Source organism: Sabethes cyaneus, chromosome 1 (genome assembly GCF_943734655.1).
Source record: "Sabethes cyaneus chromosome 1, idSabCyanKW18_F2, whole genome shotgun sequence".
NCBI classification, from domain to species: domain Eukaryota; kingdom Metazoa; phylum Arthropoda; class Insecta; order Diptera; family Culicidae; genus Sabethes; species Sabethes cyaneus.
Genome location: NC_071353.1, coordinates 93,675,397 through 93,747,485, shown reverse-complemented (window position 1 = coordinate 93,747,485; position 72,089 = coordinate 93,675,397). Strand labels below are relative to the sequence as shown.

General features: G+C 39.4%; 2 protein-coding genes across 2 annotated transcripts; both read left to right on the top strand.

Annotated features, from left to right (window-relative positions):
• Window positions 1–43,502: 43,502 nt before the first annotated feature.
• LOC128745957 (uncharacterized) lies at window positions 43,503–44,294 on the top strand. Its single transcript, XM_053843013.1, has one exon. It carries the CDS (start codon window positions 43,503–43,505, stop codon window positions 44,292–44,294), a length of 792 nt encoding a protein of 263 aa, XP_053698988.1.
• A 21,380-nt stretch (window positions 44,295–65,674) lies between these two features.
• On the top strand, window positions 65,675–67,585 carry LOC128745956 (uncharacterized). Its single transcript, XM_053843012.1, has one exon. It carries the CDS (start codon window positions 65,675–65,677, stop codon window positions 67,583–67,585), a length of 1,911 nt encoding a protein of 636 aa, XP_053698987.1.
• Window positions 67,586–72,089: the final 4,504 nt, after the last annotated feature.

The following is a 72,089-nucleotide window of genomic DNA, read 5'->3' as shown; positions in this document are numbered from 1 at the left end:
TGTATGTATGTATGTATGTATGTATGTATGTATGTATGTATGTATGTGTGTATGTGATGACAATTTGCAATTTTTAAATTTGCATTAAAATTCAAGAAAAGTGAGAAACATGCTAATTGTCTGAAGTTTTTGAAGCCTCTTAGTGGAATACGAACTCTGAAATTAAAGAAAAGAAAAAACTTTTACCGACTAAATTCCACTATTTAAGGTGAAACGGTACTGAATCCAACATGGCCGGATATCCTATATCCTCACAAAGACGCCATTTTTCCGGTCATGTTAGTACCGTTAGATTCAATACCGTATCACCTTAATATTCATTCGCGACAGATACGTATACGCTTTGAAATAAGACACTGATGAAGCCTGCACGTCGTAGGCGAACTACGTATCTGTTGCAAATAAATATTAAATAGTGGGTTTCAATCGAAAAGTTTTTTCTTTTCTTTGATTTCAAATTTCAATTGTCATTTTCTTCACTTGCTGTTACTCACAATTGTACAAGAAAAGCAAAAAGCGAAGAAAAGCAGTTAATTTAAGCATGTGGTATAGTGGTGTATAGGATTAAAATACTAGTGAGTTGATATTTCTAAACAAATTTTGCGTATCAATCATTTCAATCAATCTTTTCATCAATCTCAATCTTTTCAATCTCAGCGCATCAATCTTTTCAATCAATAGATACTAGAGCTTAGAAATGTTATATGAAAAATAGGAAGTAAACGTTGCACGGTAGTAATTTTGTAAGATTTGTTTCGTTAGTGACATTTTAAAGGACAGATGTCTTATATCATGTATCATGTTTTAATAAATAATTAAAAAATTACAAGTACTGGAAATCATATCGATCATATTTCCCATTCTCAAGCATGTTTATGGCGCAGCTTTTGCACTATTTTTTCACCTCATCTTGTTTTCCTAACCCTCTAACATTGTAAGAACGATGCGATCAAGCTAATGACTATCTTTTCATGAAAGTACATTCAAAAGAAGCTTAAGTTTTGATTTTCATGCAAAAATAATTATCTGAAGGAGCGCCAGCTAAGAAAAGTTCAATTTCTCTTTTTCATATCTAATGCTCTATTCAGTTATTTTTTCTAATTCAGATATATTGCAAAATTGAAGCCAAGCAAACTAATAGTAAAATTTTGAGTTTAATCATTTTGTTGTAGATATCCTTTTTCTTCAAATGCGAAGTAAGGTACACCGGGGCAAGTGGGACCTAAAAAATGCATAGTTTGAGTTTATTCCACTGTGTTTTCTATACCTATAATTATTCCAAAATTCTTTCAGCAGAGAAACTCTTCAGTGGTATCACTTCAAAGGATTAATTACGAAAAAGGCTATCAATTTACATGAAATGAACCTGGAGGAGAATTTTCAAAATTATGGCGATAGGTCCCACTTGCCCCATTTACCGGGGCAAGTGGGACCTGTATTCAAATTTAATTAAAAAGCATAAAATAATAGTAAATTGTGTAAGTTAATATACAGCAATGTTAAAGCACTGCAAGAAGAAATCAAAAACAATATTTGTACGAAGGGTTCATTCAAAAATAGCGTAACAAAACAGATCACAACGGGCGACTTTATAATTTATATAAAACACAAATCGTGGACAATTACGCTGTAAAGCATTATTGTAATGAAATGTAGTTGAATATGTCGTTGTATCCAATTCTTGCGAGACGTAATTTAGGATTAACCATTGTTTAACAGCTCGAAAATACGATTATGATCTGTTTGTTCTACCATGCCCAATTCGGTAGAGCTACTCATAAGAGATAGTTACGCTATAATAACCACAGCACTTTATTGTTTCAATTTCAGTTGCAAATTTGCTTAATTATATCAAATTTGCTTTTTCATATTCATTTAACATCGTTTAGGTGTACCCAAAATCTGACCAAACTGTTTGTTATCTCATAAGCTGTGCTAATGGGCTTCTTTTTTGGGGCCCCTTGGTTTAGTGCTTTTTGGTTTTATTTTAAAGCTTTACTGGTATAAATATTATATAATTGAACTGAAAATGTTCGGTAGTTCATCTTAAAACTGTATTAAGACAGGAAGTTTTGTGCTGAAACACTTTATTTTTAATAGGTCCCACTTGCCCCGGGTGCTTTGAAGTGCCGACCTTATTTCAACCCAATTTTTTTTAATGCTGTTTGTCAAATTAAACAACTACTGTGTTACCTGACTCACTGCGAAATGCGTTGTATTCGCGGGATAGTGTTGGTTCGAAAGGTTTCGAAAAATATCGCCCTTGTATCGAAAATATCGTTAATTTTGATCACTAAAAATAACGTACTTGAACATTATATTTCATGTGCCAGTAGTACGCAATAACTGTATTGTGAAACTGAATTGTTATTTATGCAAGTTTTTACAAATTAAATGCAATAACAAAAGCAAAACTTATAAAAAATCGTTTGTTATCGATATTAACTGAATATGCGTTATAAACGAATAAAACGTATGGTTACGTTTTATTTCAATAATACGCATATTCGCAGTGAGTCAGGTAAAACAGTAGTTTTCGGGTGTAATTTGTTAATACACTCATTATGTTTACCTACTGTCAGAAAAACATGTACTTTTACGTAAAACCTGTGGCCAAAATATCATTTATAGAAAGGTTCGTCAAACTTACAACGCAAATTGAAAATAACGCTCAAATTTAAAGTCCAATGTTGATGTTTGGAATACCTGTTATAAATAATCTATAATTTTATTACACGCATTTGAGTTGTATCATTCATTTCTAGAAAGGTTCGATTGGAAAAAATGAGGTTGAAGAGAGTTATGAGCTCCGTTCCGACTTACCCCGTATTCCCACTGGCCCCGGGGTACCTTATAATAATAATTTTTCTGAACTCTTGTTTTTCAAAGATGCTAACTTTTGAACTATGAACACATATTTCATATTATCAATTCAAAACAAGTTTCGTATGTGGCTCTCAAGCCCGAAAGTTAAGGCCGTCTGTAGATCCGTAAGAGGGTTAATTTCTAATTTTCTCTATATATTCATTCAAATCTGCAAAAATTATCTTTTGTGTTTACATTATTTTTCTATAAGTCACGTAAATATTATAAAACTAAATAAGGTGTTCATCAAGTAACATAAACGACGCTTACAGGTATTTACGCATCCAAGGAAAGAAAATATAATTATTCTACGCAATACGTTGTGAATTTTACTGGCAAATAAGGATTTTGAGGAATACGGAATGAATATTTAAAAATATAGGTAGTCAAGTTAATTATAGATGTTTCTGAGAAATTAAATAATGATTATTGTGGCAGTAGAAAGGCTAGGTCACGCCGCTAGGTGGATTAATTCGGGTTTTTTTCAATCACACCACTTCAACTGACCCAGCGCAGGGTGTACAATCCAGCCGCGCAGGGTGCGGCTCTTGGTGTGGTAAAGCACGCAGCAAATTTATCACTCTGCGTTTGCGACTGCCTTTTCCTGGTGCGCGTAAAACACGAAAGAGCGTGTTTAGCAAAAGAGACACTGAAGGGAATTTGTGGGCGAACACACACCGCATGGCGAGTGCTGTGTTGTTTAAGAATGTGTGTCTTTTGGTCTGCGCTGCGGTTTATGCCACCTCTGGCCACAGGTGATTAACACGTTGCAGCTTCTTTATGGGCGACCGGAGCTTTTAATTAATGTGCTTTTGGACAACGTGCGATCAACGCCAGCACCCAAGTCGGAAAAGCTCGAGACTCTCATCGAGTTTGGGATGGCCGTGCAAAGCTTGTGTGATCACTTGCAGGCCGCAGATCAGCATGCTCATCTTACGAACCCGTACCTGCTGATGGAGTTAGTGGACAAGCTACCGGCCCATGTGAAGCTGAGCTGGGCAGATTATATGCAGCAGTATTCGGTGGTGAATCTGAAGACATTTGGCGATTTTATGAATGGGATTATCATTTCAGCCAGTAAGGTGACACTGCATACAGACGGACACGGTAAAGGAGGAAACGTGGATAGAGTTAAAGTGAAATGTAGAGGATCTATCAATGCGCACTTGAACCAACCGCAGTTCCCTAAAGACGACAAAAAATGCTTTATATGTAAAACCCGCGGGCATCGAGTTTGGGAATGTGACACATTTAAGGCACTCTCTATCGATAATCGCTGGAAGACAGTGCACGATAATGAGCTGTGCCGCAACTGTTTGAGCGCGCACGGTCGGAGGAGTTGTCGTCGATCGAATAGATGTGGAATCAATGGATGCACTTTTCGGCATCACCCGCTGCTGCATTCCAAATACATCGAACGAACGTTGAACGCAACTGTGTCGCAAAGCGTCGATTCAGCCGGAACGCACACTCACCGGTTAGCGGATCAATCGTTGCTGCTTCGTATTCTGCCTGTAACGATTCGTGGTCCTCTGAAAACCGTGAATACATACGCCTTTCTCGACGACGGATCGCATCTTACGCTTGTTGAAGATCAACTCACCAAAGAACTGGGAGTGGAGGGTAGAGCGGCTCCTCTCTGCCTGACATGGAGAGGTAATGTCTCTAGACTGGAAGCGGATTCAAAACAACTAGAGCTGTCTGTTACGAAGGCTGGTGGTAGAGAGCGGCTGAAACTAAATGACGTTCGCACAGTAAAAAAAACTAGCTCTGCCGAGTCAGACTTTACCTATCCACGAGCTTGTACGTCGTTTTCAACATCTTAGAGGTCTGCCAATTGCTGGATACGAAGAAGTAGTTCCTCGCTTACTTATTGGGGCGAATAACCTCAATTTAACCGTTCCTCTCATAACGAAGGAGGGTCAAGCTAACGAGCCGATTGCGGTCAAAACTCGCTTGGGATGGTGCGTGTATGGTGGGAGCAGCAGTGCATCAGCGGGATCGCTTAACGTTCATGCTTGTGGGCGCAAAGGCGACTGCGATTCATACGATATGGTGGAAAACTATTTTGCACTGAAACAAGTGTTCGTCGACCCGAGTGAAGTTGCGTATGCAGCTGATGCATATTTTCGCATAGTCAGCGGAGATGGAGCCCCCAGTTGTGCTTTGGTGGCAGCGAAGACTAAAGTCGCGCGCATTAAATTGCTATTGATACCGCGACCGGAAATGCATGCGGCTACCCGCAGAGTGCGCCTGATGCGTTATGTTCAAGGTTCCCATTCTGTGAAGGTAGCGCAGTGGAATCTATGGTTGGATTCATCTACAATTCTAGCTTGGCTGACAGCGGATCCTAGGAAATACAAACAGTTCACGATTCATGGCGGGACAGTCAAAGAGTCAACAGTGGTCGACTGCGAGCGATTCTCGAAACGGGAGCGGATGCCGAGGGCTACGGCCTACGCTCAAAGCTTTGTGAATAACGTTAAGCGGGAGCCTCACGGTGAAGCGAGAAGTTTTGGATACCTCACACAAGAAGAACTTCGGAAGGCGGAATCGATCCTAGTTGGAATGGCGCAACGACAGACTTATCGAGAGGAAATAGAAGTCTTCCTACATAACCGAGACCGGCCAATTGCAGAGCAGCAATCCATAGTTACATGTAGCGTATTGTATGGCTTAACAGCATTGGTTGATGAGGCAGGCGTTGTTCGAATTGACGGATGGATTGGTGCAGCGAAGTATGCTGGAGCTGTTCTACCCAGAAATCACCGATTGACGATTCTCATTGATACTTCTCATCGAAAATCTCAACACGCAAATACGGAGACTGTAGTGACTGAGATACGGCAAGCATATCTTGTTCCTGGACTTAGGGCCATTGTGCGGAAGATCATGAATGGACGCATAGCCTGTAAACTGCGAAAAGCAGTTCCCTTTGTTCCTCGCATGCCGTCATTTCCTCCCACGCGCCTGGCTGCATTAGTAAAAATAGGACGCACCAGTGCCAAGCAGTGGATCACCCTCTTCGCCTGCCTTACCGTTCGTGCGGTGAGCCGCTTCCTCCTTGGGAGTTCGAATAGTGATCGACAAGCTGCCGTGGAGCCTACCGTTAATTGCAACGCTGTGAGGAAGTCTTTTGACATGATCAAACAGGAACTGGACTATTTCTGGAAGAGGTCTGGTGAAGTAAGGATGTTTGTAGTTGGCGATGCAGTGCCAATCGTGGACGATTGTAAGAAAAATAGTTCATAATTGGGTCAGGGGGCGAGTAATCTAGGTCTTGCCTGCAGGCGATGGTGAGGTTCGCCAAGCTGTTGTGAAAACTGCGAGGGGTCTTTTGCGGAGGTCTGTTGCTAAGCTAGCTGTCTTGGATATTATGGGTGATGGTAAAACTGGGACCGGTGGCCAGTGTTACGGGGGGGGAGGATGTTGCTGCTGGGCACACTGCCTCAGATTGTTGATGCGCAGGGTTGGTTTAGACGAACGCTTTTTTCGCAGCGGGCCCGTCAAATGTGACAATTGACAGCCGTCAGTAAACGGAAGTAAAAGGGGAACGAGAACTTGGCACAGTCGAAGAAACTACTCGTGGTGATCACACTTAAAACTATAATATGTTAAAACCTAAAGCTATATACAATTAGAATTATAAACGCTATATTGTTAAAATAGGCTAAATTGGTTATTCTAACATAAAACATAACAGTTATTTCTAAAATTACAAATTTGTCTAAAGTAGTTAGTTGGATTAAGTCCGGTAAAGATACCGAAAGTGTAAGTTAACACTATTTTTTCTTTAATCTCTCTAATAAAAATATTCTTACAGTTTGAAGCTGCATTACACCGTATATTGGTTTGTGCTGCTGAGAACCCGGTGTCCGGATTGATTAGCCGGTTTTCAAATACCATAAAATGCAAAAATGTTTTGTGATATAGCTATAAAGCGCTGTATTGCAGCTCGTCAAAAAAGCGCACTGAAAATTAGGAGATAAGTCCTATAAATTCCCCTTCCGTTTTAATGCCACTGCATGTTTGTGTATTTTTCAAGGCATATAAAAGAAGCTAACATGGCCTATAACAATAATTTTTAGCTTGACTTTACAGAACATGAACATGAAAACCACTGAGGAGCTCCTTGAGCGCCGTCCTACCTACAAGATTTGTACAACCAGATGCACTCCTCCTGAGGGGCTACGGAAGACCAAGGGTTATGTTTCCCCTCGATATTCGTGCTGAATTCAATCGATGAACATAATATACCGAAGTCTAAAGCTGGTTTTAAGGTTCTTCCGTATAACATATACAGTCCCTCATTCAAAACCTCCCTGAACGACAGAGTTTGCGCCACTTGCGGATTATATTTCGGATCTCAGGTAATGTTGAATAATAGCAAAAAATACACAAATGGACAAAATCTGTCAGAAAAGATCTTCCGAGGCGTGTTGTTCTTCCAACCGGATTAGAAGAATTTGAGTGATTGGATGAAAATGACGTGGATATGCGCGAAACATTTTTCGACGACACATCAGCGACTATTGAAGCGTACCCGATCGTAGCAATCGGCAATCATCTTCAAAATCCGGGGATCGATGTCGAATAAGCTCAAAAATTTTCATTTTTTCTTGTGCCATGCAGCATTTATACGAATCCAACGCAAATTCTATTTGAGTAATAATAATCCCGTACCTACTAATAAATTCAAAATAAGCTTGTGAAACAAGAAAGGATACAGAGATGCGGCAATGACGGAAAGCTGGTGGTTAATATTGCTTAATTACAACCGAGTGTGGGAGACACAGAAAAAAACACGCTAATAATTTTCGCGTGGGAGTCTAAATAGGTGGAATCTCCGCAATATTTATTGAAGATCATTTTTGTTATTTAATGAATTGATTGAAGTGAATTGAATTGAACTTGAACTAAAAAGGTTGGAATGTATATTTAATTCTTTTGTTGTGACGGGAACCCTTTTGTTGTGACGTGACGAGACGTACTTTTTCAGGGAGAGGGAATCATGAAGATGTGACAAAATGTGACAGAGGGGGGAGAGGGCGATGATGTTGGACAAAATTTGCATGACCTACTAAATGACTGTTGCCTTAAAGGTCGGATTCTAGAAAACATGGAGCATTCTAGATTAATTCTCTGCCTAGATAACATAAGCACCCTTATTCTGCAAGTCACGTGACTCAATATGACAATTGTCACCTAGGTGACAACCGTGTCACCTAGGTAACAAACCCCTGTCAACTAAGTGACAAACCGTGTCACCTAGGTGATAAAGCGAGTCACCTAGGTGACAATTGTCACCTGATTCGCGGCGACTCCAAAATAGTCACATCACTCACCTCGCAGAATAAGGATGAAGATCTTAATAGAAAGTTCACATTAAATCATATGCATGTCAATTTTACATTGGAATAGGGCAACATACGAACCGTTGCTTTTCAAGAGATGGCGCTTTTCTGGTGGTAGTAAAATCAAAATTTCTCACCTATTTATGTTTACCTACCTGAAAAACAATCACTAATCATATTTTATTTGAGGTAAAGTTACTCTGTTATACTTAATTTTCATGATTTCTGCCTAATTTTGATAAAAAAAACATTTCCTATACCGCTCCATAGCATCTTACTACCAGTCATCCGAGAGCCCTATAAAGGTACATTTGTAGGGCTTTATGAAAAGCCCTGTTTGCGACATTTCAATTCGAAAAAATTAAATTTCGCAACATGAACGCAATAAATATATTGCCCCTTTTATGACTATTTAGACTACTGTGATAAACATTTAATGCAACGTACCGCATTTTGCACTGTTAATCTAACACTAGAGTGGCTTTTAATTTTATCTACTAATGAGTTTGACTTCTTTTTCCTTCTTCCCCTTCTTTTTCGCTTCATTTTCTTTGAGCGAAATCGTGTGCGAGATTCGACTGTGATAATCGTGTAAATCGGGGTAGTCTAAATAGGGACAAATGTCGCAATAAACATTGTTTACCAACTATTTATTGGTTCAGGTGTCAAACGTTGTATTGCGATTAGCGATAAACACAAAAGAAACTGGGATGCATGAGAGAGTAAGGGTGTTGTGTTCAGTAAATTTATTGTCGCGCAAAATACAGCTGTTACGGAAATGCACACTATGCGCTACGAAGTAGCGACATCTGTTGTATTCAACAGGGAAACATTAATAGTTTCAAGCATACTCTCACGCATGGCGCATGATGAAACACTTGCGCCAACTTCTGTTATTTATTATCAGAAGTTAGAAGCAGTGTCCTATTGTATAACGTTTAGAGTATATGGAGGAATACTTGCAACACTTTGAACTTTGACTTGGTATAACTTTCGAAGTGTACCGTTTAGTTCCAAGTGTAAGTAGCCAAAACTTGTAAAGTGGTCAGTACTTTTGATTTATAATAAGGCTTATACAAAATTTTAAAAAAAGTTTATGTCACCCCCCCCCCCGTTTCAAAAATTTTCGAAATGTGAAGGGGCAAAAAAATAAAGCGTCATATTATTGTCACTTGCAAGGAAAATTGTACCATCCAAAGTGCGATATCGCTCATAAAAGTGCTATTTTGCATTAAATCGTTTCGGTATCTTCGGCGCACTTTTTCGTTATCTTCCAAGCAATAAGTGCGCCGAAGATACCGAAACGATTTAATGCAAAATAGCACTTTTATGAGCGATATCGCACTTTGGATGGTACAATTTTCCTTGCAATTGACAATACTATATTGCATTCTTTAGTGATAAACGGATTTTTTACAGTTCAACGAGTTTACATCTCTAAATACCTAATAAGTACAAACTCAAAGTAATAATCCCGTTAGTCTCGATCAACTTTTTTGCACCAACTGAGCTTTCTGATTCCTGTTGCAGGTCACAGGCGACTATTTTGCTTAACCTTTTTCTGGGCATCGAAAATTGGGGTGCTTTTTATCACACTTTTGGATTCATTTGCTTTAAATTTTGTTTAATTTTAATTCAACTTGTTTTAAAAGAACTGAATTTAACCCAAAAAACCTGATTTAATCCACCTAGTGGTGAAAGGAACCTTTGCTATACGATCTTACTTGCTATTTGAGATAGAAATCGACACGTTTAACTTACATGAAATTTTTGGAAATTGAATAAGTTTACAAAATTTGAACCAAATAGAAGCACTTATAAATTTTGATAGTTCCTTTTCTCATGAAATTGCTGAGTAAGTTGTTACTAATGAGGGTAAGTCCAAGTAAAAGTAAGTTGTAAGACGAAATATTATTCGTTAACATATGCATTGCGTAGTAAAGGTCTAGTTTATAAGTTTTTGAACTATGCATAATTTCCTGTAATGCCATTCTATTTGATTCACAACAATAAAGTTTTCTTGAATAAATTTCATCAATTTTTATTAACTTTCGGTTACTCACGCTGTTGTATTTTGTACAACATGTGTAGGTTTTTGAATGCCATATTGTTATAAAGTTACAAATCGTATACTACGTATATACTAACGTATATTCTTCAGTAAACTTGTTATGAGCAAAATGTCAGAATTATTCAATGCATTATTACTTTAAATTGTTAGGAAAATAGATTAGCATAAACCGACATCACAGAAACGAAGCAAGTAGCATGTGAGGTGTACCGCAATTGACCCCAACTGGAATTTTCTCTCGTTTCTCATATTTTCTCATATGGAAAAATGGTGTCTGTATGCAGCAAAACTACCAGCAAATGTAAAATGTTTAAGATGTATCCGTCTGTTGGTAATCGAGTAACTCGGGGTCAAAATCAGGTTATTTTTTACAATTAAAGTTCTGCAGTTCCTAAACAAGCAAACATAGAGGTATACTAAATTCAGCAAAGTTGTGTATTTTTATTATTTGTACAACTTTGTAATACATGAAAAAGTCATACAACAATTACAAGAAGAGTTAGAATAGAAAAACTGATTTCACAAATTCATATACAATAAATAAGATTTTTTTACCTTCACTGAAGAGATAGAAGGCTACTGTTTTCAGCAAAATTTCTTGTAATAATATGCTCTAAAAGTTTGTAGAACACTTCAATGTGTTGTATTGAAACTGAAGGAAAATATTTTTTTTATTTCACTTTTAGGGGGATTAATCAAAATTCAAATTCTACCAGACGATAGAGCTTTCAATTTTAAGAAACTCTTCCAAAGGTTCGATAAACTTAAAACCAAGTTTTCCTAGTCAAAACTCTAGTGCGCACGTTTTCTTTGGTTTTGGGCTATTGTGCGCGCAAGTAACCGTGTTATAAAAGTTGGCGCGAGTGTTCGAGGGTTAATATTTACAAATAACAATATCTTTTGACCGGTAAAACCAATTCTTATGTAATTTTGCATATACATTAGTAGTGTGAAAACCTCTCGTTTGATATTAAAATAATTGAAATTAGGTAAATTATCTTGGTTAAAATCATTATAAATTATTGTTAATTTTGGTGTGGTGTATTCGATTGCTCATAACTTTCAAATTAAACGTCCAATCAGAAAACCATTCAATAGTGATCTATTCGGCTCTATTACCTGCCAAATGAAACTAATAGCGTGTGAATAGGTTTGGCCATCTCTGAGAAACAGGCGTTCATTTGTACCTAGTCAAAAAAAGTTTTTCAAGGCTAACTTTTAAACTGCTTGTCCGTTTTCAATAAAACTTAGCAAAATGTTTAGCAATAGTAAGAGCTTTCGTTTGGTACTAATATCGTTAAAATTGGTTGCGTGGTTCCGGAGAAAACCGTGTCACGTAGTTTTCACATTTTTGCTTATAACTTTCAAACGAAAAGTCAGATCACGAAACCATTTAATAGTGATATACTAGGCAATAATACCTTTCAAACAAAAGTAATAACGGTCGAATCGGTTCAGCCATCTCCGAGTAACAGGCGATAGAAAATTCAGAGCGAACACACATACACACATACACACATACACACATACATACACACACACACAGACATTGCTCAGTTCGTCGAACCCTATCGATTGGTATATGTGACTCGGCCCTCCGGGCCTTGGATCAATTTCGTGTTTTTCGACCAATTGTTAAACCTTTGTTATATAGTATAACAAAGGTAAAACTACGACAAATTAGACACTCCGCAATGTCAGCTATCAGTGCTTTTGGGGCTCCAAATTGGTCGTTTTATACCGCAGTGTAGGTACCTGGCCACCCTAATTTGGATGTTATGAACGTACAATTTGAAAAGAAAGAAAGAAAAATTTCACTGAAGTGTTCGAAACTTGAAATTTTCTAGCTGTTAGCATGTTATGATTATCGTTGGGATCAATGGTCGCCCCGGGCATAACATCAAATCAAGCCATGTTAAGTTCTGTTGCTTTTTAATTGAGCTAGATAAGGATTTTCTATGCGCAGTGAGCACTTTTCTAAACTTTCCTGGTACGTTCATCGTTTAATTATCAATCTTGCTGAACAATTTAGGAGTGGTGTCAATTTAGCACTTATGTGAGAATTACTTGCTCGAAAGTATCTTGGGAGATGATGAGAAAAAGATACGTAATTTTCAAAGGAAGAAGCAGGGGAAAGACGTGCGACAAAGTCATCCTAACCCCTGCAGAACTAGCTACTATCTACAATACTGCCGAACAAAGTCCTGCTGTATACCTTGTACCTACGGTGCCCCAATGCTGCTACTCCGTTGGTTAGCCATACAGTACTATAAACACAACGGATACAGCCCGGCTCCATTATGCACAAACGCAGACAACAACTTCCCATACACAACACCCCCAAATTCCGCCAGGCTGAGACGGCACTGTCAAACGAATCCAAAATGAGCCAAGGTTATCAAAGCATCCCTGCCTAAAGGAATTAAAGATGTCAGAGAGTTGCGAGCTTTTTCAACTGTCAAAGAGTTGTTATTGAAACCAGGGGCGGACTGACCCACCGGGCAACCAGGCATATGCCCGGTGGGCCCCCATTAAAAATCGTCGTTTCACAAAATGAGATTTTCCAAAATTTTTATTTCAGTTAAACTCTTTCTACGACTCATGAATGTTCAATTGCTAGGGCCCAATGATTCATGAAATCAATCGATTAGATGATTGAAAACTCAGCTTCAAATGGGACTGTTGAGGCCCCGAACTTTAAGCCAAAATTTCTATTTAAATTTAAGTTTTTCTACGACTGTCGAATGTTTCATTGCAGGGGCTATAATTCATGAAATCAACCAATTTGATGATTGAAAATTCAGCTTCCAATGGGACTGTTGGGGCCCCGAACTTTAAGCCAAAATTTCTATTTAAATTAAACTTTTTCTACGACTCACGAATGTTCAATTGCTGGGGCCCCATGATTCATGAAATCAACCGATTTGATGATTGAAAATTCAGCTTCAAATGAGACTGTTGGGGCCCCGAACTTTAAGCCAATATTTCTATTTAAATTAAACTTTTTCTACGACTCACGAATGCTCAATTGCTGGGACCCCATAATTCATGAAATCAACCGATTTGATGATTGAAAATTTAGCTTCTAATGGGACTGTTGGGGCCCCGAACTTTAAGCCAAAATTTCTACTTAAATTAAACTTTTTCTACGACTCACGAATGTTCAATTGCTGGGGCCCCATGATTCACGAAATCAATTGATTAGATGATTGAAAATTCAGCTTCAAATGGGACTGTTGGGGCCCGGAACATTAAGCCAAAATTTCTATTTAAATTTAACTTTTTCTACGACTTTCGAATGTTTCATTGCAGGGGCCCCATAATACATGAAATCAACCGATTTGATGATTGAAAATTCAGCTTCCAATGAGACTGTTGGGGCCCCGAACTTTAAGCCAAAATTTCTATTTAAATTAAGCTTTTTCTACGACTCACGAATGTTCAATTGCTGGGGCCCCATGATTCATGAAATCAACCGATTTGATGATTAAAAATTCAAATGTAATTTCTCATATATAAATTCAATTCTCTTTGCAATTTTAATTTGGACTTGTGATCCCGAACTCCGAAAAATACTTGTAAGAGTCTGCAAATTTAAAACCAAAGTTTCTAAGTTAATGATAAACAAATGTCGTATAGCTTGAAGGCCTACAAATAGATTTGCCCAAATGGCCCAAATGCCACGAATAGAAGATCTCAATCTGCAATCAGGTATAACAAAAAAATTAACTTTTTGGGGCCCAAGCTTTATAGAATATTATATGAGCAGGTTGAAGACTTGCAAATTTAGGTAAAGTTACTATTTCAGTCGAACTCTTTCTACTGCTTAAATATTGATATGTTGGGACCCCGTGATTCAAGAAATCATTAAAGTTGAACTGTTGGGGTCCAAGCTCTGAAAATACTTCAATAAGCAGCTTCAATTCTGAGAATTTGAAAGTAGAATTTGTATTCCATCCGCAGTCATTTTACTACTCATAAACATTGAACTGTCGGCTTAAGCCTCATACTTAGATTACTTTAGTACCAACGGTCCGTTATCGATCGTGTGTCGAATGGATTATGGCCCTCCAGTACTCAATCCTGGGCTACCGTTCTCCAAACCCCTCGAACACCAGCTGAACGTGCATTATCCTTGATAGCGCTCATTTTTCAGTTGCGGGGTCTGCTTCGAAGTCAACGGCCTCTTCTTGATTCTCTGCTTAAAATAATTTTGGCTACTCTTTAGTCGGGCATTCTAGCCTGTACTACTGTACTATCTTCATTATAACAGCATATTTGCATACTTGGTACAGCTCGTGGTTCATGTGTCTGCGCTACACTCCATTTTCTAGTTTCCAAACGCTAAAGTCCCTAAGCACTCGTAGATTTGCTTCCTTTAACGTTCATGATTCATGTCCGTAAAGGGCCACCGAGAGGATTAATGTTCTCTATAGCGCCAGTTTTATAAGATTTTGCAAGCTACGGGACTTCAGCTACAAAACGTAATACGTAGAAAGCCCAGTTCGCAGCTGCAATTAGTCGTTCTATTTTGCGACTTATATCGTTGTCACCTGTCACGAGCATACCAAAATATATGAATTCATCTACTACTTCATATCGTTCCCCATTCAGTTCCTCTCCGGCACCAACAGCATTTGCACTTCCACGTTCCCTGTTAGCCATATACTTCGTTTTGGCGGTGTTAATGGTAAGTCACAATTTCCCAATTAAATGGCCTAAAGGCTTTTTTCCCTGCTCTACTGCTGATTTCGGTGATATCGACGTCATCCGCAAAATTAAGAAGCATGTGAGTTCTCATCGGCTATTGTGAGACATAATTTTTACTCATCCAGCGTCACACGAATCAACGTAACTAGTTCTGTAGGAAAACCATGTCCTAGCGTTAACTGCCACAGCTCATTTCGTTTGACTGAACCGTATGACGCTTTACAATCCACAAAAAGATGATGAGTCTGCTAGTTGTACTCCCAAAACTCGCCAGTTACTAGACGCAGGGTAAATATTTGATCCATCGTGGAGCGACCCTTATAAAAACCAGCTTTGTACTCGCCGACGAAGAACTCCGCTAACGGTCTTAGTCTACAACACAGGATAGGGAGAATTGAGCAATGTAATTCCTTGATAGGCTTTACTCTCGAGTCGATGTCCGTTTTTGAAATTACGGGAAATGAGGCCAATCAACCACTCCTCTGATATTTATTTTCCACCCATATCCTGTATATGCTGCGACGAATTGTTTCGTACAGCTGCTCGCTACCCGCTTTTGAAAAATCAGCCCAAAAATGGTCAGCCAGGATACCATCCTTTCCCGCAACCTTACCGTTACCTTACCGCTCACTGATTGCCTCCATAACCTCCTCCTGTGTTTGTGGCTCCACAGCTTGGCCATCACTCACAATTATCAACCTGTACCTGCTGATCTTCGTGTTTACTTCTCTATTCAACAGCGTCTGGAAATACTCTTCCACCTGGCGTTTACCGTCATTTTGTCAGTAAGCAGGTTGCCTGCACTATCGTTGCACATCACAGGCATGGCAAAATTCTTGCACCTGACCGTTTTGTAGAAACTCCGTGTGTCGTTGCTGGCGAACCTCTCCTCTAGACTGGCGAGCACGTGCTCTTCGTACTGGCGTTTTTAGACGGTGGGTTCTTTTTTCCGCAGCTCTACCAGGACGAACCAAAAATATTCGCACAGAGTCTCTGGGACTCCTCGCATTGGAATCGTGTGAAAGAATTCTGCAGAGGATTCGCACAGAATACCTTGATTATAGAAGTAGGATTCTTATAGGAGAATCCAAGAGTTGAGTTCCAGGAATAGCTATAACTCGGTACGGGAATCGCCTGTACTATGAAATAAGAATCCTCTGGATTCTAAAAGCAGGAATCCTGGTCTCTCGATTCTTTTCTCTGTTCTGACGTGTGGGCGTAGTAAGCTACTCATATATATTGAACTGTTGAGATCCTATCATTTACATCAGCTTATTTGATACTTGCAATTTTGTTTGTAATTAACCCTTTAACTTAACTGCAGAAATGACTATCTGCAGAATTATAAATGGGTGGTTTATGAGGAAACCGCTGCATTGGCGACAAAGATGTACAGTGGTACTCATCAGAATGTGGAAAGTACTCTTCCGGGTTCGCTGAAGGACGGTCAGTAAAGAATCAAATATTCACGCTTCGACAGATCCTCCAAAAAGTCCATGAATATAGAATTCAACGCACAATTATTTCATTGATTTCAAAGCTGCGTGTGAAACCCGACCGTAAAATCATGGCCATTCTAACCTCGCAGGGGACTTTGTCAACGTGATGGTCCCTCATGTGGGCTGTTCAACATGCCGCTACGGGATTTTATGAACTGAGCAATACACAGGCACAATCTTCAGCAAATCTAGTTAATTTGTCTGCTTTGCCGATGAAAAAGATATTGTTGATAGAACAACATCTGTGGTGGTGGCTGAACAAACTAAAACTCAAAGTAGCGAAGATTGGATTGAAGAAAAATGGACGCATTTTTCTAAAGTACCGTGAACCGTTAATATGACGCACATGCTAAAAGATGGTGACTCGGTCCTAATGACAGGTTTGTTTTGTTTCGATCGTGCATCGAGCCGTTATGCTGCCCGTTCTCCCGGTACTCGACACTTGACAATGACTGAGTCGAGTTAAGTTGCACGACATGACTTACAAAATAGAGCCCATAATTATTCGATGTACTGTCCTTGTAACGCTGATGTCTCTTGAGTAGATGCCATTTTTTGTGTTACATTACTGTCATGAGAATATTGCAGACTGGGCCCCTAATCTCAAAGGCCCGGTGGGCCCTTTGGTTCCCAGTCCGCCCCTTGAAACGGTTTGCATTCTTAATATAAAGGTAAACAGGTTATTTCTTTGATTTTAAGTCACCACAAAATCACTATCTTCAGGTTTAGTTGAAAATTTTCGGTGAAATAATGAAACTGATGAATATATCGCCTAACGTTTCAGCCTACTACTCTTCAGCTATCGTCTGACGCATTCTTCTAGTATTTACACCACATTCATATCAGTTATTCAGCCTTCAGTTCAGTTCAGAGTAACAACAACAAGCCAGTTGGACGGAACGAAAACCAGCCCACTGGTGAAGGCTGAATAGCTGATATGAATGTGGCGTAAATACTAGAAGAATGCGTCAGACGATAGCTGAAGAGTAGTAGGCTGAAACGTTAGGCGATACATTCATCAGTTTCATTATTTCACCGAACATTTTCAACTAAACCTGAAGATAAATAGGTTATTGTTGGAGAGCCAACATCAGCTGAGGAATGCCCTGATATAGTATAATCAATATATATAGAATGCAGGTGTCGCTGCAGTGCGCGTATATACATTATATATGCATGTGTGTGCCTGAGATTCATCAAGAGGGGAATCTTATTGTCAAAGTTTGACAACTTTGTTTAAAATTTCAAATATGGCTGCCAAGTAATGTGATTGGAAACTTCGCTTGCTTCAAATTCCTGAAAAATCGGTGCAAAAGGGTGCAGTTGTGGGATTCAATTCATCCGGACGAAAGAAAAAGAATGTTTAAAAACATTTCTCTGGCATGAAAACACAGGGATACTTGCAACACCGGGGTTACTTGCAATCCCCGGATGACGGTACCTGTTTTCAATTTTTCGTTTTCCTATGACTTGACAACACTTTGACCTGTTCTAGTTGTTGATTTCATAAGCTTCCAGTGTGCGCGAAAAAAGCTAATAGAGCTTTAAACTTGCAAAAACCAGGAAGACAGTAAAATTAATTATTTTGTGTTACTATTGACGATACAACTTCAATCAAATCCTAATTTAACAAAAAAAAAAATATCTGAAAAAATTATTAATAGATAGAGAATTTGTTAATCGATCAAGTGTGCATAAGTTTTGCCGTTATTTATTGGTGAAATACTTAAATTGTTGCCTACAAACATAGGCCGCCTAAAGGCGGTCGTGGGCAGGTGGATACGAAAAACCCGATTTAATCCACCTAGTGGTGAAAGGAACCTTTGTTATACGGTCTTACTTGGTATTTGAGATAGAAATCGATACGTTTTCGGAACATTATTCATCTATTGGTTAACGTTGCGTAATGCATTGGTTTACATAAAATTTTTGAAAATTGAATAAGTTTACAAATTTTGAACAAAATAGGAACACTTTTAAATTTTGATAGATCCTATTTTTATGTAATTCCTGAGTAAGGATAAGTAAGTTGTTATTAATTTGAGTAAGTGCAAATAAAAGTAAGTTGTAAGAGGAAATCTTATTCTTTAACATATACATTGCCTAGTAAAGGTCTAGTTTATAGGTTTTTGAACTATGCATAATTTCCTGTAATGCCATTCTATTTGATTCACATCAATAGAGTTTACTTGAATAATTTTAATCAATTTTTATTAACCTTCGGTTACTCACGCTGTTGTATTTTGTACAACACGTGTAGGTTTTTCAACGCCATATTGTTATAAAGTTACAAATCGTTGTTTAACTAACGAATATTCTTCAATAAACTTATTCTGAGCAAAATGTCATAATTATTCAATGCATTAATAATTTAAATTGTTGGAAAAATAGATCAGCATAAACCGTCATCACAGAAACGAAACAATCAGCATGCGAGGTGTACCGCAATTGACCCCAAGTGGAATTTTCTTTCGTTTCTTCATATGGAAAAATGGTGTCTGTATGCAGCAAAACTAGCCAATGTAAAATGTTTAAAATGTATCCGTCTGCTGGTAGTCGAGTAATTCGTAGTCAAAATTAAGGTATTTTTTATAATCAAAGTTCTACAGTTCCTAAACAAGCAAACATAGAGGTATACTATATTCAGCAAAGTTGTTTATTTTTATCATTTGTACAACTTTGTAATACATGAAAAAGTCATACAACAATTACAAAAAGAGCAAAAATATAAAAACTGAGTTTACAAATTCATATACAATAAATAAGATTTTTCTATCTTAGCTGCAGAGATGGAAGGTTACTATCTCTAGCAAAATTTCTTGTAATAATATGCTCTAAAACTTTGCAGAGCACATCAATGTGTTATATTGACACTGAAGAAAAATAATTTTTTTTATTTCACTTTTAGGGGGATTAATCAAAATTTAGATTCCACCAGACGATAGAGCTTTTAATTTCAAGAAACTATTCTAAAGGTTCGATAAACCTAAAACCAAGTTTTCCCAGTCAAACCTCTAGTGCGCACGTTTTCTTTGGTTTGGGATTATAGTGCGCGCGAGTAACTGTATTGCAAAAGTTGGCGCGAGTGTTCGAGGGGTAATATCTTTTGACCGGTACAACCAATTCTTATGAAATTTTGCATATATATTCGTATTGTCAAAACCTCTCGTTTGATATTAAAATATTTCAAATTAGGTAAATTATCTTGGTTAAAATCATTATAAATTATTGTTAATTTTGGTGTGGTGTATACGGTTGCTCATAACTTTCAAATTAAACGTCCAATCAAAAAACCATTCAATAGTGATCTATTAGCATATATTATCTTTCAAATGAGACTAATAGCGCATAAATCGGTTTGGCCATCTCTGAGAAACAGGCGATAATTATTTCCTTGTCAAAACAGGTTTTTTAAGCATAACTTTTAAACTACTTGTTTGTTTTCAATTAAAAATTTCTGAATAATTTAGCTTTAATAAGGGCTTTCATTTGATACTAAGATCGTTGAAATCGGTCATGTAGTTCTAGAGAAACCCGTGTCACGTATTTTTCACATTTTTGCTTATAACTTTTAAACGAAACGTCGTGTCACGAAGCAACTCAATAGTGATCTACTAGACAATAATACCTTTCAAACAAAAGTAATAGCGAACGATTCGGTTCAGCCATCTTTGAGAAACAGGCGATAGAAAAAATCATTACATACATACACACACACACACACACACACACACACAGACATTGCTCAAATCGTCGAACCCTATCGATTGGTATATGTGACTTGGCCCTCCAGGCCTCGGATCAATTTCGTGTTTTTCGACCAATTTTTAAACCTTTGTTATAGTATAACAAAGGTAAAAATGCCACAAAATATGTACTTTACGCAACCAGACGCCGCGTATGCAGTCATGGGTTTCGAGCTTTATGTACATTTTTTTCAGGAACTATTGAACGTATTGAAACAAACTTTTTTTGTTTTCTTGGTAAATATTAGGAAATGTATTTTATAGATTTTGAGATTTGTGAACAAACTACAAACTGAGATACAAAGAAGAAGAAGTAGAAAAGATTTAGGTACAAATGCAATGTTTTTCTTTTCTCTCAGGTCGTGTTTTGTTTACAAAGCTCAAAAATCATTATAATGACCCCCTTTATTTGAGTAAATAAGTAATATTTTTTTAAATTGGGGGTTTTTATCAGGTAATTCGGATAATGGATCATAAAAGAAAGATATCAAATTTTTTCAGGCTAAAAAAAAATTGAGCATTAGGGGTCATTCGCCGAAGAAGTTCTACGTCAGTGATGGCCAAACTGCGGCCCGCGGGCCGCATGTGGCCCTTCAAGATGATTCGTGCGGCCCGCGGACTGATTTGAGAGATGGTAGACGTATGAGAAAATTTTTTGATGACATAGTAGTCACTCAGTTTAGTTGTAATGCCTCGGCCATGTTGTGAATCGGAATGCTTTCCGGTTTAAATCTTGGGGTGATTTCTAGAAAATGGTTTTTGTTGTCGCATATTTTACATTTTGTTATGCACTGGAATGGTCAGAGGTTATTGCGGCGCGCGGCATTCTTGGGCGATCTGATTTGGCCCGCACCATGCCTATGCCTGGGCACCACTGTTCTACGTTATTGTTTTGTCTCGTCGCTAGCTGTTCCACGAACTAAGTTGGGCTCCTCAAGTAGTAATCCCGCATAGATGACGTTGCTAAAAATTTCCGTGCAAGCCACGCGTTTGATTCTGCTACATCATTTTTTTTAGTGTACACCACCGTGTTCGTTAGAATGTCCTCTATCCGGTGAGGTATGACATTGAACTGTAGGACTCCTTGTAAGAAATCAGCAAGCGCTGGAAAAAAGTGAGAACTCAGATTTTAACTTCGTTCGCATACTCTTAGCGTTTCGTGCAAAAGTAGCTGTTTTTTCGTTTGCATTATTTTACCAATTTTAAAACATTTACCTTTCCACTTCGCGATTATTAAGTGCAAGTGCAAGATATATACGTATTGAAGCATAGTTAAAATACAATATTTCATGCATTATTTCAAAGATATTAGATAAATAAAACTACAAGGTATACAGCCCTAAGGGTTGTACGAAACGGTGACGTAGGACTATATCAGATCAAAGACTAATGTAAACTGCATTTCTGGCATATGTATGTTTATAAGAATCTGTGAGTGCCATTGTTTAAGTGAATGTTTAAAAGAGAAGAGTGAAATAACCAGATTCAATTCTTCATTTAATGCAATATCTTTGAAAATACGTGGACGGGGGTTCATAAGTACAATGCCTGCAACCTTTGAGACATAGAAATTTCTTTTAAAAATCACTTGTGTGCATCATAAAAGTTGAAATGGTAAGGAATTATCCTCCTACCACAGGGGTGAGGGGTCTCAAAGCATCATAAATTAAATAAATTTATGCCTCCGAAAACCCCCACAAGCCAATTTTGATTCCTTTTGCTCGAATAGTTCTCGAGTTATAAGGAAGTTTGAATATTATTTGAATGGGAGCCCCCCTCCTAAAGAGGGGAGGGGTCTTAGTTTACCATAGAAAAAATTCTTGCTTTCTGAAACCCCTACATTCAAAATTTGGTTCTATTTGCTTGATTAGTTCTAGAGTTCTGAGGAAATTTGTGTTTCATTTGTATATGAGCCCCCCCCTCTTACGCCCCCCTTAAAATTGCTCTTACCCACGTAAAAAATTGCTGGTCATTTTATCTATCCAACGACATATAAATTGTTCAGTTTCGTTCAGTAGTTTAGTAGTTATTAGCATTTGAAATCTTTCATTCAAACGTTACACTTCTATTTTCGTTTTCGCAAAGTGCTACCCAGTCCCAGTATAGTAAACAAAGACGTAGTCCTACGTCAAAAAGTGTTCGAAGTTTGAATCACGTTTTGAGGTGTGATTCAAACTTCGAACAGCTACGAATAATATCCGGTTTTTCCGGATTTTCTTTCGGGAAAATGAATTATCTGCATTGTAAAGCTGTACATAGTTAGCTTGCTTCAAATGTGGTACATAGAGTTTGAAAATATTAGCAATTGACTGCAGAAGTACGGATTGTAACTAATTATTGTGTGAAAATTTTAAATCATACTGTTAGGTAGATTTAAAAAGACAGTGTTTAGTAAAAGGATGAAATTTCACTTATTTAAGTTAAATGACACTAAAAACATTAATACTTTTCAAAGTAATACAAGTGTTCGATGTCTGAGACTGAAATATTAGAGCTTTGAATGTCGACCATGAAAGTGTTCGAAGTTTGAATCAAAACCGATCAGCAGCTTTTTAGTGTTTTTCAATGTAAATTAACATTTTATCCTCATTTTTAAAATTTTAACACGAAATTAAATAACTATCATGCCATTAAACCATTTATGGGAGTAGAACAAAGATGTTTTCGAAAATTTTTCTTTGAAGAAAGTTTCAGCATAGCGTAAGTGTTCGAAGTTTGAATCAAAACGGTATACGATTCTTCAAGTTTGTCTTCAACACTCTGCTTCTGACCATATATTGAATTATTATTTTGATAAATAATGCAATCGAGTCAGCTTATCCTCAACCAACTCCAACCTTACAGCTAACGGTAAATGTAACTTAAAATATCTCACGGATTAAACGATGAAAAAAAATTACATCTAAGTATTTTCATTTAAGGAGACACCGAAAGTGGCTAACGTTATTGTGTTAGAGCGACACACACTGTACTGTACATCTCATGTGTTCGTTAAAAACCTAAACGTTTATTTGAATGTTGCATTAGTATTGATAATGTATGTCAAATGGCAGAGCTTGCAAACATAAACACAGTTTATCCGCAGCCAACCGCACCGACTACGAACATCCCGAAATATGGTTTATTTTCTTTATCTAGACATTCCGATTCATCTAAGATTTGCAGCAGCAATCCTATTGATCCTATGCATTCAATAAGATGGCTAATTAATCCGTTTGCATTGAAGGCGAGTTTTTGATTGCTGCCCGAATAAAAATGTATAGCGAAAAAACATTAAATTTCACTGTTACAAACATTGTAAAACTTCGAAAAACCGCATTGAAACAGTGAAAATCTTTGTAAAAGTTACACTGAAGTTACCATGAATACCGCTGTTTTCACAGTAAATTTTAATGGAAACCGCCAATTTTACAGCGAATAAGGGGGTGATTAAGTGATGTAACACTAAATTTTTCGGCTTTTTCCCATACAAATAAAAACCAAAAACAGTAAAATTTGTGGTACATTCACTATTAATTTTACACTATTTTACAACGAAGTTACAATGAAATTTAAGGTGAGTTCTGCAAATAAAATTGTAAGCTTTCGGATTACTAGAACAAAATAAAACCGACTGATTAATTACGGTATTTCATGTTTTTGAAAAGATATTATGACAATGAATTTGATAGGCTTCGAACTATTATGATTTTCGAGCCGCATTCATCGCTCATATTAGGAAAGTATTAGAGGTCAGTACACCTACATAAACAAATTCCGCTCTTTCCCATTCACGCCTTATCTCAATCTGTTAGATTCTATCGACTCTTTGTTTCATTACTGTCTTCTATCGTTCCTTCTGTCAATTGTAAAATCTACCGTTATAAAAACTTAATTATATGCCTGACACCTCATTCGATGTCAAGACGTAGAAACAACGAGGTTGGTCTATTCCATAGGTACGGAGCCTTTTCCCGAACACCCGCGTTAAGAATCGCGGCTAATATGTTAACAGACGAACAAGTAAGTCGCAAGCGCCTGCATAATGCCGTCGTCCCGTCAGTAAAACGAATAAGATTAAACTTCTCGATCGGAGGTTTCTACAGTAGATGGAGGAAGAGACACAATTTGTGTCTACAAATAACTCAACCTGCCCAGGATCGGACCTTAGATAGAGATTATTTCCTGCTTTGAAACAATTTGCATTGTTGCCGAATTACATGAAAATTTTTCCAAGAACGGTACAGTGAAGTTACAGCATAAAGTGTTGTAAACAGTAAAATTCATAGTAACCGTAATGTTTTTACAATAATATTCGTTGTGCATTTCTATCCGGGTGGTCAGCTGTCGGTTTGTTTACATTCTCTAAGCTTATCGTTGCGGCAAAAGCAGAAAGCTCTTTAAAAGCTCACTGATGTGGCGAAACTTTGAGACCGTGGTGCTGTTTTTTCGGAAAGCGCTAGTGCAACGAAATATGTGCGCAACCAAATATCTATTAAGGGGCCATCCAGATACCACGTGGACAGAAAAATACCAATTTTCAACCCCCCCGTCCCCCTCCGTGGACAAGCGTGGACATTTGCTCAACCAACACCCACCCCTCACCTGTTTGTCCACGTGGACATTTTTACATTTTGAAAATGTTGGTTTTCAACTTCATTTATGCAATACTAGCTGACCCGACAAACTTCGTATTGCCACGAATTAACCTGTGTCGTACATAAATCATGAATCTCGGATGATCTTTGTCATAATCTCGAGTTTTGCAAGCCCCCCAGTGGGCGGCGCTTCCGACGGTGGGTCACCGGCAACACTCGCGACCGGCTCGTCCTGAATGATCTAGTGTTACTATAGATAGTTTTTGTGGTCTTGTATTGACTACTGTTTTATGGAAGAGTCTTGAATTTCTCGAGTTCGATTAGTTTTTGAGTTTCGCAAAAATTTCTGTTTTATTTGTATGAGAGTCCATATCCCCCTACCACAGGGGTGAGAGGTCTCTAACTATCGTAAAATAAATTCAAGACTCCAAAATCTCCCACATGCCAAATTTGGTTCCATTTGCTTGATTAGTTCTCAAGTTATAAGGAAATTTGAATTTCATTTGTATGAGAGCTCCCCTCGTGAAAGGGGAAGGGGTCGTAATTCACCATAGAAAAAATTTCTGCCATCTAAAACTCCCACATGCCAAATTTGGTTCCATTTGATTGATTAGTTCTCGAGATAAGAGGAAATTTGCATTTCATTTGTATGGAAGCCTACCCTCTTAAAGGGGAGATGGGCCATAACTCGCTTTCTAAAGAAGAGAGGGGTCTCAATTCACCATAGAAAAAAATCTTGCGTCAAAAACCACTTACATGTCAAATCTGGTTCCATTTGCTTGATTAGTTCTCGAGTTATGAGGAAATTTGTTTTTCATTTGTATAGGAGCCCCCCCCCCCTCTTAAAGTGGGGAAATCCATAGAAAATATACCAAAGAAAATATTCTTGCCTACAAAAACTCTAGAACTAATTAAGCAAATGGAACCAAATTTATCATGTGGGTGATAAATTTGGTTCCATTTGCTTGATTAGTTCTAGAGTTATGAGGAAATTTGTATTTCGTTTGTATGAGAGCCCCCCCTCTTAAACAGGTAAGGGGTCCTAATTCATCATAGAAAAAATGGTTGCCTCCAAAAACACCCACATGCCAAATATGGTTCCATTTGCTTGATTAGTTCTCGAATTATGAAGAAATTTGTATTTCATTTGTGTAGAAGCACCCCCTCTTAAAGTTGGGAGGGGTTCTAATTCACCATAGAAAATATTTTTGCCTCCAGAAACCTCCACATGCCAAATTTGGTTCTATTTGCTTGATTAGTTCTCGAGTTATGAGGAAATTTGAATTTCATTTGTTTAGGAGCCCCCCTCCTAAAGTGGGTAGGGGTCCCAATTCATCAAAAAAAAAAATTTTGTCTCCAAAAACACCCACGTGCCAAATTTGGTTCCATTTGCTTGATTAGTTCTAGAGTTATGAGGAAATTTGTATTTCGTTTGTATAGGAGCCCCCCTCTTAAAGTTGGGAGGGGTCCTAATTCACCATAGAAAATATTCTTGCCCTCGAAAACTTTCGCATGCCAAATTTGGTTTCATTTGCTTGATTAGCTCTCGAGTTATGAGGAAATTTGTATTTCATTTGTAAAGGAGCCCCCCTTCTAAAGTGGGGAGGAGTCCCAATTCATCATAGAAAAAAATTTTGTCTCCAAAAACACCCACGTGCCAAATTTGGTTCCATTTGCTTGATTAGTTCTCGAGTTATGAGGAAATTTGTATTTCGTTTGTATAGGAGCCCCCCCTCTCAAAGTTGGGAGGGGTCCTAATTCATCACAGAAAATATTCTTGCCCTCGAAAGCTTTCGCATGCCAAATTTGGTTTCATTTGCTTGATTAGCTCTCGAGTTATGAGAAAATTTGCATTTCATTTGTAAAGGAGCACCCCCTTCTAAAGTGAGGAGGGGTCCCAGTTCATCACATAAAAAAATTTTTGTCTCCAAAAACACCCACGTGTCAAATTTGGTTCCATTTGCTTGATTAATTCTCGAGTTATGAGGAAATTTGCATTTCATTTGTATAGGAGCCCCCCTTCCTAAAGTGGGGAGGCGTCGCAATTCATCATAGAAAAAAATTTTGTCTCCAAAAACACCCACGTGCCAAATTTGGTTCCATTTGCTTGATTAGTTCTAGAGTTATGAGGAAATTTGTATTTCGTTTGTATAGGAGCCCCTGCCCTCTCAAAGTTGGGAGAGGTCCTAATTCACCATAGAAAATATTCTTGCCCTCGAAAACTTTCGCATGCCAAATTTGGTTTCATTTGCTTGATTAGCTCTCGAGTTATGAGGAAATTTGTATTTCGTTTGTATAGGAGCCCCCCCTCTTAAAGTGAGGAGGGGTCCTTATTCACCATAGAAAATATTCTTGCCCTCGAAAACTTACACATGCCAAATTTTGTTCCATTTGCTTGATTAGTTCTTCAGTTATGAGGAAATTTGTATTTCATGTGTATAGGATCCCCCCCTCCTAAAACGGGGAGGGGTCCCAATTCATCATAGAAAAAAATTTTGTCTCCAAAAACACCCACATGCCCAATTTGGTTCCATTTGCTTAATTACTTCTCGAGTTATGAGGAAAATTGTGTTTCTTTGGTACAGGAGCCCCCCCTCTTAAAGTGGGGAGGGGTCCTAATTTACTATAGAAAATATTCTTGCCCTCGAAAACCTTCACATGCCAAATTTGGTTCCATTTTCTTGATTAGTTCTCGAGTTATGAGGAAATTTGTATGGAAGCCCCCCCTTTTAAAGAGGAGAGGAATTATAATTCCCCGTATAAAGAGGGGAGGGGTCTCAATTTACCATAGAATAAATTCTTGTCACCGAAAACACCCACATGCCAAATTTTGTTCTATTTGCTTGATTAGTTGTCGAGTTATGCAGAAATTTGTGTTTCATTTGTATGGGAGCCCCCCCTATTAGTGGGGGGAGGGGTTTCTAACCATCACTAAAACCTTTCCTGGCCCCAAAAAACCTCTACATGCATACTTTCATGCCGATTGGTTAAGTAGTTTTCGATTCTATAAGGAACATACGGACAGACAGACAGACAGACAGACAGACAGACAGACAGACAGACAGACAGACAGACAGACAGACAGACAGACAGACAGACAGACAGACAGACAGACAGACAGACAGACAGACAGACAGACAGACAGACAGACAGACAGACAGACAGACAGACAGACAGACAGACAGACAGACAGACAGACAGACAGACAGACAGACAGACAGACAGACAGACAGACAGACAGACAGACAGACAGACAGACAGACAGACAGACAGACAGACAGACAGACAGACAGACAGACAGACAGACAGACAGACAGACAGACAGACAGACAGACAGACAGACAGACAGACAGACAGACAGACAGACAGACAGACAGACAGACAGACAGACAGACAGACAGACAGACAGACAGACAGACAGACAGACAGACAGACAGACAGACAGACAGACAGACAGACAGACAGACAGACAGACAGACAGACAGACAGACAGACAGACAGACAGACAGACAGACAGACAGACAGACAGACAGACAGACAGACAGACAGACAGACAGACAGACAGACAGACAGACAGACAGACAGACAGACAGACAGACAGACAGACAGACAGACAGACAGACAGACAGACAGACAGACAGACAGACAGACAGACAGACAGACAGACAGACAGACAGACAGACAGACAGACAGACAGACAGACAGACAGACAGACAGACAGACAGACAGACAGACAGACAGACAGACAGACAGACAGACAGACAGACAGACAGACAGACAGACAGACAGACAGACAGACAGACAGACAGACAGACAGACAGACAGACAGACAGACAGACAGACAGACAGACAGACAGACAGACAGACAGACAGACAGACAGACAGACAGACAGACAGACAGACAGACAGACAGACAGACAGACAGACAGACAGACAGACAGACAGACAGACAGACAGACAGACAGACAGACAGACAGACAGACAGACAGACAGACAGACAGACAGACAGACAGACAGACAGACAGACAGACAGACAGACAGACAGACAGACAGACAGACAGACAGACAGACAGACAGACAGACAGACAGACAGACAGACAGACAGACAGACAGACAGACAGACAGACAGACAGACAGACAGACAGACAGACAGACAGACAGACAGACAGACAGACAGACAGACAGACAGACAGACAGACAGACAGACAGACAGACAGACAGACAGACAGACAGACAGACAGACAGACAGACAGACAGACAGACAGACAGACAGACAGACAGACAGACAGACAGACAGACAGACAGACAGACAGACAGACAGACAGACAGACAGACAGACAGACAGACAGACAGACAGACAGACAGACAGACAGACAGACAGACAGACAGACAGACAGACAGACAGACAGACAGACAGACAGACAGACAGACAGACAGACAGACAGACAGACAGACAGACAGACAGACAGACAGACAGACAGACAGACAGACAGACAGACAGACAGACAGACAGACAGACAGACAGACAGACAGACAGACAGACAGACAGACAGACAGACAGACAGACAGACAGACAGACAGACAGACAGACAGACAGACAGACAGACAGACAGACAGACAGACAGACAGACAGACAGACAGACAGACAGACAGACAGACAGACAGACAGACAGACAGACAGACAGACAGACAGACAGACAGACAGACAGACAGACAGACAGACAGACAGACAGACAGACAGACAGACAGACAGACAGACAGACAGACAGACAGACAGACAGACAGACAGACAGACAGACAGACAGACAGACAGACAGACAGACAGACAGACAGACAGACAGACAGACAGACAGACAGACAGACAGACAGACAGACAGACAGACAGACAGACAGACAGACAGACAGACAGACAGACAGACAGACAGACAGACAGACAGACAGACAGACAGACAGACAGACAGACAGACAGACAGACAGACAGACAGACAGACAGACAGACAGACAGACAGACAGACAGACAGACAGACAGACAGACAGACAGACAGACAGACAGACAGACAGACAGACAGACAGACAGACAGACAGACAGACAGACAGACAGACAGACAGACAGACAGACAGACAGACAGACAGACAGACAGACAGACAGACAGACAGACAGACAGACAGACAGACAGACAGACAGACAGACAGACAGACAGACAGACAGACAGACAGACAGACAGACAGACAGACAGACAGACAGACAGACAGACAGACAGACAGACAGACAGACAGACAGACAGACAGACAGACAGACAGACAGACAGACAGACAGACAGACAGACAGACAGACAGACAGACAGACAGACAGACAGACAGACAGACAGACAGACAGACAGACAGACAGACAGACAGACAGACAGACAGACAGACAGACAGACAGACAGACAGACAGACAGACAGACAGACAGACAGACAGACAGACAGACAGACAGACAGACAGACAGACAGACAGACAGACAGACAGACAGACAGACAGACAGACAGACAGACAGACAGACAGACAGACAGACAGACAGACAGACAGACAGACAGACAGACAGACAGACAGACAGACAGACAGACAGACAGACAGACAGACAGACAGACAGACAGACAGACAGACAGACAGACAGACAGACAGACAGACAGACAGACAGACAGACAGACAGACAGACAGACAGACAGACAGACAGACAGACAGACAGACAGACAGACAGACAGACAGACAGACAGACAGACAGACAGACAGACAGACAGACAGACAGACAGACAGACAGACAGACAGACAGACAGACAGACAGACAGACAGACAGACAGACAGACAGACAGACAGACAGACAGACAGACAGACAGACAGACAGACAGACAGACAGACAGACAGACAGACAGACAGACAGACAGACAGACAGACAGACAGACAGACAGACAGACAGACAGACAGACAGACAGACAGACAGACAGACAGACAGACAGACAGACAGACAGACAGACAGACAGACAGACAGACAGACAGACAGACAGACAGACAGACAGACAGACAGACAGACAGACAGACAGACAGACAGACAGACAGACAGACAGACAGACAGACAGACAGACAGACAGACAGACAGACAGACAGACAGACAGACAGACAGACAGACAGACAGACAGACAGACAGACAGACAGACAGACAGACAGACAGACAGACAGACAGACAGACAGACAGACAGACAGACAGACAGACAGACAGACAGACAGACAGACAGACAGACAGACAGACAGACAGACAGACAGACAGACAGACAGACAGACAGACAGACAGACAGACAGACAGACAGACAGACAGACAGACAGACAGACAGACAGACAGACAGACAGACAGACAGACAGACAGACAGACAGACAGACAGACAGACAGACAGACAGACAGACAGACAGACAGACAGACAGACAGACAGACAGACAGACAGACAGACAGACAGACAGACAGACAGACAGACAGACAGACAGACAGACAGACAGACAGACAGACAGACAGACAGACAGACAGACAGACAGACAGACAGACAGACAGACAGACAGACAGACAGACAGACAGACAGACAGACAGACAGACAGACAGACAGACAGACAGACAGACAGACAGACAGACAGACAGACAGACAGACAGACAGACAGACAGACAGACAGACAGACAGACAGACAGACAGACAGACAGACAGACAGACAGACAGACAGACAGACAGACAGACAGACAGACAGACAGACAGACAGACAGACAGACAGACAGACAGACAGACAGACAGACAGACAGACAGACAGACAGACAGACAGACAGACAGACAGACAGACAGACAGACAGACAGACAGACAGACAGACAGACAGACAGACAGACAGACAGACAGACAGACAGACAGACAGACAGACAGACAGACAGACAGACAGACAGACAGACAGACAGACAGACAGACAGACAGACAGACAGACAGACAGACAGACAGACAGACAGACAGACAGACAGACAGACAGACAGACAGACAGACAGACAGACAGACAGACAGACAGACAGACAGACAGACAGACAGACAGACAGACAGACAGACAGACAGACAGACAGACAGACAGACAGACAGACAGACAGACAGACAGACAGACAGACAGACAGACAGACAGACAGACAGACAGACAGACAGACAGACAGACAGACAGACAGACAGACAGACAGACAGACAGACAGACAGACAGACAGACAGACAGACAGACAGACAGACAGACAGACAGACAGACAGACAGACAGACAGACAGACAGACAGACAGACAGACAGACAGACAGACAGACAGACAGACAGACAGACAGACAGACAGACAGACAGACAGACAGACAGACAGACAGACAGACAGACAGACAGACAGACAGACAGACAGACAGACAGACAGACAGACAGACAGACAGACAGACAGACAGACAGACAGACAGACAGACAGACAGACAGACAGACAGACAGACAGACAGACAGACAGACAGACAGACAGACAGACAGACAGACAGACAGACAGACAGACAGACAGACAGACAGACAGACAGACAGACAGACAGACAGACAGACAGACAGACAGACAGACAGACAGACAGACAGACAGACAGACAGACAGACAGACAGACAGACAGACAGACAGACAGACAGACAGACAGACAGACAGACAGACAGACAGACAGACAGACAGACAGACAGACAGACAGACAGACAGACAGACAGACAGACAGACAGACAGACAGACAGACAGACAGACAGACAGACAGACAGAAATCCTTCTTTATAGGTATAGATTTATTGAAAAAGCTTACGTGTAAGGAAGCTCCAGTCTAGTCACCGACACAATGCATACGAATTTTTAGTCGTTGCGGAAATTTGAGTTTTTCCATGGTTTTCCGTCAATTTTCCTCAGCGTCTTAAAATCCGTATGTAAGGTGTTTGGATCTTAATTCATGTTCTACTGCAAATTATTATTATCGACTGCAAGAAAGTCCGTTTCAGCTTAATTTTCGCTTGACGATTCTTCTTTGTCCAGAGCATCTCTTTGTCTAACCAGAGCACTTCAGCTTGGCCGTCTACTTCAACACAACACAAGGTCTTTCCGACACGATGTGATTCGTAAAATTTTCTGAAGGCGAATCCTTTTGGAAATACGTTGCCTATGGATACCTTTTTGACGTAGGACTACGTCTTACGGCAAGTTTTGAGATAGGGTGTCATTCCAAAAAATCGAAAAATGCGAGCGTCACGAAAAATGAAAGGTTTTGAGCGCTAATAGCTCAGCGGTTTTCCGATCGATTTTCAATATTCTTACACCAATCGATCGGAAAATCTTCTAAGAATTGACCCAAATGAAGAAAAGTATGGATTCTTGATGTTGAACTATTGAAAAATTGAAAATAATGAACCTATGTTTTACCAGAATTCTCACTTTGTGATTGGTTGGAAGATTCTTTGCGATGATATAAACATATACCAATTTGATATCTGTGCTTGGGAAGTAAGCCAAAACAAGTGACAAAGTTTCCTCATTTCAACAGGATTTCTTAACACCGCGGTTAAACCTAGACCATTTTGATGTCCTTGCTTGGGAAGTACGCCAGAAAGAGTGACAAAGCCCCCTCGTGCCAACAGATTTCTTACGAACGCGATTAAACCTAGTCCGATTTGATGTCTGTGTTAGGGAAGTGTGCCAGAAAAAGTGACACAAGTTCATTGCCTCAACAGATCGCAAATTCTTTACTGCGAGACGATTAAACCTCGGCGAAATTGATATCTGTGTTGGAAAAATGTGCTACAGCTGTAGTGTTCGGTTATAATACGACTCTGTATGAAGGTGAAATTAGTCATCATCGATTCGGCCAATTTCAAAAGCAATTTTTTTGTTTGAAACAAAAATTCGGTTTATGAAAATATATTCGCTGTGTTCAGATTGGAAGAATGCAGTGTATATCTATACCTATAAAGAAGGATTTCTGTCTGTCTGTCTGTCTGTCTGTCTGTCTGTCTGTCTGTCCTGTGTTCCTTATAGAATCAAAAACTACTGAACCAATCGGCGTGAAAATTTGCATGTAGAGGGTTTTAGGGCCAGGAAAGGTTTTAGTGATGGTTAGAGACCCCTCCCCCCACTAAGAGGGGGGGCTCCCATACAAATGAAACACAAATTTCTGCATAATTCGAGAACTAATTAAGCAAATAGAACCAAATTTGGCATGTGGGTGTTTTCGGTGACAAGAATTTATTCTAGGGTAATTTGAAACCCCTCCCCTCTTCATAAGGGGAATTATAACTCCTCTTCCCTTTAAGAGGGGGGGTTTCCATACCAATTTCCTCATAACTCGAGAACTAATCAAGCAAATGGAACCAAATTTGGCATGTGAAGGTTTTCGAGGGCAAGAAAATTTTCTATGTTGAATTAGGACCCCTCCTCACTTTAAGAGGGGGGGCTCCTGTACAAATGAAATACCAATTTCCTCATAACTCGAGAACTGATCAAGCAAATGGAACCAAATTTGGCATGTGTGTGTTTTTGAAGACAAAATTTTTTTCTATGATGAATTGGGACCCCTCCCCACTTTAAGAGGGGGGGTGGCTCCTATACAAACGAAATACAAATTTCCTTATAACTCGAGAGCTAATCCAGCAAATGGAACCAAATTTGGCATGTAGGTGTTTTTGGAGGCAAGAATGTTTTCTATTATGAATAAGAACCTCTCCCCACTTTAGGAGGGGGGGCTCCCATACAAATGAAATACAAATTTCCTCATAACTCGAGAACTAATCAAGCAAATAGAACCAAATTTGGCATGTGGGTGTTTTCGGTGACAAGAATGTATTCTATGGTAAATTGAGACTCCTCCCTCTTTATAAGAGGAATTGTAACTCCTCTCTCCTTTAAGAGGGGGGGCTGCCATACAAATTTCCTCATAATTCGAGAACTAATCAAGCAAATGGAACCAACTTTGGCATGTGAAGGTTTTCGAGGGCAAGAAAATTTTCTACGGTGAATTAGGACCCCTCCCCACTCTAAGAGGGGGGGCTCCTGTACAAAAGAAATACAAATTTCCTCCTAACTCGAGAACTAATCAAGCAAATGGAACAACATTTGGCATGTGGGTGTTTTTTTGGTGACAAGAATTTATTCTATGGTGAATTGAGACCCCTCCCTTCTTTATAAGAGGAATTATAATTCCTCTCCCCTTTAAGAGGGGGGACTTCCATACAAATTTCCTCATAACTCGAGAACTAATCAAGCAAATGCAACCAAATTTGGCATGTGAAGGTTTTCGAGAGCAAGAAAATTTTCTATGGTGAATTAGGACCCCTCCCCACTTTAAGAGGAGGGGCTCCTGTACAAATGAAATACAAATTTCCTCATAACTCGAGAACTAATCAAGCGAATTGAACCAAATTTGGCATGTGTGTGTTTTTGGAGACAATTTTTTTTTCAATGATGAATTGGGACCCCTCCCCACTTTAGGAGGGGGGGTCCTGTACAAACGAGATACAAATTTCCTCATAACTCGAGAACTAATCAAGCGAATTGAACCAAATTTGGCGTGTAGGTGTTTTAGGAGGCAAGAATTTTTTCTGTGATGAATTAGGACCTCTTCCCACATTAGGAGGGGGGGCTCCAATACAAATGAAATACAAATTTCCCCATAACTCGAGAACTAATCAAGCAAATAGAACCAAATTCGGCATGTGGAGGTTTTTGGAGGCAAAAATATTTTCTACGGTGAATTAGGATCCTTCCACACTTCAAGAGGGGGGGCTTCTACACAAATGAAATACAAATTTCCTCATAATTCGAGAACTAATCAAGCAAATGGAACCATATTTGGCATGTGGGTGTTTTTGGAGGCAACCATTTTTCCCATTATGAATTAGGACTTCTTACCTTTTTAGGAGGGGGGGGGGCTCCCATTGAAACGAAATACAAATTTGCTCATAACTTTAGAACTAATCAAGCAAATGGAACCAAATTTGGCATGTGAGAGTTTTAGATGGCAGCATTTTTTTTCTGTGGTGTATTACGACCCCTTTCCCTTTTAAGAGGGTGGGCTCCCTTACAAATGAAATACAAATTTCCTTATAATTTGAGTACTAATCAAGCAAATGGAACCAAATTTAGCATGTAGGAGATTTTTGAGTCTTGAATTTATTTTATGATAGTTAGAGACCTCTCACCCCTGTGGTAGGGGGATATGGACTCTCATACAAATAAAACAGAAATTTTTGCGAAACTCAAAAACTAATCCAACTCGAGAAATTCGAGACTCTTCCATAAAACATTAATCAATAACAAGACCACAAAAACTATCTATAGTAACACTAGATCATTCAGGACGAGCCGGTCGCGAGTGTTGCCGGTGACCCGCCGTCGGAAGCGCCGCCCACTGGGGGGCTTGCAAAACTCGAGATAGTGACAAAGATCATCCGAGATTCATGATTTATGTACAACACAGGTTAATTTGTGGCAATACGAAGTTTGTCGGGCCAGCTAGTACTTTTATAAACACAATCCCGCTTTTGGGCCGAAAAACTGCTTCCGAAATTGGGCTTTCCGACGAAAAGTCAATGACTGCTAGTTTCCCGTGAATACGCATGCTTACCGTTTCATTAGAAGTGTATTGAAAAGATGTGCTGTTGATAAAATAGGATTGAATTGGTAAAATCCCTTCAACGTGGGGAACCTTGGGTAATAAAAACAGTCTTTAATGTCAGTAAGGTAGCAGGAAAACAATAGTTTGTGTTCTTGATTTTGTTAAGGGGGCATAGTACTTTTTCAACTTAAAAAAATCGAAATTTTTTTTAATGATTATTTCGAAAGATTAACATTTTGACCATATGTGTTTCAAGTCATTTCAATGAATTCCAAAAATTGACAAAGTTACAGCTATTTGTACCGCGCATGTCTGGAGCGATTACACGGCGAATAAAAAGTTCAACGTCGTTTTTCTCGAAACCAGGTTTTGAAAGTCGGTACCATAAATATCTCAAGAACGGCTCAAGCAATTCTCATGATTCTTTTTTTGTTTTAATGCCAACAAAATTATCTAGTGTTTGACCCATCCTTTTTTGATATCACTATTTTTGTATTTTTTAGAAATGTTTAAAGTCAATTTTTTCGACTAAAAACCTTACTTTTATGTTTGAATGTCCGCCATTTTGTTATGCGTTCGAATTTTAAAAAAAGGATGGGTCAAACACGAGATAATTTAATATACTTTCATGTCGTTTTGGAATTTTGCAATTCGGATAAGACCCCCAGCGCCAATCCATGGTACCGCAAATCATGTTTTTTTCGAACGATCATGTTCAAGGAGCCGTAGGGGAGAGGGAAAGGGGTTCACATATGCAAACAAAATTGTAAATATTAGTATAAAGTGCAATGTTTGGAATGCAAAAAAAAACCGAATCGATTCGCTTTTCGCGTTATCGAGAATAAAATATTTGAAATTAGGCAAAAAATATGGTGTAAAAAGTACTATGCCCCCTTAAATTGTTTCCAAATGCACAATCTTTTGAGAATTGAACGTATGCAATGTTACTACTTTGATAAATGTACATACAAACATGTAGCATGTATGTATGTTGCATATAGCATGTATACGTGAAGAATCGAACGATTACAAGCATAAATACATGATACTATCACTAAAAAGGGACTTACGTAGTCATGCGTCACCTATATATGCGATCGTTTTTATACCCCCCACCCCCCTCTAAGCTGTCCACGTGGTATATGGATGGCCCCTAACCAATTCCAGATTATACGTTTTTTGAACACGTAATGATCTATATGATCTGTTGAATTTATTTTCCATTAGTAATAACGTTTTGATGAGCGTTTGTTGATATATACCGGGTCTATAAATAAAATGACAAGGTTTAGGAAATTCTTACAGCACTGGGAGCACTGTTTCCGTACTCTGCCAATACATATGTATTTTTAAGGCACAAAACAATACATACATCGAACGGTAGCCATTTATCCAGCCATCTTTGAGCCATTTTCGGTTTCCCCTTAAGGTACCCCCGGGGCATGTGAGACCTAAAACTGCATAGTTAGAGTTTATTCCGCTGTGTTATCTATACCTATAATTATTTCAAAATTCGTTCAGCACAGAAACTCTTCAGTGGTATCACTTTGAAGGTTTAATTACGAAAAAGGCCTATCAATTTATTTTATATTTGAAATGAATCTGAAGGAGAATTTTCAAAACTATCGCGATTGGTCCCACTTGCCTCATTTACCGGAGCAAGTGGGACATATACAGTGGTTTACCGATTTTATCTACCCATCCGAAAATTTTTGGTAGATATATTTGGAAAGTAGACAAATTTGGGGAAAAATAAATTACTCCAAAATAATTTAAATGAACAAAAAATATTGTTAATATTGATCATTTTCTTCAAATATGTATTATTTTAGCGTAATTTTACGCATAGGGCTCATTTTATTCATATCAACCATTAACCATAATGCATGTCAATTCGGCAATATTATGAAAAAAGAGATATTGAAATTCAAAATTGCTCCGATTTTATTTAAATTTTGTGTACTTATTCCTTGGCAGTAAATTTGAGATCCGTATTTTTATTTGGTACCGTGACCGCTCCTAATTCTGCGCATTTTTCTGTATATAAGTATTTATTAACATTGTGCATAACTATGATCATTGCGTTATTTTTTTATAAATGTCTGTTGAATATTACGCCATTATTCACAAACGGGCCATAATATTTGAGAGCGAAATAATTTAACGTCAAACTGATAGTATTTTATAAGGCAGAAAACATCGTCGTTAGCACCAACGCTAAAATTGTCCTTCTAGAAAATCAATAAATTTATGATCGAAAATCTTTGCAATCATCAAATTACCCAGCATCATTAGAAAGAATAATTAATTTTAGTCACGTTTTAGACCAAAAGAGTGATTGCATGCATTGCTTTCCTTAGAAAAATGCGATGCAATAATGCGCAGATTTAGGCACAGATTTTTTATTCATGTTCCAAATTCTGCGCAGTAATGTATCCTACGAAGAAATCGCGAAAGAATACGCAACCTCACCCAAATGGCTGAGGTATAGAGGCATGAAAATTCAAGTAGAATCTTTAACTTGCATTTATTGGAATCCTGTGCTGTGTCTCGGGGTCCGAACCTACGAGCGCCAATTCATGAAACCATGTCTTCTATTTTTTAATGTCCAACCTCATGGGGCTGTCAGAGCGTGGGGAAGTGGTTTCTATATGAAAACACAATTATTAGTATTAGTCTAAAGTGTAATGTTCAGTATGCAGAAAACCCAAATCAATTCGTCCTTCACGTTATCGAGAATAAAATATTTAAAATAAGGCAATCAAAATGATAACAATATTCCTTTGCCACCCGAACAGCACAAGAAGGCCGGATGATGGATCTAATTATGGTAATGGCTAATGCCGGATTTTTTGGTGTGCTTTCAGCGTATAAAGACATAAACAGTATGTCAGGAGTAGTTATTTTCACTTTTTGGGTGCGCAGAATTAGGAGCAAACATGCGCAGAATTAGGAACATGGACAAGAGAGTGCGCAGAATTAGGCACCGTGGATAAGTTTACAAAACAAAACATATACTCAATTGTTGGTCGACTTATAATTCCCATATTTTTTACCAGATATAATAGACCGTAGCACTACACGTTGCTGCTATCCACGTTGTTAATTTAAATCTAGATTACTTAGAATAGCAGAAGAATCATAAAAATGTCTTAACTGCGCAGAATATGGTACGTTCACGGTACTTAGGGTTCTCTTTTCTGAGTCAGTGTGGTCCCAAAAGTTACCATTTTTTCCAACTTTTTTTTCTTTGAAAATTCATAACTTTTGATCAATTGAAACGATTTCAATGATGTTAATACCAAATGGAAAGTATTTTAATGAGCTTTTCAAAAAAAAATATTGGACTGAAGCCCAAACTTTTTTTTATTATCGCAAAAATATTGAAAACATTCACTTTTTATGTTTCCATGGTGTGTAGACCAAAGAAATTCAAAGTTTTCATAAAGAATCGAGAATGCAATGGAGACGCATGGTTTTTGTTTTTACTTATAATAAAAGGGGTTTTTGACAAAGAAATGCGTCTCTAAAATAAAACGCCATGCGAGTCCATTGCATTTTCGCATCTTTATTTCTTAAAAAAGAGTATCTCAAAAACTAAAAATGACAGATATCTGTTTTTTGATATCGTATGTAAACAATGTAAACAATGTAAACAATGGCAAGCTAGAAAGTATAATGAAAAAATAAAACCTTCTTTCCATTTCCGGGTTTTCGAGTAATTGCTATACCTTTATACTATATATTTATATAGTAGAAAGGCAAAAACGAATATTTTAAATGTTTTAAGTGATTTTAAGAGTTTCAAGGCTCCTTCAAAAAATGTTTTTGCAATCATAAAAAACTTTGAACGTCAGTTTATTGTTTTTTCAGAAAAGCTCATTAAAATTTCTTTTAGTTGGTAATAAAATTATTAAAATCGGTTCAATGGTTCAAAAGATTAGAATTTTTATGGAAAGAAAGGTGATAGTTTCTAGCGGAGACGAGATGTGCCCGTTAGCGTTACAGTATCCAGCTTTTTACGCGCTATAATGGCGGACGCTATAAATTGTGCTCGTAATATGTGAACAATCTTTTTGACAACTCGGCATACATCAAAACTGGGCACTCTTGTCCTGTACGGCAGTGTTGCTCTTTCTTTCGTTTACGCAAAAGAAGGAGGGCAATAGTTTTGTTTACATTTCGCACAGTTTTGCTTTCCTTCTTTGACGTAAACGAAAGAAAGAGCACGGTAGTGTTGCAAGAGAAGAGTGCCAGATTTGATGTATGCAGAGTTGTCAAAAAGATTGTTCGCATATTACGAAAACACTTTATAGCGGTCACCATTATAGCACGTAAAAAGCTGGACAGAAAATCACAAAGGATCATTATGAAATGTTAAAAATATGCGTTACAAAATAAATGCAAGTTACTTTGCGTATTTGGCCCATTCTGTGTATAATTACATACCACAGATGTCATATAGTAAACTATAAAATACAGAGATATATTTCCTGATATGCATAAATTCATGAAATCTTCCAAATTTTCATGCCGAAATGACAATTTAAAAAAGGTAGATAAAACCGGGTCTAAATGGCAGACAAAATCGGGGGTACCTAAATTCGGGTGTAGATTAAACCAGGTGTAGAGATATAATCGGAATACCACTGTATTCAAATTAGATTAAAAAGCATAAAATAACAGAAAATTGTGTAAGTTAATATACACACTTAAAAAAAAGCGCCGAAGTCGGCTAAATTTTGCCGAGATTTGGACAGCCGAGCGTTCGGTAAAAATTTCGGTTTTGCAAATCGACGTTTACGGATCTTTACTAACGTTTGGCATCATAAAAAATTTTGCCGAACGCTCGGCTGTCCAAATCTCGGCAAAATTTAGCCGACTTCGGCCCTTTTTTTTAAGTGTGTACAGTAATGTTAAAGCACAGACTAACAGACGTAACACTTCGAACAAATTTTCTAAGAAAACATCGTTTCATTGACACCCCTAAAACTTGGAAAAAACACTAGCATCACCTGGTGCAGTCTTCGCGCTACGCAGAGTAGGTTGCTATAAATTTAGCAATGCTATAAATTTACTTGTATAATATCTGACATCAGCGCCAGCGCAGGCGAGCGGCATTCTCGCACAGCGACTGTAGTTTGAGTCTTGGCTTAAGCGAAAATTTGAAATGATCGTTTTTATTGATGATGGAATGAAGCTTCAGTGTTACGTCTGTTAGTCTGTGGTTAAAGCATTGTAAGAAGCAATCAAAGACAATATTTTTACGAATGATTCATTCAAAAATAGCGTAACAAAATCATATCACAACGGGCGACTTTATAATTTATGTAAAACACAGATCGTGATTAATTACGCTGTAAAGCATTATTCTAATGAAATGTAGTTGAATATGTCGCTGTATTCAATTCTTGCGAGACGCAATTTAGGATAAACCATTGTTTAATAGCTCAAAAATACGATTATGATCTGTTTGTTCTACCATGCCCAATTCGGTAAAGCTACTCATAAGAGATAGTTACGCTATAATAACCACAATACTTTGTTGTTTGTATTCCAGTTGCAGATTTGCTTAATTATATTAAATTTGCCTTTCCAGATTCAATTAACATCGTTTAGGTGTAACCCAAATGTGACCAAACTGTTTGTTCCCTCATAAGCTGTGCTAATGGACTTCTCTTTTAGGCCTCCTTGGTTTAGACCTTTTCGATTATATTTTAAAGCTTTACTGATACCCAAGTTGCAAGTGCTAACATCTTCCATGTTGCTATTTAGTCTTGTTTAAATTGCAAAAAACTTCACCGGTTACAGTATTGAAACACGCAACAAATAAGCAACTTCATGTTATTAATACGTTAAATTCAGGTTATCCAATACTTATACTGGCTGTCACAAATATATTAGTCTATATCTAGTAACATAAAACTTCATCACAACATCGTGTTATTATAATGTCATTGCTAAAGAATAATTTCACATGATGTTGCATCATGTTGATTACGGCATATTTTTAAATAAAATGTAACCAAACAAATACAATCAATGTAACATCATATTCCGCAATATTTTTATGAAAAAATATTTTTCAACGACGAAATGTTTTTATTTTAACAATAATTACACGAACATTCATCAGGAATCCATGGCATTTACTAAAATATTATTTGATTATAGTATCTAGTTCGATTTTACACCGCTTTTTTCCATCGTAAACGAATTCTTAATCTGGCTGGTTTAATTCTTTAAACTTGAAAATTAACAAATTAATAACTTTCACGAGGCGCATCAAATAATACAAAGCAAAATTATATTTTGCACGATAAATTTTGAATGGCATGAAGGTTAGCTCATAATAGGCCCAAAAAACTAGTTTTGTTTCGCATTAAGGATATTAATGTAAATAATTTTCGTCTTGGAGACCAGAGAGGAAATTTGCTTCCCGCTAAACATAATTCGCGATTACAAAGTTGCTCATAATTGTTTGGTTTTTGTCCGAGGAAAAAAGAGAAGAAAGTATTTTTGTTTTTGTTTTCACGCAAGTTTTGACAACGCGACATATAGGATTTCGTGTGAGTGTGAACAGACTTAAAATCTCTTTTAGTATCGTAGTCGCAAGCTTTGATAACGCGACATAGGATTTCGTGTGAGTGCAAACAGGCTTAAAATCTTTTAGTATCGTAGTCGCGAATACTTGCTTGTATGTAGATAACGCGCCTTGGATTTTTGTGCGAGAAAAAACGAGAAGGAAGTATTTTAGTTTTTGTTTTCACGCAAGTTTTGACAACGCGGCATAGGATTTCGTAGGAGTGCGAACAGGCTTAAAATCTCTTTTAGTATCGTAGTCGCGAATGGATAGATAATGCGCATTGATCAAGGGTAAGTCGCTTAGAACATTGAGGCAGGCTCAATTTAGAGTACAGCTGACCTCATTGATTGCAATTGCGGTACATTCATTTCACAGTTTATGGCACACTGTGACCCACTTTTTTGACATTTAAATTTTGAAATGTTAGAAATTGGCAGCCCTGCCAATGTTTGTTAATGTCGCCAAGCCGACAAAAGAATCCGACTATATTAAATGCCAGGGCTTTTGCGAGACGGTGGCTCACTTTAAGTGCGCTGGCCTAAGCAGCCAGTTGTTTACTAAAGTAAAATCCCACACCGATAATGTTCTCTGGTTTTGCGACGGTTGTCTAAAGCTATTGAAATGGGCTACTTTTCGCCCTACAATTGCTGCACTTGGTAACACTATTGCCGAATTAGTTACACAACAAACTGCCGCCATCAATGAATTGAAGGAAGTGATTCGTAAGGACGGAATGAAATCCGCTTATCCGGTAGCCTCGAAATCTGATATAACGCCGCGTGCTCCTCAAAACAACTGGCCGTCTATCCACCGTCCGGCACCTAAGCGCCGTAGAGAAGACCAGTTTATTTCCAACCGGGACATCATTGTTGGAACGAATGCCAATTTGTCGACGACAGTTGCCACTGTTCCTTTAGCGGAAAAAAAATTCTGGATTTACTTATCCAGAATTCACCCCGACGTACCGGTTCAGAACGTCCATGACATGGTAAAGGAATGCTTACAGTGCGACGACCCACCTGAAGTTGTTAAATTGGTGAAAAAAGATGTCGACATGAACTCGCTGCGATTTATCTCCTACAAAGTGGGTGTCGATCAAAAGCTCAAAACTGCCGCTCTATCACCAAGTACATGGCCCGCCGGAATTTTCTTTAGAGAATTTGAGGATTATGGGTCAAAAAACGGCCGTGGAGTAATAACAGTAACGCCTATGGTAGCTTCACCGGTTATTCCTTAGCCGAAGTTAGTCTACCGCCGGAGGGATCGGGGGGCCAGCTGGCCCCCCTTCCAGTTAAGTATATGTGTTTTAATAGCTTTCCAAAAAGTCAGAAAAGGTGTTTGTTTTCTAGCCCACTTGAACGAGTCGAGATCTGTGATGAATTAGTGGAAAATACTTTGCGTAATGAGCATCTGATTAATATCGATTGCGACATGCCTGTCATTGACTGTGACGTTGATGATTTTAATGTATACAAGGTCCCCTGTACCACGTTAGATAACCCACGGATGTATCAATACGATGTGCCTGATGGATTTCCTGCTCGGTCAGGTAATAATTTGCACAGTATATGCCCTGTTGAAGCTAGGCTGGATTCTGCACCCCTTTTAAATGAAGCAAACTTTCAGTCCAATGCCGAACGACCATTGTTTGTCGCCAACTCGTCCGCAGCTACGGATTCGAATGCCAACATGGAACGGAGTAGTGAACACAATAGCTTCATTGATGTGTACCGGCACGGTCATCTGGAATTCTACTATCAGAATGTGAGGGGATTGCGTACAAAAATTGACGAACTGTTTATTGCTGTCTCAGGCGCTGATTACGATGTCTTTGTTCTCACCGAAACCTGGCTAAACGACGAAATCAACTCACTTCAATTGTTTGAATCAAGGTACACGACATATCGCAATGATCGTGACTCAGAAAGCTCAGGTAAATCTCGAGGAGGAGGCGTCCTCATTGCTGTATCGAACCGATTAGAATCAAGACTCAATCGAAAGATCACATGTGACTTTGAACAATTATGGGTTGACGTCAGTACACATGACACTAATGTCTGTGTAGGTGCTGTTTACATTCCCCCAGACATCGCGGACAACGCTATAGCTATTCAAAAGCATATAGATACAATGCTTGCTGTAACGAACTCTTTAAAATCTCATACTACTCATTTGTTATTCGGAGACTATAACCAACCAGGCCTGGTTTGGAATACAAGTCATTCCGGACGTGTTTTTGCCGATCCTTCTGAATCCAGTTTTAGTAGATCCAGTGTGGCGTTATTAGATGGGATGTCATTACTCAACATGACACAAATATGCACGGTCACCAACAGGCGAAATCGTACCCTTGACCTCGTGTTCGTAAATGAAGAAGCGTCACTGAATTGCGATATTGCCGAAGCGTGCGAGCCGTTAGTTAATATCGACCCGCATCACCCTCCGCTCTTAGTTAAATTAGCATGCACTATACAAGCTCGCTTTGAAGAGTTAGCTGAATCTAGGGAATTTAATTTTTCTAAAACAGACTTTGTCGAGCTTCAGAATTCTCTACTTACAATCAACTGGGGAACCTTGTTAAGCCAGGTAGCTGACATTGATACTACTGTAGAATTATTTTCGCTGACGTTGAAACAATTATTCACTAATTTTGTTCCATCACCACGTCCTCGGCCAAAACCTCCATGGTCCAACCGGCGACTTCGTGATTTAAAACGTATTAGGGCAGCTGCGTTACGAAACTACTCCAGGCGACGAAATCCAATGACAAAACTTGTGTTTACCACAGCAAGCAATAATTACAAAGTATACAACCGCTTTCTCTACTCTAGGCATGTAATACGTACGCAGTCAGAACTTAGACAAAATCCAAAACGGTTTTGGTCATTTGTGAACAGTAAACGCAAAGAAAGCGGTCTTCCTACCAGAATGTTTTTAGGAAATGAAAATTCAAATACAGTTGAAGGCATCTGCGCTTTGTTTGCGAAACATTTTTCGAGTGTGTTCAACCAGTCTACGGCTAGCTCGATACAGGTGGAAAATGCGCTTCGTGACGTCCCCAGAAATATGATAAACTTGAGTAGCTTCAGTTTTACTGACGAAGATGTACTGGATGCTATTAAAAAATTAAAACCCTCTACATCAGCTGGTCCAGACGGCATTCCCGCCATTATCCTAAAAAGATGTGCAACGGCGCTTTGTATCCTACTGAAAATGATATTCAACAAATCTTTGTCGCAAGGAATATTTCCTGACTGCTGGAAAAAATCAGTGATGTTTCCCGTGTTTAAAAAAGGAAATAAGCACGACATAGCTAACTATCGAGGAATAACATCGCTGTCTGCTGGATCAAAATTGTTTGAGATTTTAGTTGGCAATGTCCTTTTACGTGAATTTAAGTCTTATATCTCCACGGATCAGCATGGTTTCTACCCTGGTAGATCGACAACGACAAACTTACTTCAGTTTACATCCCACTGCATTAGAAACATAGAAAGTGGTGCGCAAGTAGACACTATCTACACCGATTTGAAGGCTGCGTTCGATCGCGTTGATCATTCAATACTGTTAGCTAAAATTGAACGTCTAGGAGCTTCAATTCAGTTTACTGATTGGTTGAAATCTTACCTTGTTGACCGTTCACTAAGTGTCAAATTGGGATGCATTGAGTCATACAGCTTCGCTAGCTTGTCCGGTGTTCCTCAGGGGAGCAATCTAGGACCGCTACTGTTTTCCTTATATTTCAACGATGTCTGCTTCGGTATCCCATCCGGCTGTAAACTTATATATGCTGATGATTTAAAACTGTTCCTTGTTGTACGAACTGTAGCGGACTGCATTGAGCTGCAACGGTTCTTGGACTGTTTTTGTAACTGGTGCTTACGGAATCTACTGACCCTCAGTATATCAAAATGTTTTGTGATTACTTTTACGCGCAAGAAAAGTCCATTTCTGTGGAACTATATGGCATCTGGAGAACTACTCGAAAGAGTATCAGTAATCAGAGATCTTGGTATACTACTTGACTCACAACTCTCCTTCAAGCATCATTATTCACACATCATAGCTCACGCGAATAGAAACCTTGGCTTTATAATGAGAATCGCCAGAGAGTTCACTGACCCGTTTTGCTTACGTTCGTTATATTTTTCTCTAGTCCGCTCCATTTTGGAGAGCTCAGCAGTAATTTGGAGTCCGTATACCGAAATTTGGATCAACCGGCTTGAAGCAGTTCAAGCTAGGTTTTTACGCTATGCTCTTAGGTCTCTGCCGTGGCAGAATCCAAACCACTTGCCATCTTATGCTGACCGTTGTCGACTACTGGGGATCGACACACTGGAAAAGAGACGGAATATCTTCAAAGCCGTTTTCGTGGGAAAGCTATTAACCGGTGAAATAGACGCCCCAAATATTCTCTCCCAAGTTAATATAAATGTGCCCTTCAGAACCTTAAGGTCACGAGATTTTCTGCGCCTTACTTTCCACCGCACCGAATACGGTCAAAACGAACCCGTTAGGGGAATGTGTGACGTCTTCAATAATGCCTTTGAACTGTTTGACTTTAATTTATCGAGTGTTAGTTTTAAAAACAGACTTAAACAAATGTTGTAATGTGCGTTTCTTAGTTCAAAATATGTTATTTAAATTTGTTAAATGTTAGTTATTGTAATGTACATAGTTTGTAAGACTGAATATTGTAACGTCTTTGTAGCAATGACAAAAGATGGTGGGGTTTTTACGCGCACTTGAGGGTCGACCTCAGGTGGGCTTTTCCCCACCCCCAATTTTCATTGAGGCCTTAGAGGTCAGATGAAAGAAATCTATACCTATAAAGAAGGATTTCTGTCTGTCTGTCTGTCTGTCTGTCTGTCTGTCTGTCTGTCCTGTGTTCCTTATAGAATCAAAAACTACTGAACCAATCGGCGTGAAAATTTGCATGTAGAGGTTTTTGGGGCCAGGAAAGGTTTTAGTGATGGTTAGAGACCCCTCCCCCCACTAAGAGGGGGGGCTCCCATACAAATGAAACACAAATTTCTGCATAACTCGAGAACTAATCAAGCAAACAGAACCAAATTTGGCATGTGGGTGTTTTCGGTGACAAGAATTTATTCTAGGGTAATTTGAGACCCCTCCCCTCTTTATAAGGGGAATTATAACTCCTCTCCCCTTTAAGAGGGGGGGTTTCCATACAAATTTCCTCAGAACTCGAGAACTAATCAAGCAAATGGAACCAAATTTGGCATGTGCAGGTTTTCGAGGGCAAGAAAATTTTCTATGTTGAATTAGGACCCCTCCTCACTTTAAGAGGAGGGGCTCCTGTACAAATGAAATACCAATTTCCTCATAACTCGAGAACTAATCAAGCAAATGGAACCAAATTTGGCATGTGTGTGTTTTTGAAGACAAAATTTTTTTCTATGATGAATTGGGACCCCTCCCCACTTTAAGAGGGGGGGGGGCTCCTATACAAACGAAATACAAATTTCTTTATAACTCGAGAGCTAATCCAGCAAATGGAACCAAATTTGGCATGTAGGTGTTTTTGGAGGCAAGAATGTTTTCTATGATGAATAAGAACCTCTCCCCACTTTAGGAGGGGGGGCTCCTATACAAATGAAATACAAATTTCCTCATAACTCGAGAACTAATCAAGCAAATAGAACCAAATTTGGCATGTGGGTGTCTTCGGTGACAATAATTTATTCTATGGTAAATTGAGACCCCTCCCTCTTTATAAGGGGAATTGTAACTCCTCTCCTCTTTAAGGGGGGGGGGCTTCCATACAAATTTCCTCATAACTCGAGAACTAATCAAGCAAATGGAACCAACTTTGGCATGTGAATTTTTCGAGGGCAAGAAAATTTTCTACGGTGAATTACGACCCCTCCCCACTCTAAGAGGGGGGGCTCCTGTACAAATGAAATACAAATTTCCTCCTAACTCGAGAACTAATCAAGCAAATAGAACAACATTTGGCATGTGGGTGTTTTTTTTTTTGGTGACAAGAATTTATTCTATGGTGAATTGAGACCCCTCCCCTCTTTATAAGAGGAATTATATCTCCTCTCCCCTTTAAGAGGGGGGACTTCCATACAAATTTCCTCATAACTCGAGAACTAATCAAGCAAATGCAACCAAATTTGGCATGTGAAGGTTTTCGAGAGCAAGAAAATTTTCTATGGTGAATTAGGACCCCTCCCCACTTTAAGAGGAGGGGCTCCTGTACAAATGAAATACAAATTTCCTCATAACTCGAGAACTAATCAAGCGAATTGAACCAAATTTGGCATGTGTGTGTTTTTGGAGACAATTTTTTTTTCAATGATGAATTGGGACCACTCCCCACTTTAGGAGGGGGGGTCCTATACAAACGAAATACAAATATCCTCATAACTCGAGAACTAATCCAGCAAATGGAACCAAATTTGGCGTGTAGGTGTTTTTGGAGGCAAGAATTTTTTCTGTGATGAATTAGGACCTCTTCCCACATTAGGAGGGGGGGCTCCAATACAAATGAACTACAAATTTCCCCATAACTCGAGAACTAATCAAGCAAATAGAACCAAATTCGGCATGTGGAGGTTTTTGGAGGCAAAAATATTTTCTACGGTGAATTAGGATCCTTCCACACTTCAAGAGGGGGGGCTTCTACACAAATGAAATACAAATTTCCTCATAATTCGAGAACTAATCAAGCAAATGGAACCATATTTGGCATGTGGGTGTTTTTGGAGGCAACCATTTTTCCCATGATGAATTAGGACTTCTTACCTTTTTAGGAGGGGGGGAGGCTCCCATTCAAACGAAATACAAATTTGCTCATAACTTTAGAACTAATCAAGCAAATGGAACCAAATTTAGCATGTAGGAGATTTTTGAGTCTTGAATTTATTTTATGATAGTTAGAGACCTCTCACCCCTGTGGTAGGGGGATATGGACTCTCATACAAATAAAACAGAAATTTTTGCGAAACTCAAAAACTAATCCAACTCGAGAAATTCGAGACTCTTCCATAAAACATTAATCAATAACAAGACCACAAAAACTATCTATAGTAACACTAGATCATTCAGGACGAGCCGGTCGCGAGTGTTGCCGGTGACCCGCCGTCGGAAGCGCCGCCCACTGGGGGGCTTGCAAAACTCGAGAAGTGACAAAGATCATCCGAGATTCATGATTTATGTACAACACAGGTTAATTTGTGGCAATACGAAGTTTGCCGGGTCAGCTAGTAATAAATAAATAAATAAATAAATAAATGTCAAAACGATCAAACGGTCAATCTGAGCGCAGGCGAATTAGACAGGTTTCACATGATCAGCACCTCGGCAGCACAGTAAGGCACAGACTGAACAAAATTTCCATGAAAGAGGTGAACGGAATGTTCTCAGCGACTTACCCTTGGCATTGATGTTTCATAAAACATCTGTGTAACAATTGGTTGCATATAGGCTCCACCTCTTGCGCTTTTTCAATAACATAACAGTTCGATAAAGGTAACTGATGCGAACTTTTACCAGACTTGAATGTTTCAATTATAGTTGCGTAACCCTTCATACAACAAGTGGTGCTGCTTGGGTATAAATATTATGTAATTGAACTGAAAATGTTCGATAGTACATCCATAGACTAACCGACGTAACACTGAAGCCTCATTCCATCGTCAATACAAACGATCATTTCAAATTTTCGCTTAAGCCAAGACTCAAACAACAGTCGCTGTGCGAGAACGCCGCTCGCCTGCGCTGGCGCTGATGTCAGATATTATACAAGTAAACTAATAGCATTGGTAAATTTATAGCAACCTACTCTGCGTAGCGTGAAGACTGCACCAGGTGATGTTTAGGGAGGTGAGTTTTAGGGGTGTCAATGAAACGATGTTTTGTTAGAAAATTTGTTCGAAGTGTTACGTCTGTTAGTCTCTGGTACATCTAAAATTAGTATTAGGACAGGAAGTTTTGTGCTGAAAAACTTTATTTTTAATAGGTCCCACTTGCCCCGGGTGCTTTGAAGTGCCGACCTTATTTCGACCCATTTTTGAATGCTGTTTGTCAAATTAAACAACTAGTTTTCGGGTGTAATTTGTTAATACATTCATTATGTTTACCTGTTATCAGAAAAACATGTACTTTTACGAAAAACCTGTGGCCAAAATATCATTTATAGAAAGGTGCGTCAAACTTACAACGCAAATTGAAAATAACGATCAAATTTAAAATCCAATTTTGGTGTTTGAAATGCCTGTTATAAATAATCTAACTTTCAATGCATACGTTTGAGTTGTAGGGTACGGGAGGGTATTTCCAGCCCATTAAGCGGTAGCTTGAACAATATTCAGGAATTTCGTGGAAACCACAGACTAACAGACGTAACACTGCGAACAAATTTTCTAACAGAACATCGTTTCAATGACATCCCTAAAACTTGGAAAAAATACTAGCATCACCTGGTGCAGTCTTTGCGCTACGCAGAGTAGTTTGCTATAAATTTAGCAATGCTATAAATTTACTTGTGTATTATTTGACAACAGCGCCAACGCAGGCTAGCGGCGTTCTCGCGCAGCGACTGTTGTTTGAGTCTTAGTTTAAGCGAAAATTTGAAATGATCGTTTTTATTGACGATGGAATGAGGCTTCAGTGTTACGTCTGTTAGTCTGTGTTGAAACTATATTTATTCGAGACAAGATTTTTATACCAGTTGATAGAATAATATTTACTGAATATCGGCGTGTATTTTGATCTTAATGAAACGCTACTGAATTTGAGTTATAGTTGCGAGAAATGATGAAGTCGCTGCGACTAAATTGGGCCCATTTTCTATAGTGCTGTCTGTGTTTTTTAAATTCGACAGGCCGAACTAGCCAGTAAAGGGCGTAAATGCTTTTCAAAAACAGATCAAAAGCGAGACCGATAGATAACATGTCGGTATTGCCTAGATATCGGCTCTTTGAAGACAACTAGTTTTGCAGTGACAACAGCTTGCTGCTGGCGCTAGTGTATCATTGAATCGTACATATACACTAGCACCAGTAGCAAGTGGGTTGTCAGTGGTGTTACTAGATATGTTAACGAGATAGAAGAGCTTTAGGAGTAATTGCCTCACACACTGGTAGTAGTGTAACTAGAGCACCATATGCTGAAATTAAAAGCAGAATGCTGCAAGTGCTAGTGAATGAAAATTGATTTATATTTTCATATCAGAAGGAAATTTTTGTGTTTTTCCGTGATAAAAAGAAGTAGAATTGTTCTGTGATATCATATTCACAGCTGTTTAGTTTCTAGAATAAGTAAACGTGATCATAATTGTGTTTTCCAAACCATCATCAAGAGCAGATACGCGTAAGCCATTGCTGGTCGTTTTTCAGCCTGATTACGTGCCAGTGGAAAAACAGTGGTTTTGATGTTTATTGAATAAAATTTAGCAAATTACTTACATTTTTATGAAAATAGTTATAACACATTAAAGCCTATGAGTGCTGCATTCGTTTCAGTATTGTTGTATAGCGGCAAAGTTTTTATTTGGGAAAGCGCAGCAAAAAAGGTAATGTATGCCGAATTTAGTAGCGTGATACCCTCCCTTACCCTATATTTCATTTCTAGAAAGGTTCGGTTGGAGAAAATGAGGTTGAAGAGAGTTATGAGCTCCGTTCTCACTTAATATTCCCACTTGCCCCGGGCAACTTACTTGAATTTAATTTTTGTGTCAAATCTCTACTGATAAAGTTTTTGTTTAAAGTAATTCCCTACTTTTTGAATAAGATATTTCTGGCAAGTCAATGTCACAATACATCTATGTAAGTACTGGTCGCGGTGATGAATTCCCACAATATAATCAATATACATATATAGAAAGCCAGTGTCGCTGCAGTGCGCGTGGTAAACATCACACACGTTCAGATAGGGGAATGTCGTCGTGGTTGGGCCGCCTTTTTGACATTCGCCCATAACTTCCGTTTTAAAAAGATTTATTAAAATCTAAATAGATCGTTGGAAAGGTTTAAGAATAAGTTATACTCCTGGAAAATTTTGAATTGATTGCTTAAAAAATAGTAAAGTTATAGGCATGTACGTGAAGACAAAAAATGTTGTCATACTCGGGCCACGTTGTACAGGTTGGGCCACCGCTCTTAATCCAAGAAATACGCATTGAAACTCTATGTAGAGACATCAAAAGAATGAATTTCGTGAGCAACGGCCCATATAAGTATAAATATCCTATTTCTAATAACATCCTTGCGAAATTTTTGGTGATCTTGTAAAATCAATATTACTACAATCGCGTTTTCGGATGTGTACTACTGCAATGAAAAATCAACAACAATCTAGGTTTTTATTGTACTAATTAGGCTTTATTTCATCACATTTCCTGCGACTGACGTTCTCTAGCGAAAATTGCGCTTCTGTGCTTAAAATTATGGTGGCCCAACCATGACTACACAAGTGGCCTGACCTTTACAATAAGCGCTTTTGTAGCATTTACCCCCTTACCCTACCCAAATGCCTAACTGGACGTGATTTTTCAATAGCCTTCGAATAGAGCACAACACACTTAATAAATTTTCAATATTTATCCCGGTAATTTCATTTCATGAAACATTTCTTGAAGAAAAGTTAACTGCACTTGCAAAACTTTTTTTGTATTGTTTCAATCAGTGAGTTCAGTACGCGTGTTTTGAATACACGATTGAAACTCACAATATTGTGAAAAGTTAGCTGTCACAGTAAGAAGTTTTACAATGCTTGTACAAAGGTATCACGAGTTACTAAAACTGAAAAAATCGTGGTGGCCCGACCATAACAGTGGCCCGACGATAACGACATTACCCTAATGTATTTACATTATATATGCATATGTGTGTGTGCCTGAGATTCATCAAAAGGGGAATCTCATTGTCAAACTTTGATAACCAGTTTAAAATTTCAAATATGGCTGCCAAGTAATGTGATTGGAAACTTCGCTTGCTTCAAATTTCTGAAAAAAACCGGTGCAAAAGGGCGCAGTTGTGGGATTCAATTCATCCGGACGAAAAAAAAAGAATGTTTAAAAACATTTCACTGGCATGAAAACGATGAAAACACAGCGTTGAGCGCACTTATGACCAACGTAAATTGATATATACCATGTATATGACAATGCGAGCTGCCATATTTACTTTGCACTAACACATCTACACTAGTTCTGTGATTTCGAGCATTTTGTATGGAAAATTAGTTAATTTAAAAAACAAAACGTTGGATACACAAGATTTGCCGGTTTTTTTCTTACAGCTTTTATGTTTATGCTTAGAAGATTATTTCTAATATGTATTTTCACGGATATATCGAGGTGCATCATTCCAAATTGCGAGCGGAAATTTTTTCGTCAAAACGGTATCAAGATGTTTCAGAGGAATGTTCTTATATCAATTTCCTACGAGTAATAAAACAAAAAAGAAATTATTTAAAATGCTCGGACATGATTTTTCAACAAGCGACATGAGCAACATTTTTATCCGCCCGCGATATATTTCGTCTGATTTCTGATGGTAGACTTTTAAAGTGTTGATTATTATCCAAGACTGTTTTTTAGCAATCTAAGATTACTTTTTTATGGTTTTCTACGTAGTGTTGAGACGTGAGCGGGTAAATTTATGATAAAAAGGTATCAACTTGGCACAGTATATGAAACACGTCTCGGATATGACCGATTTGACTAATCGGACTGAAGTCATTTTAAGGTAGAATTTTGTCATCAATATTAAAAAAGTGATTTCTAAAAATGACTTGAATCAATTTAAAGATTTTCAAGCAGTAGCACAAGCACAGAGAACAGACATCCATTCAGGAACAAATTTTTCGGGAATACTTGGATAAAATTTCAAATTAAAGTCACCTAATATGCTAGCGACAACACCACTATAGTTTCCCAACTAAATGATTCATTTGATTTGCACACTGACAACCTTTGGCTCCTCTGGCGCTAGTATATATGGATTACCGTGTACCCCCGTGTAGAGATCAGGCTGTTTCATAGTGGGCTGATTATTTGCATCAGTGTTTATATGCAGAAACGAAATCTAAAACCACTTACTCTTATACTCCGAAACGTCAGTTATCTTGTGTAACTGTGTGTGGGTGATCAACTCATCGGTTGTGAAAACGCGCGAACAAATTACTAAAACACTTGGATACAGACTAGCGTCGCAAACGGTAGCAAGCGACTCATACTCATGATCGAACGACTCTACACCCCGCTGGAATGACCTTCCTTAATCTGAACATTTTCAATGTGAACCCCGTTGGTATGAATGCGTTCACATTAAAAACTGATCAAGCGTCATACACAATTGACGGTTAAGTTGACCGGGCAAATTAAAAAACAGCAAAAAAAACTTTTTTTTTGTTAGGGGGGACTTATAGCGAATTCATAAATTAACCTGGGTTCGTGCTAACTCGAACCCGAAATTTATGAACGATACGGGCAGTTTGACAAATCGACCCGTAAACCGTAATGCTAGACAGTTTTAACCTGCGCTTCAAACTGAATGCTGTCAGTTTAACCAGAATGCAATCTCGGTTAATTTATGAACGCTTTGACAGCACTTCGATCAAAACTGAGTGCCAATCGACCTGAGGCAGCTTAATTTATGAATTTGCTATTAGACTACTTTGTCCATTGAATTGAACTTTTGTAGTATATCCTTATTTGCTGTACGTGTCAGACAAACCAAACACCATTATACAAGTGATTGGCCATTTGCCGCTACACGTTCCCAGTCAGGTATGATATGGTTTATGAAACCAATAACCTTCCCGGGATTAGCAGACCAAAGCTCACCGGGAGATAAATAACCCTTGTCGAGAAATTTAAATCTGCTCGTATATAACGCACCACAACCACAGAGAACAGACATCCAAGCGAAAGGTCCCCACTTGGATAAAACTTATGTCAAATTAGTTGGGAAACTATAGTGATGATGTCGCTAAAGGCGCATAAAATTCTACACTAAACTCACAACAGCTAGCTTCTGGTGCTAGCATAACGCTCACAGTCCATATATACTAGCGCCAGAGGAGCCAAAGGCTGTCAGTGTACAAATCAAAAGAATCATTTAGTTGGGAAACTATAGTGGTGGGGACGCTAGCATATTAGGTGATTTTAATTTGAAATTTTATCCAAGAATTCCCGAAACATTTGTTCCTGAATGGATGTCTGTTCTCTGTGGTTTCACTTTCAAGATTGCAAAAGCGACAGATATCATTATCAACCCGACCAATGTTTTGCCTTTCTACTATATAAATATATAGTATAAAGGTATAGAAATCACTAGGAAAACCGGAAATGGAAAGAAGGTCCTGCGGGCCGAATGTTATATACCATTCGACTCAGTTTCGAAAACTGAGCATTTTCTGTGTGTGTGTATGTATGTGTGTGTTTAATCTCACTCACTTTTCTCGGTGATGGGTGGACCGATTTTAATGTTCTTAGTGTCAAATGAAAGGTCTAGGTGTCCTTGACGCACCACTATCAGAAGTGATTGTCATTGTTTGACTAATAGCATTTGTCCCGGTGATGCACTTCGGATGAAGTGCACTGCTGCGCTGGGAGTTGTTCTCCAAATATCAGAGGGTGCTAACAGCCCTCTTTCTAAGAACCTTAATCTTTTATTGAGAATTGCCGGACATCGGCATAACAGGTGCTTCGAGTCTTCTTTTTCTATGCCGCAGAAGCGACATGTATCATCATGAAGTTTTCCCATTAGCTTCAGATGATAGCGGCTCGGACAATGTACTGTTATAAGACCAGTATAAATGTTTAAATCTTTCTTCGAAAGCTCCAGTATTTTGCGAGTAATTGAAACGTTAGGAGAGATGAAACGTTTCGACTGCCTAGCATTGAAAGTGTTATTCCAATTTGATTCCACTTTCGTACATTCCCATGCTTTTAGCTCCATTTTTAAAGCAGAAGCAGATAAGCAACAGAAGGGCTCAGGTCCTACAAATTGATGAGATGATCCGAGTCTTGCTAGTGCATCAGCTCTCTCATTTCCATCAATTCCACAGTGACCTGGGACCCAGTACAAGTTGACTTGGTTACGACGAGACAATTTTTGGAGTGATTGAATACATTCCCAGACAAGTTTTGATGTGCATGTCGCCGACTTTAGAGCGTTTAGAGCTGCTTGGCTGTCGGACATGATGCATATATTTGAATGTTTATAGTTTCTGCGCAAGCACACAGTCGTACATTCTAGAATTGCTTGTATTTCAGCTTGGAATACAGTTGGCCATCTGCCCATAGAAATTGACATGTCTATTCCTGGGCCAGTGACTCCTGCTCCCACTTGATTGTCCATTTTTGAACCATCTGTATAGAAAACTGTCGAGCCTGGACGAATATCGGGACCACCATCTTCCCAGGAATCACGTCTAGGCTCAAATACACGAAATATTCGGTTGAAGTTGTATTTTTTCTCCATCCAATCTTCATTACTGGTTACAAGAGGATTAATACTAATAGTTTTTAGAATACTGAGATGACCTGTTAAATCCCCTTCAAAAAGGTTCATTGATCTTTTGATGCTCAGAGCACTTTTTTCAGCTTCTAATTGTATAAACTGATGCAATGGAAGTATATAGAGTAAAGCATCCAATGCCTTCGAAGGTGTACTTCTCATTGCACCTGTTATTGAGAGAGTGGCTAGCCTTTGAAGTTTTTCCAGCTTTATTTGGGTAGTTTTCTCTTTCGTTTTTGGCCACCAGACCAACGAAGCATAGGTAATCCTGGGTCTGACAATGGCCGAATAGATCCAATGGATCATCTTCGGTTTCAGTCCCCATTGCTTACCAAACGTTCTTTTACAGATCCATAGAGCATTTCCCAGTAAACCATTTGGTTTGTATATCTCGATTGCAACTGAGGTATACAAAATCATATCTGAACGAAAAAGTTATATTTCACGCCATATAAGAACATATATGTACCAAAGTGGAGGCGACATACGTGCGAAAATTTTGACAACTATTTGTAGTTCCATTTTGCGCCGTTTTTATAACACGCAACTAAATACTCCTGAATATATGATTAAGATATAATCAAATATTGCAATTGTCTATCCTGCTTTATAATTCACAGTCATGAATTGTATATGAAGACACGCACGACTGCAAAACAACTTATTGTTCACTTCGATTTGACATACTCTAATCATTATACAATTCCAATGTGAAATTCACATGAAAAGGATTTAATGTGAACTTTCTATTACGATTTTGTGTTATCTGGGTTGTTGCTTTGTTTACTGCTTGCTCTAGATGTGTGTTCCAATTGAATTTTCTGTCAAGAAATACTCCAAGATATTTAACAGTGTCTGAAAGTTTTAAAAGTGTTCCTTTCAATCTGATGTTATTTAATGTAAATTTTTTCCTTCTCGTAAATGGTATGATAGTAGTTTTATTGGCATTTATGCTGAGACCCTGCCTATCACACCATGATGAAATCAAATTTAAAGCCATTTGCATTCGGTCAGCGATAATAGAATCAAATTTTCCTCGAACAATTATGACTATATCATCTGCGAAGCCAATTATTTCAAAGCCTAGCGCCGTCAACTTTTGAAGAAGATCATCAACTATTAAAGACCACAGTAGAGGTGATATTACGCCTCCTTGTGGGCAACCTTTTACTGCTCTAATGCTTATAGATGAGCTTCCAAGGCTTGCTGATATCTCCCTTTTTGATAAAATTTCGCTAATCCAGTCGATAATGGATATATCGAAACCACGTTTCGTCATAGCCGTAATCATTGAATTATGAGATGAATTATCAAATGCGCCTTCTATGTCAAGGAAGGCACCTAGTGAAATTTCTTTCGGTTCAAAAGACTTTTCTAGTTTTTTTTACAACAGTTTGTACTGCTGTTATTGAAGATTTGCCTTCTTGATATGCGAATTGATATTCGCTCAAAGGATCTTTGGCTAAATATGATGATTTTATATGCTCATCAATTATTTTTTCCATTGTTTTTAACACAACGGACGATAAGCTTATCGGCCTGAAGGATTTTGGTGAAGTCTTATCCTTCTTATTAGCCTTCGGAATGAACGTGACCCGTACTTGTCGCCATACTGCTGGTATATGACCTAGTATCAGGCTTGATTGAAAAAAGTTTGTTAGAATAGGTGTTAAAAACGCCTTGCCCTTCTGTAGTAGTACAGGAAAAATTCCATCCCTACCCGGTGATTTGAAGGGTTCAAAAGTGTCAATCGCCCATTCAACCTTGCTTCTTGTAAAAATTTTTTTTGGCCAAAGTACAAGCATCATTCCTGTTTCTATCTAACCCAGTCATTTCACTCGCTATTTCGAGACTGTCTGTCCTGGTTTCAAGATTTACAGTTCTCAATGCCGGTGCACTTTGGTCTCCGCATGTATTAATGATTGAACAGGGAAAATGTGTTCTCATCATTAACTCTAATGTTTCCTTAGTTGAGTTAGTAAAAGAGCCATCCTCTTTTTTCAAAGTACCTAACCCATTAGAATGATCTTTAGCGAGGATTTTCTGCAATCTAGCAGTTGCTGGAGTATTTTCAATGTTTTCACATGTGTGCCTCCAGTGAATCCTCTTTGATCTTCGTATTTCCCTATTATAGGCAGTGAGAGGTTGTTTATACTCCTCCCACTGTTGTGTTCTTTTTGCCCGGTAAAATAATTTCCGAGTTTTCTTTCTAAATTTCTCCAAAGTTTTGTTCCACCAAGGACATCTCTATTCGTAGAGCGTTCCTTTGCAGGACAGCTTTCGTGATAAGCTTGTTGGATCAGGTTTGAAAGTTGTTTTGAGTTGTCCTCAAGTTCTTTACATGTCCTTGAGCAGCCTTTCAAGTTCTTGACTCCAACCTTCAGTTTCATATTATACTGATCCCAGTTTGTTTTCCTGGGATCTCTTATAATTTCCTTAAGTTGCTGATTAGCTTCGTAATCAAATATGATTTGCTTGTGATCGGACAAAGATTCTTCATCCGATACGTGCCAATTTTTTATTTTATCAGTCATCGTTGGACTGCATAGTGTTAAGTCAAGTACTTCTTGCCTTATTGCGTTTACAAAAGTTGGCTCTTCCCCTTTATTGCATATATCTATATCATTTGATGATATATAGTCTAAAAGGAGTTCACCTCTGTTATTGGTATCTGTGCTGGCCCAAACAGTGTGATGATGACACCCCGTTAGGCATACGGACGTTAGGCATACAGACGCGAGGCATAGTACGCTAGGCATAATGGATATAAGGCATACGGATACAAGGCATATAGACGCGAGGCCGAATAGACACGAGGCCGAATAGACGCGAGGCCGAATAGACGCAAGGCCGAATAGACGCAAGGCCGAATAGACGCGAGGCCGAATGGATGCGAGGCCGAATGGACACCTGGCCTAAAGATGTGCAGAGCAAAAGCAACACATATAGCATACGACGTGACATGCGGTTAATCCTCCGCTCCGTTAATCCAAAATTGATCCAATTACCGATTGGCTCAATGTAATATGCCAACCATTTGTTTATTAAAAAGAACAGAATGATTTCTTTGCAAAACACAGTGTCGTTTAAAACACGGAAAACACGTCAGTGGTGAAATAATAACTTTAACTATTTTCCATTTTCGATTTTTTTGTGTTTAGCGGTATTGGGTTTAATGTTCTAATATCCAAATTTTATCTTTTTGTTAAGTAAGAAGTACCCTCTGCAATAGTTCCACGACATTAGCCCAAAACCCACTAGCCCGAATGTAACATAACGAATGGCTTCGTAACCGCAAGGTTGCAGAATTTGCTTGATGAGCGAATCTTTGAAGAAACAAAACCATTTTACTTAAAGACGGGATTATTCTCAGGTCACTCATTACCGATCCTTCGTGCCGAATTTTATATTATCCCAATGATGTTCCTTATAGAGTTAATATACTGGTAAGAGGAGCTGTTGAGAATGCACCAACGAAGGATGATAACCTCATGCGACCTCGCCAGAGTTATATAATTGCATATTGATACAATTAGATGTAATAATCTTATCGAATACTTACTTATCTAAACTGAAATGATTCCTTTAAAAGTATCAAATATTCGCAGCCCGACTACGCCTTCAATCCTCTAGGAAAACTTGTTATCTATAATGTCGCAGAATAAATTTTTTCGTATATTTCGTCATTAAGTCAAAAAGTTACTTTTTTATAAAAATATATTTCGTGAATGTTACTTTTAGAAACGCAATTATTAACTTTTACCTGATGTTGTGTAGTCTGTTGTTAAAAAAGTTAAGGTTAAGTTTTGAAACGGAGTGTAGCACCCACGCTTTGCTTTCGGTTTTATTGAATCCCAAGAATACTAAAGAACACACAACACACAACAATGGCGATTTACCTGATGTTATTAATTGTTATGTAAACTTTATTTGAAAACTAGTCCCGCTCTAACCTAATTTATAAATGCTTTAACAAAAGATCACCGCTTATTCAGTGTGATAGCCACAAAAAGCGGCTTTGCCGCTTTAAATTTTCCAAAAGTTAAATCGATGCGAGGACTAGGGAAAACTAACTAGGGGTCGGTAGACCTAGGAAAACGAATAGACCCAGACAGATGTGATTTCTGCAGGGGGGCTGCCCCCCGCAGTGGCCGGCGCTTCCGACGGCGGGTCACCGGCGAACACTCGCCGTTGCCTGCGGCCGGCTCGCCCTGAATCTTCTAGGAAACACGTGATACTAACATGGTAAAAAGGTTTCATATCTTATGATAAGCATAACTCATAACTTGCTTAACCGAGCTTACTTTTGTCACCTCAATTTAATTGAATTAACGAATACGCCTCAAATGTTTTTAGCGATCAATTGAGAAAATTGTCGTATATTCGGGTTACTGTCACATTTAGGCAAGTGCCCTTCTGTAACACCTCCGTTACCAAAAAATCACAGAAAATGAAATTCGCGTTAGACAAAGATTTGAATTGGATCTATCACGCTGTATAAAACTTCGAAATGAAATGCAAAGCCAGATGACGCACCCTGTGCCAGCAGAACACAACTGTGTTTTTAGCTTGAAAAACAGAAAGCGGCTTTGTCGTCGATGTGAGAACTAGGAAAAACTAACTAGGGTCAGTAGTCCGAGGAAAGCGAACCGGTTCGCCCTGAATCATCTGTTTGCAGCATCTGGCTAGTAAGCTGACTAACCACTTCGATTCCTCATCGTTGTGCAGGTGATCTAATGTCTATTCGGCCTCGCGTCCATTCGGCCTCGTGTCCATTCGGCCTCGTGTCCATTCGGCCTCACGTCTATTCGGCCTCTCGTCCATTCGGCCTTGCGAACATTCGGCCTCACGTCCATTATGCCTTTTGGAAATATGCCCTCCATCCAGTATGCCTCATATCCATTATGCCTGACGTCTGTATGCCTAGCGTACTATGCCTTGCGTCCGTATGCCTAACGTCTGTATGCCTCGTGTCCCGTTCCCCAGTGTGATGGGCGTTTGCATCACATCCAATTACAAGTGCTTTGTTTTGTTTCTTGCAGTAAGAAACCAAATTTACCACTTCTGGTGGAGGTACTTCACCCAAATCTCCTGGAAAATATGCAGATGCTACGCAAATTTCAGTCGTGCCATGGGTCGTTGGAACCTCCATCATTATTGCTGTGAGATCTTTTGTAATCAATTCTGTAATTGGAAAACTTTTTATGTTTTCACTTGCTAAAATGGCAGCTCTTGGCGTGAGCTCACCTTCGGCGTAAATCAATTTACACGACTTTGTAGGAATTCCTTGTATCCTACCTTTATAGGTCCAGGGCTCCTGGATCAGTGCTACATCCAGGTTGCTTTCTGTGAATCTTCTACAAAGTACAGCAGTTGCTCCCTTTGCATGGTGAAGATTCACCTGGACAAATTTAACATTTTTTCTTTGTAATTTTATATGATTTGTGGTACGACCGGGCTGTTTTGGGTTTAGTCCTGCACCGTCGACACAACTGGGTCCTGGGATTTGACTGATTATATCAGCATCGCCAGTTTCCTCTTGGGTCTTATCGATGTCAGGGTCCCTCCTGAGTGCTGATTCCCCACTTGATTTGTTATTTATATTTATATTAAAAGTTTCATTAATTGTTTCCATCTCAATGGTCTTAATTTGCTGGGAGAAAGAATCAGCTGTCCGTTACCAGCTTAGAACAGAGGGAGCAAATTACTGCACGGGGTGCCCTGGTACCATGCAGGCTCCGTTCGACCTTGGGAGACTTAATTAGACCCCCCCAAGCATTCATCCTTAGGCACGGGTCGCGTTACACCGAGGATTGGGGTCCTCCTCCGCAATTTACTCAGAATGCAGCATGCTCCAATGTTGCTTGCTACATTGGGAGCAAACGTTTTTTTTACAAGATTTTCTGCGGAAGAGACTCGGTGTGCAGATCTAGATGGATCCATCACGTGTTTGTCATGGAGCCATCCAGCGCTGCACACCGAAAGACAAATCTCAACACTCCTCCTTTATCCTGGCTTGTGACAGACAGTTTGGGTCCTGATCCAATTTCCCCATCACTTGTTCACTCTTTTTATGGAGTTACACGTGCTAGTTCATCAGCGTGGTCCCTCACTGGCGGAGTTTAGGTGTCCCATAGGTCGCTATTGAATTTCATACTGATCGGAATTTTAGTTCAAAAGTTATGTACAAAAATACGAAAAAGATGGGGCTTGATTTTCTCGTAGGTCCCTTAACCGATTTGAACCAAATTGATTGTATATGAAAGAGGAGCCTTGCAGACTCTTAACTTCCAAATTTCATAACGATTGGACTTGTAGTTTGAAAGTTACATAAAGAAATGTGAAACAATAGTATTTACAACATATTTTTGTTACATATAAGCATTAATTCAATGTAAAACATCACACGATTTATTATCATTTGAAAATTACTGTTGAGATCTATCAAACGAAACCGAGTTATTGATAATCGGACGGTTCATTCAAAAGTTATTGAAACTTTAACACTTAAGCACCGTATAACGTATATTAAATGTTGATTGTATTCAATGTGTGTAATGTATGTGTGTATGTATGTATGTATGTATGTATGTATGTATGTATGTATGTATGTATGTATGTATGTATGTATGTATGTATGTATGTATGTATGTATGTATGTATGTATGTATGTATGTATGTATGTATGTATGTATGTATGTATGTATGTATGTATGTATGTATGTATGTATGTATGTATGTATGTATGTATGTATGTATGTATGTATGTATGTATGTATGTATGTATGTATGTATGTATGTATGTATGTATGTATGTATGTATGTATGTATGTATGTATGTATGTATGTATGTATGTATGTATGTATGTATGTATGTATGTATGTATGTATGTATGTATGTATGTATGTATGTATGTATGTATGTATGTATGTATGTATGTATGTATGTATGTATGTATGTATGTATGTATGTATGTATGTATGTATGTATGTATGCATGTATGTATGCATGTATGTATGAATGTATGTATGTATGTATGTATGTATGTATGTATATGTGTGTTTGTGATGACAATTTGCAATTTTGAAATTTGCATTGAAATTCACGAAAAGTGTGAAGCATGTCAATTGTCTGAAGATTTTGAAGCCTCTTAGTGGAAGTGGAATACGAACTCTGAAATTAAAGAAAAGAGAAAACTTTTTCCAACTAAATTCCACTATTTAATATTTATTTACGACAGATACGTATACCTTCAACGGCTTCGAAATAAGGCACTGATGAAGCCTGCACGTTGTCGGCGAACAACGTATCTGTCGCAAATAAATATTAAATACAGTAGTATTTCGAATTTGGCAACAAATGCGTTTCGCCTATGTTGCCAAAATCAAGACCCTTTTTGATATGAAAAAATTGAATTGAATTGTTCGAAACATTCTATAACCGCAAACTTTTTTTCATGAACACACTAAGGGCAATATTTTTTCGTCATTTAAAGTAATGCGGAAACTGACTGATATTTAAGCGTACTTTTGGAAGTAAAACATTGTAAGACGGAATAATTTCGGATCGCACTGATTAAAAGCAAACGCACGGATTGGCTATACAAATTCAACTGACTCATAAATCTATTTGTTCCCTTACTGTTGCATCTGAGAATAAATGTGACGGAGCTTATCGCTGCGTCCTCTATGGACGAAATGGATTATTACGATTTGTCTTTTGCTTTGCCTTTGTTAACGATAAGTAAACGAGAACAATATAGTATCTATATAATTTAAGCTGTTTTGTGCGAAATGAGTCAGTTGTTCAAAATACACGATCAAGAACGATCACGATAGTTTTATTTGACCGAAAATTCGTCCCGTGCCGAAGATCATACTCTCGTTTCGAAGTCGATTGGATGCTGCTGCGGTTCACTACCGTTTTCTGGATTACTGGTGGAAGTTACTAATAGATCGACACATTTCTTTCGTTTGCGGTTGGTGCTGCCGGTGTTCGAACTTGCTGTGCTATTGGATGAGCAGCAACATACTGGTGCAGTGACCAGGATTGGATCGAATTTCGTGCTGCTCGTCATACCTGTAGCTATATCATCATCTTAACAATAATATAAATTTCGAAATGGCGGAACAACAGAAAACCACTTTACTTTCACGGCGGGATACGATAATAGCCGCTTTGCAACGAACAGAAACGTTTGTAGCTGAATATAATGAGGAGCGCGATAAGCTGCAAGTTCCTCTGAGAATTCAATATTTGGACAATATGTGGGCGACGCTGGAAAGTGTGCAAGGACAATTGGAAGATATGGAAGCGTCTTCTGAGGACAGACAGTTACTAGCCGATGCTCGCGCCAGTTTCGAACCACGGTTTTTTGCGACGAAGGCCAATCTTATTTCAAAATTCCCCACTTCTGGTTCAAACAATTCGCGTACGCCCGTTTCTGCTGCCTTGTCAGGAATAAAGTTACCTACAATCGCCCTCCCTGAGTTTGACGGAGATTATAATCAATGGTTGGCATTCCATGACACATTTTTAGCCCTCATTCATTCCAATCAAGAAGTTCCTGCAATCCAGAAATTCCACTACCTGAAAGCTGCTGTTAAAGGAGAGGCAGCACAATTGATTGAGTCTATTGCGATCAGCTCAGGAAATTATCAGTTGGCATGGGATACACTGATAAGTCGCTATGCAAACGAGTACCTGTTAAAAAAGCGTCACTTGCAAGCTTTATTTGACATACCTTCCATGGAAATAGAAACAGCTGCCACCTTGCATTGGCTAATTGACGAATTTCAACGCCATGTTAAAATTTTGCATCGGTTGGGAGAGCCAACAGAACTATGGAGCAGTATGTTGGAGCATTTGCTTTGTTCGCGCCTTCATGATGACTCTCTCAAGACATGGGAAGATCATGCTTCAACATTAAGTCATCCAAACTACGAATGTTTAGTAGAGTTTTTACAACGACGTGTAAGAGTTCTAGAATCGATCGCTGTCAACCATCATATATCTCCATCCAGTGCGTATGTGCCAGTTTGTCCAGTACAGTGTCATGCAACAAGTGCTTCCAGTAGCACTGATCGTTGTCCGGCGTGCAGCCAGCCGCATTCGCTAATTCGTTGTGATATGTTCCATCGCTTATCCCCAGTTGAACGACAACAATTTGCATACTCAAAACGTTTGTGCAACAATTGCTTAAGAATCGGTCATATTGCGAGAAATTGCACCTCGGAATTCAGTTGTAGAAAATGCTATCGTCGCCATAACACTTTACTGCATCCGGACGCCATCGAGAGCCAAAGAACAAGTGAAAATTCAGTACATTTTGTTGCAGAAAATACGATGCCACAACCAACAGAATCGACTACACAAGCCACAAACATCGTTACAGAATCAACCCCAAGCATCGCGATTAGTGCATCAACGCAAAATCAAGCTGAAAGTGTTTTTCTCATGACAGCCATTGTTTCAATTGTCGATGCTCATGGTCAATCGCATTCGGCTCGTGCATTATTAGATAGCGCATCACAGCCTAATCTAATTTCTGAAAGGCTGGCGCGTATTCTGCAGTTAAAAAAGAAAAGGGCCAACGTCACAATACAAAGTGCGGGTAATCTATCGAAAACCATAAGTGCTTCAGTTGCTACGAAGGTCAGATCGAGAAGAAACTCATTTTCATGTGATGCTGACTTTCTTGTCATGGACCATGTCACGGCTAACCTTCCGAGTAACGACGTATCAATCGCAGATTGGAAAATTCCAAATGATGTGTTTTTAGCAGATTCAACATTCAACAGTAGTACACCCATCGACTTAGTTCTTGGTGCCAAGCATTTTTGCTCGTTTTTTCCCACTGCAGCACGTATGGAACGGGATGCGAATTTGCCATTATTAGTTGAAAGTGTGTTTGGCTGGGTGGAAACTGGCGCCGCAAAAAATCTCAATTCCAACGCAACTCGATCGTTACCGGCTGCTAATAATTCCTTAGTGTATTCACAACCGGATAACTTAGAGGCATTCGCTTTTTGAATTTAATAATTCAAGGGGGCCGGGATGTTGCATCTGAGAATAAATGTGACGGAGCTTATCGCTGCGTCCTCTATGGACGAAATGGATTAATACGATTTGTCTTTTGCTTTGCCTTTGTTAACGATAAGTAAACGAGAACAATATAGTGTCTATATAATTTAAGCTGTTTTGTGCGAAATGAGTCAGTTGTTCAAAATACACGATCAAGAACGATCACGATAGTTTTATTTGACCGAAAATTCGTCCCGTGCCGAAGATCATACTCTCGTTTCGAAGTCGATTGGATGCTGCTGCGGTTCACTACCGTTTTCTGGACTACTGGTGGAAGTTACTAATAGATCGACACATTTCTTTCGTTTGCTGTTGGTGCTGCCGGTGTTCGAACTTGCTGTGCTATTGGATGAGCAGCAACAATAATATCCAATAATAAGTACAATAGCAATCAATACAAAGGTTTGTTAAAGTTTATTAATTTAATAGTAAATGTAAGTTAGGGTTGTTCATTAATCAATTTGAAATTCGTATCACTTCAACATCGGACACCACAGCTTTTATTTCGACCCGCAATAAGCTAATCTTCACTCGAACCGTTAGATTGGGTTTCGTCATCGTCACTGTCTTCGACCAACCTGTTGATTAACCTTGGCTTCATCCGTTCTGCAGCGAACACTGTCGACGTTCGACGCTGTGTCAATTGTACGCCAGGAACATCGGCTATCAAATAGCGATCATTTCCTAGCGCTTTCTGAACGACGTACGGCCCCTTGTATCGTGGTTCCAATTTCCGACTCTGCCCGGTGGCCTGCAGATCTTTTACAACGAGCACGAGATCGCCTTCGTAGTATTTCCTGGCTGGCTTCCTGCGCTCATCGAAGTATTTCTTTTGCTTCTGCTGCTCCACCTTTATTCTCGCTTGCACTAACTGTTTTAGCTCACCCGATCGACCTTCAGGGCACTCACTGGCGAACATCATCGTTAGCTGGTTTTCGACAATGTCTCGAGGATTGTAGCTGAAAAGAAGTGTGTTTGGTGACAGCTTGGTTGTGCTGTTAACCATCGAGTTCAACCCCCACTGAATGATTCGCAAATGTTTGTCCCAGTTTTTGGTATCCTCCTTCACCATGCACCTTATAGAATCCAAAACACTTCGATTGGCACGCTCTACTTGACCGTTTGCACGCGGGGTTCCAACCGCCACCTTCACATGTATAATCCCCAACTGTACACAAAAACTCTCGAACTCCTTGGATGTATACGCAGTACCACGATCTGTGATGATGCGTTTCGGTTTCCCAAAGGTTGCAAACACCTCGTTTAACATTACGATCACTGGGCCAGTTTTCGTATTACGGACTGCCTTCAATATCACATATTTCATAAAACCATCCACTAATACCACAAGATATTCATTTTGAAGCGATGAGCGAATGAACGGACCTAAATGGTCCAGATGAATAGTATCAAACGGAACTGGATTCTTTTCGATTGGCTGCAGCAGACCTTCCTTTGCACCTACTTTGCCCTTCACATACGCACAATGAATACACGATCCGATGTACCGTTTCAGGTAGCTTCGCATTCGGCGAAACCAGAAATTTTTCTTCACCGCTTCAATCACTTTATCCACTTCCTTATGACCAAGGTCATCATGGTAACATCGTGCCACTCGCCAACGTGCACGATTTGGTACCACCCACTTCAGTCCGTCACTGCATCTTCGCATCACGCCCTCCTCCTTCAGAGCGTATTCTTTGTAAATTTGTCTGCCCCTGTTATCCACTGGTGGAGCTGATAAAATTTTCATAATCTCGTGCAGCTTTTCGTCCTCACGCTGCAACAGCTTCAGCCACTGATCTTCACGAATGCTCACTTCCATGACATGTGCCACTACTGGTTCCGGTTCTTCGCATTCCGGCTCTTCAACGGCATTACGGCTTAAGCAGTCTACATGTTTCATCTTTTCACCCTTCCGGTGCACTAGTTCATAGTCATATTCCTGTAGTTTTAATAACCATCTTGCCACTACCGGTAACATTTGCTTCTTATCCACAGTCTTTTTAACGGCTTCACAGTCTGTTACGATCAGAAACTGTCTTCCTAGCAAATATTTTCTATACCTTTCCACTGATTCCACAATCGCTAAAGCCTCAAGCTCATAGCTATATTTTCGATTCTCGGTTTCAGACGTTTTACGACTGAAATAGCTGATGGCATGAAGACCGTCATCCATCTTTTGCAGCAGAACGCCCGACAGTCCACGCGAGCACGCATCTGTGTGTAGTTCGATGTCTTTCTCGGGATCGTACATAACTACAACCGGTCGACTAATGAGCACTTCTTTAAGGTTCTGAAAAGCTTGCTGCTGTTGTTCGTTCCAGACGAATTCTGCCTCCTTCTTGGTCAGTCTAGTTAATGGCTCCGCTGTAATACTGAACTCCTTCACAAACCGTCTGAAGTAGTTAGCGAGACCGAGAAACTCTCTAACATTTCTCACGTTCATTGGAATAGGAAATTCCCGAATTGCAACGACTTTCTCAATTCCCGGTCGAATCTCACCTTCACTTATCTTATGACCCAAAAAGTTGATCGATGTTTTGAGAAAATGCGTCTTCTCCAAATTTGCCGTTAAGCCGTGTTCGCTCAGCTTGCCTAGAAATATTTCAAGCTTCTTCATAACGTCTTCGATATCGCCGCCTCCGAATGTCACATCGTCTAAATACGCAACAAATTCCAACGACCGCAGTGGCGCAATAACTGAATCTATCATCCGTTGAAACACTGCACTTCCGTTCGATAAACCAAATGGCATCTTTAAATATTCAAAATGCCCATGCGGAGTTGAAAATGCGGTAAATTTACGGCTGCCTTCCGCGATAGGGATTTGATGATACCCGCGGAATAAATCCATGGCAATAAACAAATGTCCTCCAACCAGTCTGTTTAGACAATCTTCAATTATTGGCATCGGCCACTTGTCTTTCACCGTTCTCGCATTCACGGCCCTGTAGTCGACGACCATTCTCCAATCTCCATTCTTTTTTCGTACAAGCACTATCGGACTATTATATGGTGACTTCGACGGCTGAATTATGTTCGCTTCCATTAACTCCTTCACTGTTGATTCAACTACTTTCTCCCGAGAATATTCCAGGGGATATTGTTTTGTATAAACGGGCTTTTCCGAACCAGACATTTCGATCACCATCTCGCAGTCCTTTGCCGTACCCATTTCATAATTTTTCGCAAAACAATGTCGGTATCGTTGCACTACTTCCAAAATTCTTTCCCGTTCTTCTTCGCCATCTACGTTGATTTCCGTCGCCTCAATGGGTTCAAATGCTCGAACATTAAACACATCTCGCCGGCCACCACTAACAGCTGCATCTTCATCTTTATAGTCACTGGAAACAATTTGTTCTATTCGGGCACTACCCTTTTCTTTGATGAAACGTATGTCTTCACGGTCAAGAATATCTCGACCGATAATTACTGCATTAGCTTGTACGTGATTCGGGACTACGTACACAGCCAATTCCAGATTTAATCCATCGACGATTAGCACTTCAGTGCTTTTTTCCGTAACATTCACTTTATTCCCGCCGAACCCGATTAACACTAGATCACATCGTTCAATATTACTCAAAGCACGGCGGCAATTTTGCTTTATGGTAGTAACTGCCGATCCACAATCGTACAGCGCGTCTAGGTTACAGTCTCCAATTTGCACATTTTTAACAAAATTGCTCTGTTGGCTGATCTCTTGCATTATTCTGGCTTTTTTCTTAGAACCAAACTTGCCACAGTTTTTCGCTATGTGGCCCTTTTGGTTACAGCGAAAACATTCAACGCTTTGTATTTTTGCACTGGTTTTCTCACTACAGGTTGCAGCAACGTGTCCTACAGTGCCACAACGATAGCATTTCATGTTCATTGTTCCCGTCGGCTTAACAAATCGCGATGGCGTAGCACGAGAATTGTTTTCGGCTGGCTTTAGATCTTTTAGCTCAACCAACCACTTCAGCTGCTTCAACAAATCCGGTAGACTTTCGACCTGCGCGATGGTCCCGTAGCGACCTTCTAGACCCGATACGATATATTTTATAATAGCTTCGTCCGGTAGTTTTCCTTTCTTTCCCATCGCAACATGGCTATAAAAGTACGTTTCTATACTTTCACTAGCCAACTTTTTTCGGCTCATCATCGTCTGATGTATGCTAACCACATCTACCGAACTGGGAAAATCGCGTATCAATTTCGTTTTGAACTCTTGCCATGTCGTCACTTCGACACCACTAAACCACAATTTTGATGCACCTTGCAAGTTGACGATGCCACACTGCAGCTTCCACTCATCGTTTGCCTTATACAGAGCAGCAGCTTTATCAATTGTTTCAACCCATTGTTCCGCCGTTGGGGTGGTAGGGACATCGGGGTCGAAAGCTACAACAATATCTTTAGCATCGCGCACGTCGAATCGTCGTTCAGTATTTCGCACACCCAGAAC

What these genes read in the sequence shown, in the direction of transcription:
- LOC128745956 (XM_053843012.1), top strand. Translation starts at nt 65,675, where the DNA reads ATGGCGGAACAACAGAAAACCACTTTACTTTCACGGCGGGATACGATA.
- LOC128745957 (XM_053843013.1), top strand. Translation starts at nt 43,503, where the DNA reads ATGTTTGTTAATGTCGCCAAGCCGACAAAAGAATCCGACTATATTAAA.